The sequence below is a fragment of the Hydractinia symbiolongicarpus genome, chromosome 10 (genome assembly GCF_029227915.1).
Source record: "Hydractinia symbiolongicarpus strain clone_291-10 chromosome 10, HSymV2.1, whole genome shotgun sequence".
Lineage (NCBI taxonomy): Eukaryota > Metazoa > Cnidaria > Hydrozoa > Anthoathecata > Hydractiniidae > Hydractinia > Hydractinia symbiolongicarpus.
Genome location: NC_079884.1, coordinates 14479881 through 14551969, shown reverse-complemented (window position 1 = coordinate 14551969; position 72089 = coordinate 14479881). Strand labels below are relative to the sequence as shown.

Here is a 72089-nt window from a genome sequence, read left to right as displayed (position 1 = left end):
GAAATCGTGCCAACATGTTTTGTATCATAGAACAATTTGGGACTGGTTCCCTAAAATGTGAAAAAACAGAAAGTACAATAAAAGCTACCAGAATCACCCAGAACCACGAAGACGCATGTGTGTCCAATGTGTGGCAATCGATTTCAATCTTTTATAATTCAATAATTTAACGGACCAGCCATCAACGTTCAATGGACCCAGGGCACAAACCTCGTACAGCCGACTTCCCGAAAAACGAAAAGTTTCTTTTTCAAGTCTCAATTATAAAATGTAATTTTTTGTACGAAAAAGTTTCATAATTCCCAACTTCTTACTAAATATAAGGTCTTCTACCTAACAGGAGTCTTTTCCTTTAAAGTCTATGGAATACACGTTCGATATCGGTTTAAGAGACAAAAAATTTAAAGAACGCCTACTCTGCGAAAACGACATCACATTTGAAAAAGTACTATCCAACTGCAGAGCTAGTGCGGTATCAAAGTTGCAAACTAAGTCTATTCTCACAACAAGCCTGACTCAACTCAATCGTCATCAACTGCTAATTCTGATATCAATCAGATGATCCATCGTCAAAAAAGCAAAGAAGTCATGAAATGCAAATTCTGTGCCCAGCGAACGGCAAAATATGCAATACAATGATTACGTATAAAATAGACACTGGTGCTTGTGTAAACGTTCTATCGATCTCTGTCTTTCAACGTCTCAGCAAAAAAGCAATGAGTGTGACATCCTACTCATATATTTTATATACCACACAAAAACCTGCTTGAAAAGTTTCACTCTGAAATTATTCTTGAATTAATGTTGCATAGTCCATTTTTATCTTTAATATATTATAAAAAAATATTTACACCTGTGAAAAACATGTCAATTTCCTATGTGCTCATGCAAGTTTTTGAAATTTGATATTTTAAGAACTGCCCTAGATTTTTAAATGCTTTTCGTTAAAGTTATGTGCAGGACTTTTGGGGTATGAGAGGCTTTATGTCGTACAGTTTTCCACTATGATGAAAGGCTCGTTGATAGACAAAGTAAAGTTGACATAAATTCTGTGTGCAAACAGTGGTGTTACCTGCACCTTTTACGGTATATGCAGCTTATTAGCACTCACATCACATTATTCTCTGGTTTCTGAAAGCTATGGCATGTCCACTTCTTAAGCTTGCTAAATTTAGTAATGTTTCAGAATTTGGGTATCAAAATATAATCTTACCGAAGCAGTCGACGACAATTTCTGCACACCAACAACAGAAGTACGATGGGTGTCTGACAGAGACAATACAATTTTTCACTTGCATTTGCTTGAGGAGGAGGAGGTGGAGCTTTAACAACTTTACGCTCTAGTCTTCTTGTCAATAACTCTGGTATAATGTGTCGGAGATAAAACTGTTCAACTTTGTCCATATTCAAATTGATGAAGTTCACATCAAACAAAACCTCAACAGCATGTAACCAATGTGGAGTCCACACAATAAAAAAACAGCTTTTGCAATTGAAAACAAACATTTGAAACTGTACTTGATAGTAATACCTGTGCTCTTTTTTCAACTTTCCTTCAGAATTCATAACAAATTTGTTGTCAGATACAGCAGCAGCGAAGGAAACAATGTTGCGATAACTGTACGGGCACTTGATTTCAATTAACTTTTCTTCCTTATGACAATCACATGTGAATATTCCATCAGGTGTAGCCCCAATATACGTCCGTTCTGGTACAAGTTTCAACCCACAATCAACAATCTTTGCATTTAAATGGTTACTACGTTTTAAAAAATCAGCGACAGCATGTTTCTCATGGTCAAGGCCCCAACGTAAAGAGGATACAGTGGTGGATACAACAGATGAAATTTTACAAATCCTTTTGATTAGGGACTCTGATGGAGTTTCCAAGTTAGTGTGGAGAACATCATATACTTTTGATGCAGTAATTCTGCCAACACGTATCTCATGCCAAATAAAACTTTTCGATTGTTTCGTACTTGAGTTGTAAATGTAATCAACAACCTCTGCTGACAAAGTCATGTTATTATAAATATCTCTTGACATTTGTTGTAACTCGTCACCATCTTTATCAATGTTGTTACTGCTAAATAGCGTTCTCAATGACTTTGGTAACTTGGCTCTTCTAGGTGGTTCATATATTGGCACGAATGGTTTATAAAAATCAGAGAATGTATGCAAAACAATGGATTTTTTGTCCAATTTAGACAGTTTTGATAAAAACCTTGCCTTTTCTTCATCAGTTGGTGGAACATTACTACCAGGAAATTTATTACTGCTACGATTGTTTTTCTTAAAGTTCTCAACAGCCTTCTCTGAATAAAATTTAATGTCAGAAATCTTCTTCGGTGCAACTTTTTTGACAAAATCGACATTCCACTTACATGCTTCTTCAGTACATGCTTTCTTAGTGAATCCAGCACGAACAGCAGCCTCGATTTTAAATAACAAAGCCCCTATGTGACTACATGACTCACCAAGCCCAGCCATACATGTGCAGTGGGCAGAAAGAACATTAACATTTTTTATGTCCACAATGATCCAGGGTATGTGAGGATCCTCATTTACTCTTTGAGAAGGCATAACTTCTGCCTTCAGTAAAATATATGGCCATGTTTTGTCTTTCTTAAAGAAAAACACAGTTCTAACCCATCCACTAACAAATTGATTGTGGGCTTTCAAACTTTTTCGACTCTTCATAGCTTCTCTTGTAAAAACGCCAGGGGTGTTTACCAAGTAATCATAAACCTCAGGGTACTCCAAGTTTGGCCACTTCGAAGGATCGTTGATCCAAGCATCTGCTGACAATTGGTATGGACAAGTATCCAAATTAACAATTTTTAGCTTATTAAAATATCTTGTTTTCGCTTCGACACTTATTTCTTCAATGTTGTAACTCATTGTGTCATAGACCTTCTCTTACAGTAAACTGCAGTGAAAAAAGCTTTCCACAGCTAGCGCAAAACGTTTGTTTTCACTGCAGTTACTCGCGCATGCGCGAAGATTGGCCAATCTTCAGCGGTGTGACGTCAGCCCGGATCCGAGAATTCACAGTATCAAATATATAGCTAGTTACCAATAAATCAATTCAATCAGCAAACTGCTTTTCACCAACATGAAACTTTCTGGCTACCTAAATAAATTCCCTGGGTGGGAGGGAATTACCCTTTGTATATATATTTCTATTAGTTTAAAACGCAATATAGCCTCGTTCTCAGAACTAAATGTGTCAAAACGAAAATTTAGGCTTTAGCCTGGATAAGTTTTAGGCGTCCAGGCTCTGGGCTGTCTCTATCTATCTATCTCTCTATCTTCCCAGGCGATTTTAAAGATTCCGCCCTCGCCGGCGGAAATCAATTACTATTTTTCATTTCATGGATAATAAATAGTAAATTTAAAATGAAACGTGTTTTTTCTATGTGCAAATATATCTTTAGTTATATTCAAGCAACGAAATAATAACTTACCTACTGGATATAATCTAAGTAAATGAGTGAGTGAATAAATAAGTTTTTATTTTATAACGGCTGGCTCTTCATCAGACTGTGACTATGTTGCATTACCGCCAGAGATACTTGTAGCATTGCTCTAACTTGCTTGCCTGACGCACAAGTCGGTTCGCGGTCAGTAGATAACTCTAAATGGGTTGGAAACTTTAAGTGCACCGGCGTGGGGACTCGAACCTGTAACCTTATGATTACAAGTCGAATGCGCTATCACCCCACCATCTCTGCCTTATCATGTCATATGATATGATAGCATCTCCATCTTGATGTTGTTTGTTCTCAGTAAGTTGCATGTCCACATTTGTTGAATCACATATTACATTAGACTACAATCTACAAATATATCAAGATTCCCAATCCCTTCCAAATATTCAAAAAAAGGTAACCTTATTTGAAGCAATCGTGTGCTTTCACGGAAAATAGGATATAGCATGCAAGGACTGACATACACATTCATGGGACAATATTTTTTTAGCTTTGTTGTAATAATCTAGGAGAAAATAGAGATGGTATTTTTAGTTTAGATAATATTCAAGTTGTGTAAAACAAGTGATTTTTATCGTGCAACGAAATAACAAATTGAGAATCGAATACGATTTGATGACTGCTTCAGCACTGCATGCAAGAATGATTACTTGGAATTGGTGGTACTTAGCGTACATCTTTCTTGTGAAAAACCTTTTTCCTCATTGTAAAAATGTTTTTCATAATGAAGAATTTCCCAGTTAAACTACAAAAGATCCTGCCAAGCAGTCTGTTTTCCTTCTTCCTGCATGTCTTAGCATGCCGTTGCAAAATTCAACACAGTCTTGTGTTTCGCTATTGACTCCCTATTAAACCGAAGTAAAGAGATCTCATAGGAACGGAAATTATTTTAAAAGCAAACAATTTAAAAGCACGTTCATCATCGAATAAATGCACAACTGTCTTGCTTTAATACAAGTAAAAGAGAATGGAACAATAATTTATTGTGAAAGCTTTTTCACCCTCGTCCCCTGGTTTTTTTGTCTTTTTGTTCATATCAAGAAGTCAAAAAACCCTTGGAACGAGGGTGCAACCTTGTTGTATCAATGTCATGGTACAACAACGTAATTCAGTTTCACCACACGTAAACGCCTAATCATACAAAGAAGTCAAACTAACCAACAATACCTACATACCATGGCGATCTCCTGAACAACATTATACATACTGATGTTATTGTACCCATGACAAAAGAAGGTCACATACACCCATGTAAGTACATACACGTAGCAAAAATACATTGGACATGAACCTATATTTCGGAATTTAAGTAGTTATCTATATTATAATACCCGTATACGTCTGTCCGTCCGTCCGTCTGTCTGTCACGCAAAATGGTAGCTTAGCTGCGCAGGTAGCAGGACGCACGCAATGCGGTATAAAAAAGACGGGCAACCCGTGGATTTTTCCACGGGCTTAACGACTAGTCATACAATGTTACATAAACATCCTTTGATGGTCCAAATAATAAAATTGTTTCATGTAACAAAATGACAGGTTGCTTTGGCAGTATGCGTCGTCACAAATAGCTTGCTCCAACGTTAGATCTGCAATTCTTTACAATAAATATTTTCATGCGTTTGTAATACCTGACGTAGTTACTAAATGTGTCGGGACAAGCCTACACAGGCACAAGTAGCCTTTCCACATCCTTCAGAATCGGCCAGTTTATGCTTTTTGAAAATTTTATATAATGCTGTCTCAATTTTTCAACGGGAGAGGGGATGTTTTAGGTTATACGAGCAGTTAAACCTTATGACTATGCTGAAACTAACAAATTCCTGGGGACGAGGTTAAATTAAAAGATTAATAATTTAAAGTTCGAAAAACAACACTGCAAGTCGATCTATTTCATTTCCATTTCCAATTGTAAGTTGTTTTCTGACATAGATAGATAGCTAAGAAGTTGAAAGTAAAAGGGCGTTTTCATACGCATGCGCATGAACAAGAATATAAAATTTTTGGTATTGTTGTAAATGCTCTCTCTTGTTCGGCATTCTAAGCTTGTAAACGTTAACTATGGCTGCTAGATATCGAATCGAAGATTGAACGTATTCTATGCCAAGCGATAAAAAAAATGCAAAATAAAACACTGCTCGCGACTTCAACTATTGCTGAGATGATAGCTGCAAAGTCCATGGAGAATCAGCACACTAAAATTAACGATAAGTTGGATACAAATCTACATCAACTTCAATTAAAGGCAGGGGTAACTAACACCAGTACAATTGCTGTTAAGACATGAATTCTAAAACTTGTTTGCAATGCAATATCCGAAAAGAAACCAGATCACTGCGTTCATTGGAAACGTCGCCTCTTTTCACTTTTTTTCTGATAAAATTCCTCTAAACTATTGTTTTTCTTTTCCCCTTGTTATGTTTGTCCGGAAAGAGTAAAAACCCGTTGTTAATGTTTTAAGTGAATGTCTTAACCATCTGTAACGATGTTACCACCAATTAGAATTCATGGAATTACATCTTTGACTACCCATCTTCCCTGTAGAATTTAATCTGATAGCTATTACAGAAAATGTAAAAAAAAATCAAAAAAAATTAATATATTATTTTTCCACTTAGGGTATTTAAGTACCAATTTAATGGTCTGTCTGATCTGTGTTTTCAATTTTGCGAATTTTGTAATTATTATTATTATTATTATTCCGAATATTTATACAGGACATAGCCACTTCAGTGTTTGAAACACTGTTATCAATGTGGGTCCTGTGTTCGGGATGTATACATGTATACACCGGCATTACCTACCCAATTTTCCCTCACATGGCACGGGTTGACCCGTAGCTGTAGTAAAGACACTTGCTAAACATGCCCGCGCTGTGAACCGAACCACGGACCTTGTGATTACGAAGCGAACTCTATAACCACAAGGCCACGCGATACTGATATGGCGTTATGGCGCAATTAGTTGCAAACTGCCATCAACTCACTTTTACCCCATTTTTGTGTAACAAATATGCCACTACAACCTAATCACTTTTCCATCACGTCACAAATTTTTCTTATAGGACTAAACATTACAATCACCTGCATTATTTGCAGAGTTCTCTTTTAGATCGTCTTATTGACGAGACGGGACCTATTTTTATAACGAATACATCGAATTGGAAATATAAGATATTTATGTAATATGCGAAAACAAACGGAAACGATTCTACCGAATTTCAGGACCTTCGCTGACCATTGTGTTGATAAGTTAAAGTCATTCATGATACTAGATCTAGGATGCATGATTTCTCAGACAGAACAACGGTATCACAAAGTCTGCTACAAATTGTAAATCTGTTGATTGAATAATAAATCACTTTTGTCTTGTATTCGATTGTTTTTTCTGGCATAGCACAATGGTCTAATTGGTTAACGTTTACATATAGTGCACTAAACAAAGGAGTTGGAACAGCTAATAAACGTTTGCTTATTTCGTAATTAAATAACTCCCAAGAGGACATTAACAATCTTTCAATTGCGTCCAATTTTTCTGCGTCAACATCGGTTGACGTACCCTTCACAATAGACGTGCAGTTTCCTGTTATAGTATCTTCAATGGTAACAAAATTGAGTTGTTGCCCACATAGCACTTTCTTTATGTGATATCTACGAACAAAATTGAGTATGTTATATACATATCAGCAAAGAAAGGACGATCTCTTTGAGTAGCATTTTTCTTCTACAACAAAAGTGAGAAGTCTGTTACAAACGCGTTAGGCACAGACTTTTTTCATCCTCCTAGGCACAGATGCGGTAATTCTTTCTTGTGTAGATACGTCTTTGAAAGTAGAGTTGACTTCTGAAATTGTAGATATATTGTCCGCAGTATCGATAGTGTTTTGTGCTGTGAAGTGTGTGTCAGAAGCAGTAATGTGTTGCGGGGTTATAACGTCTGTGAAGTGCACTTGAAAAGTAATGTAGGGTACTCTAATTTTAATTTCTACAGTAACAGCCAGCTGAAGCAACGGAAGCAACTTCTTACAAACTTATATCTTTAATTCGAAAGTTTTTAAGAACGGTGGATTCGTTGATGCTGTTTTGTGTAAATTCTTCTGCTAGCGCAAAAACGCTGATGAAAAACAAATGCAAGAGCTATAGACAGCCTTATCCTAAATAAAAAAAATAATATTTTACGAAAAAAAAGGTTTAGACTATTTACAGTTAAATTCTTAGAGAAACCTTTTTCTTATATGCATTGGATCAAGTTAAACTACGAATCCAGAAACTAAATTTTGCAAACCCTTCCATATCAATTTTTTTATGCTTCATCAATTCTATTGACGTTCTGCGCTCCCTTTTTATTTGATAAGGTAGTAGATAGATGTAGCATTTTTTAATCAGTCAACCACTCTTTTTTGCGAATCATTTTTTTCCTAAGGAAGAGAAAATTAAATTTTCGAAGCGAAAGTAAATGCGTGTTTTTACAGCTTCCTTCTATTAAAGAATGGAACTGAAATAAGCCATTGCAGTGCTTACGGTTTCCTATTTTTGAAATCTTTTTGTGTAAAGAAAGCAAATCATCTCAGTCGTCTGATGAAGCACTTTGTTGGTGGAGATACAAGCGCTAATTTCAAAGGATCGTTTTCATTAGACGTAGACTGAAAATTTGGCTTCAATTTACCATGTCGCTAAAGCACTTCAATGCATTGGCTAGCTTTTACTTGCTTTTATAAGGATTTGACTGACAACATTTTCTTGGTAGATGTTCGTTGCTTTCAAACCAACTAGAAAGGAAGATTTTTGTTAAATCTGTTGATGGATTTTTAAATTCTTGTTTTGTATTATATTTTAGATAGCGTTCCTTCCTGTAGATAGGTTATGAATTTATTATTACTTAAAGAATCTTACTTGTAAAATCTACTTTATTGAGCGCATAAGACTTTAATTTACAAAACACATATGTCGTTTTAAAACAATTGGTGTCCTCGGAGCAGTCAACCCAAGGTACCAAAGTGGCGCCTCGGTTGACTCTCTAATTTTGCAACATCTTTTGTGGCCCCTTTACTTTCAAAACCGTTGCGTGGGCCCTGCGGTCACCAAGCCGGTCTTTTTTGGTATGAAAATTATTTTGTTGTCGTTTGATGTCTAATAATTTAGAAGAAATTGGGATTAAATGCACTAGAACCCTTTTTGATAACGCTATATTAATAATAACCGTTATTCTATCTGTGTGTGTGGTGTATGCGTGTGCAGAGTCGTGTCACGGGCACATTAGAATATCAAATAGCAAACGCGATATACTTTTATTCACTTTGCTAAGATGGGTAACTCCGTGGATGTTTCACAGGTTACTAACAAATAGTTGGTATAAATTATAAGCGACCAGCCGCACTAACGATCGGAGGAAATCGATCAAACTATTGGGGACGGCAGAGCAATCATCATCATCCATCGTATTAAAGAAATACTGTAGTTTATTTATTGTGTTTTTTAATTTCCTTTCCTCCATGTTGCCCTGTATTTTTATGCGTTAAAACATAAATGTAATATCAAAATTTTGCCATATGTTTTTTGCAGTATGTTCCCTCGCCACACAAAGAACTCTAATATTCAATTCAGGTACGGAGCGATAAATATAGGCGGTAATAAATCATCCGGTACTTAATAATTTACGGAAAGTTGTTTTCATAATGGCTGATTTGGAACGAGAAGCTGGTTTCGATTCTAAAAAGGAGAGTGGGCATAGGTCATCAGGGTTTGTTTAGGGTTTTTTTTCTAGCTTTTAGCGCTGATATATCAAACTACTCAGTTATTTGTTTTTCTTTGCAGTGATTATTTAACTTTTATTTTAATATAAAAAAGCTATGTAGCTAGCTGACCATGTGGTTTCTCTAGCCTGTGCTAGACTTGAGCTCTCTACAGCTAGCTAAACTGGAGTTATATGTATTTAGTTTTGCTAGTCGCTCGATAGCTAGCTAACCTGCTGACTCATTTTGTGCTCTTTTATTCTTGTGCAAATGGGAATCACGATAGCTAGAATAATTTAGCTAGCCATAAAACCTTAATGGTCACATTTTTTGCAGTAAGCCCTTCTGGTTCTAACAACTGCATGGCAGATCCTGCTGAAAAAAGTCTTTTTAGCCCATTTTTTTATGGAGACATTGTTGACCTTGTAAACTATTATCGAGTGTAGATGAATAACCTCTGATTGACATATATAGCTATATATATTCATATAAAGTCATAAAATGATACCTTTGTGCTAAGAAACAGATTGAAAAGGGCCTCCATTCAACTAGCGCCTGCATCTTTTAGTCTACAACAGCAGCCAAAAGGGGTTCAGTGAAAAATTTAAACATTTAAAAAGGTTTATAATAGCTAATACCATTATAAGCTGTTCTAATATTATGTGATAAAGTTGTGCCAATATTTTAACCAAAGTTCTGATAGCTGTATGCGTGCATGACAGGCATAAAAAGAAATACCACATAGACATTAATTTGTAGATTTTAAACTTTATTTTTGTAGATTTTAGAAATAATGTTATGTTATGTTCGCATCCTAAAGACCCTCCAAAAATGAGTCGGTCGGTCGGTCATGTGTATTTTTCCCCAGGATTTTCAGGTCGGAACAAGTAAGTTCGTTCCCAGGGCCACAAAACAGTATAGCGCTAACTCCATCGTTTGCAGACCCTTTTTGGCCGCCGCCCCCTGTAAACTGTCAGTAGCCACAGGACCCTAAAGGAAATAATTTTTTACAGGAATTAATTTTTGCGAGTTCTTGTCAATTTTGCAAAAATTAGTTCTCGCTAAAATTCTTTTCTTTTTTTTAAACATCTTGCGAAAAAAGGTTTTTTCCGACTTACCGACTCGGGTTTTTATTACCTAAAGTGAGACGATCACAGGACGTGAACATAACATATTTTTAATGACGGCCTATTGTGATATTGTTCCGTGGTAAAACATAACTTTTATAGTCAAACCATCACAGTTGAAACCTTAATTAAAAAGAAACTTACAGGAAAATCAGCCTTAAAATGAAAATTGTATGCTTAATTTGCACAAGCAAAAAAAACCATACAAAAAAAGGTAGGTTACCATCAGCTTTTAGCTGCCATTGTAATTTTTAAATTACTAAATAAATGACTAGTAGTAGTATTGTCTCATGAAATTGCTCTAAAAACTGTAACCTTTCTGAATTAATTGTACAGGAATAGCTATGTATCAAGTTAACAAAAGACCACAAGCTAACCAAAATAATAAAGTCAAAAAAAGATTTTGTCTTTATTTTCTAGAACAATATCAAGAAATACTTCAATTGTTGTCACTTGCTCCTTAATTAAAATAGATTAAAGCATTCAGGTATTTCAAAAGTAGTTTTGAAACTTATGAAATTAACTGTGCAAATTTTAAATTGGGGGTGTGAATAATAAAAATAAGAACAAAGTATTGTACCATAGTATTTTCATAAGATTGCGATTTAACATTCACTTTCTTGATATGGCAAACCAGGTCACACAGGTTCTTCAAACTAAATGTCCAGAAATGGAGTTATTTGTGATTCTAATTACATCTTTTCATTAAAATTACTTTCTTTGTTTAAAACCAATTTTTTGGTATTTAGTCCAGAAATTAAGGTCATAGCATCAATATTGTGTGACAAATCAAGAGATATTGTAAAATTACAAAATGGCCTTTTTTGGCATATGTGACATCATTTGGGATGGCATCACACATGCCTTATGAGAGGTTTTATGAAATTATTTTTTTCCTGGAATGAGTTTGTATTAGGATATTTTTTGAATTTGTTGCCCACTGGTAATCTAATCCTAACCCCACGATTACAAGGGCCAATACCCAGATAGACAATGTCCTTGTGGTGTTCAAATAACACTAACATAATTCAAGTGCCCTATAAGCACTAACATTAGTGGCCGGCTATGCAGATAAAAAAACCCTTAAACTCTAATTTTTTGTTACAAGAATAAAATATTGAATTGCTTTGAGCTACGCTAACTCAATTAGGGTCAGCGCTTTGGCAGACAACTTCCTGCAACATCCAACTTGAATTGCAGCCAAAGGGGATTCGAACCCCAGTCTCCCGCACAAAGTACGAGAGTTATAACCACTAAACTACGGCGCCACATAACCACTAAATTAAGGCAGTAGTGTTAGGATGGTCAGTAACGTCTAAGTTCTTCTTGTTTTCAATTTTCTTCCACTGTGACTCGAATTCTTTAAAAATCTGATCCCAACCAACACTATTATAGTTCCTAAAATGCTTAAAATCATGCAACTGTTTTTTCCTAGATCATATGCTACACAGGGAAATTACAATTTTATTTGTATTTTATAATATGTACCCATTGTAGAAGTAACATTCAGAAGATCATATAATGCTTTAATTAAATACATTTTAAAATCAGTCATAATGTCACGGCTTGTTGAGTATGTGATAGCAGTTGGCATTAAAAGACCAAATGTAGATGCGACACAATCACCAGAATTGATGCGAAAATTTCCGCCTACTGATCACAAGGATTTTCCACTACCACCTGATGTTGTATTCTTTTGCCAACCAGAAGGCTGCACAACAGCAGCAAAGAGAATAAGTTTACGACAAACAAACTCCTTTGTCTTTACTCTTACTGATAAAGAGACTGGTATTACACGCTATGGCATTTGTTGTAATTTTTTTCGGCCTTGCCTTGGGATACCGCAGAAAAGACATAACAAGGTTGGACTTTCTATATCTTCAGATCCTGAAGAAAACCCACCTCTTGAGGTCATGGAAAGAAAATTAGTAATGAAGCCCAGACTTTGTAGGACAAAAAGCATGCCAGCAAACAGAGACGAGACTCCAAGGAGACATAGCCATCATAACGCTCTGAATTCTATGTTGTGTTATTCTCTAACTAGTATTTGTATAATTTCCAGCTATCCATTTTTTTCCACATTCAGAGAGTGTTTATATGTTTTACGAAAACTTATTGAATCCCAGTGTTGGAGTAAAGAAAGAGAGTCTGATTCTAGAAAAGATAACAATTCTGTATTTTTTGATGATAACAAAAACATTGGTCACATGCACAATATACTAGAATGTAGAAATTGGTCGACATTTTTCAACAACCATGATTTAAATTCTCAACATATTAAGTCAAATTTATTAGAAATAGACGATTGGATTCGAAATTTATTGAAAATACCTCTGCCTGTTGCAGCTTTAAATCGAGTGGAAGTAGAGCTTTTACCACGACATATACAGCCTCCATTGACTTTTGCGTTACCTGAAAAAAGTCGTTTTTCTTTCCTGGATTTTCCAGCTCACTTGCCTCTGGAATTATTGGGTGTTGAAACATGTTTAAAGGTTTTAACTTGCATTATGTTGGAACAAAAGGTAATATTTGTAATTTGTTTTTTATTAGGCAGTGATTGTTAGTTTTTAAGCATTTTAAATCATAGAGTAATCCAGTCTGAAAGAATTTCTACATCATATTTCCCTATATTATTTTTTTTCACTTAAATTTTCTGGTGAACAAAAAACTGTGCAGTTTGTTGAGATTTTGAGATTGTTCCAAAATCTAGTATATAAATATATTTTCTCTATATAAACATTTTCTGTCCTACCCTTTTTGTATAGCCCTATACCTTTCTGTTAATTTGCTGAGAATCAATCAAAATTTAGTTATATCTCACTTTTAAAGTGCTTATACATATTAAAGTTCAGTTTCAGACTAAGTTTTTTGGCTTTATAAATTAAACTGTTCTTGTTTGTTTGCACATATTGCCATTTTTAAGAAAAACGACGGACACTTTTTCTGTCCCTTATGTTATGGCAGGCAGTGTTTTTCAACAGAAAATATTGGGCATGAACTTTGTTTACATTTTCGTTGCTCAATGTGTTATGATTGAAATAAAGTGTTTTCTGTTGTGTGAACATTTTTTGTTTTCTTAAGTATGATGTTTAAAAATATTATATTGCCACCTGTTAAAATGAATAATTTAAAACATTAAGAATTAAATTAAATTTAGTTTACCACCTGCCTCAAAAAATGAATAAAATATTGAGTTTTGCATGAGATGTTTCCATATTATTTACAGTAGAAAATTTTCAGGCCTTCATGAATTGTGTGCACAGGGACAAGCGTGCCTTTCAATTTACGTAGCATGCATAAATCCTTGTATACTAAAAATTCTGACCTAATTTTCTAGCACTGTTTTCAATTGCTGTTGCCTAACATTTTAAATTAATATTTAAGAATCTATTGGCACAAAATAAGCAACATAAATGGACAACTGCTGAAAATGCATGTAAACCATGTATATATATTGCTAGTTTTTTGCTAGTCAATTGTGCCGGAAAAATAAGTATAGAGATTAATAAAATGTTTAGCAATATAACCTTTGTTTCTGTACAAATGGGTGAAAAAGAACTTAGTGCTGTAATATGCGCCCCATACCAATAAGGAATCACGTTTGGAAAGATATTTTAAACAAGTGCTAAAGGGGTTCAGGTTGAAAGGGTAGCTTAGTTAAGAAATATTTGCAGTACACAATTAGGTTATATATATCTGTTTTAATGTTAAAATTGAATGTTAAAACTAATAAAAATTATTTATGCTCTTCTAGTACTGCATAAGTGCACAAGATTCTTTTTAACAAAGTTTGCTGTTTTTGACAGTTCTTGTAATATATATTTTTAACTACAACTATTTCCTTTTTCGAACAATAAAGATTTACTCGCATATTATTTTTTTTATTTTGCTTTTTCTCACAGAGTAACTCTTTTTATACCCTGTTATTATTTTTTTTTTTGGGGGGGGTCTACTGAATTACCGAATTTCGCAAATTTTAGGTGGGACTTGTGTTCTCTTCTTCCCGTTAGTCAGTTTACCCCAGACTGACCAATTAAAAATTGAATTTTCGAGGAATTTTCCGTTCAAGAAGATCTCACAAATCATTTTTGAAAAATAACTGCATAATGTGTAAAAAATATCATTGCCTATCTGAATAGCAAAATATATCGTGTCTAAATTCGTAACAGAAATCACAATCTGATAGACAGCTTTTTGTAAACTTTATTCGCGAGGTTGTTTACGTATATCATATTTCTTCTTATGGCAATAAAAGGCATTTGTTGAAGGGATTAAAAACATATGAAAATTAATGTTTCTCCTACGGATCCTGGTTATATTTTAAACACATCACAGTTAAATCCAGAGAAAGTATATCATAAAAATTTAAAGTGTTATGTAATTTTTGATTTTTTTAAGTTCTCTAGGTTTTTTTTTTAAAAGAGAAAGATGCAAATGAGAGTTTAAAACACAAACAAATATAAAACCCAATATGTACCCTTATCATTATTAGAATTCAAAACAAACAAGGGAGACAAATTGCTGAAGAAAAGCGAAGTACCCACTAAAATCATTGCCTTGTAATCTCTTTAAATGAAGACAATCTAAAGAGAACAGTTTAGCTTCTACTTCACTGATATACCAGTGAAATAGAAGCTAAATCAAAATCGTTAAGTTTAAGGGCTACTGACAGAAGGAAATTTCATTCCACTGAAAAAAGCACAGAAAACAAGCTTAAACTAATACACTTTGGCATAAAGGGACAAGTGTAATAAATGAATAAATGATAAAGAATAAATGGCCACATAATAATAAAATATTTAAAATCAGTCAAGGGTTAAAATTAAGACCAAGAAGGTAATTTGCAAAATAAAATAAGCTGCATTAATACCCACTTCATAATTAAATATTGCATTATGCGTTATGAAGTTCTGATTAAAATGAATGTTCAGAGTTCCAATTGGCAGCAGCATAAATATGTATTGGGCCTGTATAAAAACACCTGACAATAGAAGGAAAAGAGAACAGTTTTATAGGCAGCCTTAATAAGTTAAATTATGTTTACCTTCTGTATGCCTTAGGTTGTTCTTCAATCATGTGACTACAATGCATTGTCAATAAGTGTCATGGCATTGACATCCATGTTATATCCATTAGAGTACATGTTTCCTGTCATTCCTTTGCTACCAACATGCATGAAAAATGCAGAGCAGGTAAGAGTCCTTCAAAGTAATTTGGTGCAATTTTTTTATCAAGTGTGATTTGTATGTTGATAAGGCCTTTGCAAAAATAGATATTTGTGTAGAAAGATTTCTTACATATAGGAGCTTCAAGCTAACAAAGATTGTATAGATTGTTTAGATTGTATATTAGTATGTCCATTCTTCTAAAGTTTTAATTAGTTTTCTGTCTTTAGCTTCTGTTGGCGCCAACACCTTATGTTATCGGTATTCCATCAAGTTTCTTTCGTATAAAAGGCATGAACTTTCAAGTACCACATGATGTACTCATAGTTGATTTGGATACTAATAAGGTATGTTTTGTATTTTACTCCATTTGATTTTGTATAATCCATTTGGATTTTTGAGCATTATCCATAAAGATTTGGTGTCACCTTTTTCCACACAAGCAAGTACTACACAAGGATATTACTAGGTTCACTAAGATTACGTTTCATTTTGTCAGATGAATGTTCCCTTATCGATGGATGAGATTCCTCCACTGCCAGAGCCAGAAGGTTCAGCTTTGAAAGAACAACTAAAACAGGTATACTACATAAACATGTTTGTTTACATTGAAGTAATCCATAGTTGGGTATTTATTAGTATTTACTTTAAAAGTGTTGGTTTTGGTTAAATTGTGAGTAACTTTTAACCTACATCATTTGGATATGCCCTGCATTTTAGTTCAGGATGATTCCAGGGTGTACAGTAACTTCAAATTTAGTAAATTTAGCAAAATATGGGAATAAAATTGCAAATAATTGATCAAGCCAGGAAAACATTTGATAATTTAAATTACGTTTTTGAAGCATGTTTCAATTTTTCCACCTTAACATTTCTTATTAGCCAGTATGTTACAAACATTGAAATGTCTATATTATTTTCAGATAACTTTGATCAATTATTTTTACCTGTGTGTAATCAGTCTGAAGCATTTGGGAGTTTTAAACCTTGACACCCTGCATCTCTATAAAGGTTTTTTCTTGAAATGTGAAGTGTTTTTTGCACATAAGACAGTACGGCAGGATTATTTCTGCACTTCAGCACATATAGATTGTGTTTATAGGAAAAGTACTACTAGGTTTCTTTTTGTAGATATAGTTTATCACAAATTTTAAACACATTTCATCTGCGAAGTAGGTAGGAAAGTGTTGTGTGGATGTCCAAAAAGCAAAATAATCTTAGAATTTAGCTGAGATTTATTTCATTTTAGTTACCTCTTAACAATTTTGTTTTTTAGTGCCTGTCTTGTTTATCTTTTTCACCTCAGCCTGTTTGTGATCTTGACAAAGCTTCTGAATTACCACGACCTCGCCTTTCTTCATTTGATGGAGCTAACAGAAGCCATATGATATACGGGAATGATATTGATTCAGTAGACATTGCAGTGCGATCTGCTTTAGTCAAGTTTTTCTGTTCTCCAAACATACTTGAAGGGTTTGTTCAACATACCAGAATACTTCGTTTATATCCTCGACCAGTGGTGGCTTTTGTGAAAGATTCCTTTTTAGAATCTCGTCCTGAAAAATCAAAGTTTATTCAAGCATTAGTAGATACACAGGTATATTGTTAGTGTTGTTTACTGTAAAGCACGATAGTCTTGGGCTACTGTTAATTGATAGTTTATTCAATCTCGATGTGCATGTGGAAAAGAATTTTCAAAAGTGCATCAAACTTTATTATTCTTTCAAGATTAAAAACTGTAAATTTTACCTGGTAGGTAAAACAACAAATGTATTAGCATTTTTAACAAAGGCAGAGAAAAGGAAGAAAGTACCCCATATTACTGGTTGAACGCTTTTTTGATTCAAAAGGTTAAATAAGTGTCCGGTGATCACATAAGTCCCAGTCAGCAAATTCTATTAATCACTTTATTATTTTTACAGTACGTTTTTGTTTTGTCCTTTTAGGCCGTAGAATATTTTGCAGAATGGATGGTTAATCCAGAGAACACCGTATTTAGCAAAGTTAAAAATGGTACTTTTTTAATTTTTATAAATATACTCAGTCAGGGTGGCCACAACCTAAAATACTGTAGTGGTCAATTAAGTAACAATGCCAAAAATGAAATGAGGTTGGGGTCTTATTAAAAGATCAGTTTGTGGCTTTATCTATTTTTCATATATCACCCAGCAACATTATTCAAGTTGTTTCAAAAATTACTTGTTAACTGTGAAAAATCCACAGGAATACACCTATCTATACTTGCAACATCATTTTGAATCACAAAAAGACACACAGATGTACAGTGAGCGTTGATATATTGTAGAGAAAATTCAAAATAAAATTAAATGCATTGAAAGACTTTGTCAGTCATTAGCTATAACTGTTCCTGCATTCAAAATATGTAAACAAAAAATGTCTTTTTTCTGGCAGAACAAGTATTTTACTCAACTCAGTATTTTAACGTACTGCTTATATTCTCTTTGACAAATATTCACTTTGCACTAAGACTGATGAATTATATTTACATGCTGCAAATTAATTCTCTCTAATATAATTTGAATTCTCCTAAAATTTTGAAAAAATCTCCTAATATCTTTTATTTGTTTTTTAATATTTTCTCTTTAGACTTAATTTAGACTTAAAAACCTTTTTCAGTTTCCTATAATCTCAAAATTATAAAATTTTAAAGCTGCTACTGCGGTGTTTGTAAGTCAGCACCTACACCTTCACCACTATTTAACAACGTAATTTACCTAAATATTACCCAATAACCTTTTGTGAGCATTTCATCATAGGTATACTTGATCCAAGAATCATTGGTGACAAACCAAGATGGTACAGTCATTACGTGCAGCCATTTTATTTCCAAGTTCATGACCCGCATTCTCAACTTGGGTTTGCTTTATATGAAGATTCTGATTCTGATTCTGATGACAGGGAATACCCTTCCACTATTCAAGAGGAAAGGGAGTGCACAGGTGGCCATTATGATGATGGTGATATGTGCAGTTGTTGTTCATCGGGTGATGATTCAGACTCTGAAATATTGGAAGTCCATAGTTCTTCAAATGAAGATATTAATGATAAGGTTATTTTAACTTTTGTAATTTGTGTGTTTTGTGTGATTCCTTTTTAAATTCTAGTATAAGGAAGCATAGTTTTAAAGCAAAATCAAGATAATCTAACTCTATTTTACCTTGAAGACCAGGAACATAATTGGTGCTGAAATTTTGTGACTTTCCATAACTTTTAATGGGGTTTGTGGTAAAAAATAAATTTTTTAGAAAAATTTGTACACTTCAAAAGTTAGTTATTTTTAACATGATTTACGATCCCTGTGACGTAATCAAATGTTTTTTATACTTAGAATGATTTTGTATAAAGACATTTTACAAATGTATCAAGTTTCATTGCTCAAACATAGTTGTTTAGGATTTACGGCCTGCGGGCACAAGCATAGATATAATAGAGTTAGGACTGCAGAATGAGTGTTAGCAAGCAAGATTGAAGAAGAAACATTGGGGGTAAAAGAATGCAGAATATTATTGTTTGCGAATTTGCCTTGCTTTCTTCATTTTTTTAAGCAAAGAAAGACATTTGCATCTTTAATTAAACGTTCTCATTTCTTGTTTTTTTTTGCAATTTTCTATAACTTTTTATGATAAGATTCTCTTTAAACGTAGCAAAGCAATAGCTTATTCAGTTTACTATTTCACAATCTTTAAATTCATGGATTTGAATAGAAATGTGCACATTGCAATTTTTTTATTGAACATTTTATACAGTATCGAGGTTCTTATCACAAATTTAAATTTACAATTTCTGTCTGCAAAAAACTTTTTTTTCCCAAAAACTGTTACACAATGTCTATCTAATGTTGTACTTTAATGTTATTTAGATACACTCCATGTATGATTCATCATACTCCACTTTACATACAGCAGAAGAAACTTTAGGACTACAGGAAGTGGTGTTGATGAATAGTGTTTATTCTATGCCAGCATATAGGTAATTAGAAATTTCTTTAGTTTTACATGAATTAAATCTATATAAACTTCTGAAAAAGTTTATTTCAATGTCAATATAGTCATATTTCCAGACTATCGTATATAGAATTTTTAGAAATTTTTATGTCATATTTATCCTACAAAAACTGCTTTTATTCGTTGGGAATGCAATAGCAAAGTAAGAAACAAAGTTTAAGTCGATTGAATTGTTCAATTTCTTGGTGTTTTTTTTTTTTTTTTTTTTTGCATTTAAAAATGATGCTGCAAGTTTTCGCAAGTTAATGAACAATTTCAAAAATCATACTGAAAAAGTACACCATACCCTTTGGTAACATCAGATTAGACCATACCAGGGGCGGGTATATAAATATCACTTGAGCCAAAGGGGGCGCTTATTTAAATAATTTATAAATGAGAAAAAATGACATTTTATTCAAAAACATCTTTTATTAAATTATCTACAGCATGAGATTCATTTCGTTTAAGCATTTACTATTATTTCATTGAGTAAAGGAAATTTAACTATAAACTTCGGATTGGCTAAAATTATAAATCAAATTAAGTGGGTTTGTCAAGAGAATTAATTTTCTAGGAAATAATTTTGCAAATTTTCCAATTTTTTTTAGCAATTTCAAAGAATTTTATGAAGATTGATTTTCACAAAATTTCCTTTTGATGTGAATTTTAGCTTCAGCTGTATATTAGGTCTACTACACAAAATTAAATTAAATTTGATTTTCATGAAATATTATAACTTGCTAACTCCGCATGATTTCTGACAAAAATTAAATAAAGATATATTTATTTTCTTGATAGTTTGCCAAAGGATAAGTGATATCTCATATAAAGTAAGTTAAAAAAAAGAGCTCATGCCTACTTAATTTTTACTGAAAATACAAAAAATAGGCAAAAATTTTTTAAATAAAACCTTTAAATTTCTTATTTACACTCTGCCTTTAACAGATCTGAAGAGGATGTTTCTGAAGATAAGGGCAGCCATGCTACCTTGAACTCCATCACAGAGGATGAGCAAGTTTCACCACCTATTTACGATGACCAAACATCAGAAATTTCTGTCGACAGCAACCATACTGAAGCATCTCCAAATGTCGAAAAACCAACAGCTGTAAGGAAGTTCAGTGGTAAGTGTTTGAGAACTGTAAATAGTTGTTCTTAAAAAACCTTGAAGGACATCAACTTTTCATTCTTTAAGTCAGCTGTAATTTTTATTGGGTTTATATGTGCCTATCTGTTCTATCTGAAAATTCAAAAAGGCTTGTGAATGCTACTGTGTAGTATCAAATATTTTCTTGCTAAATTTATTTTCATGCAAGTCAGTTTTTTTCTGGTCTGTGTTTACTTGGTCCTTGTTTTAAAACCTTTGAAGATTCAACTAATAGGTAGAAATAGAAAACCTAAGAAATTCTGGATTTACAAGAGGTGAACTCCAACATAATAAGAAAAAATTATACAACATTCGTTATGATAGGTTGGACTTTTTCGTGTTAGGTGTAAAGGCACGGAATTGGGAAATAGAATTCACCCTACTACTAGACTTTTAGATTTTGCATAAAACGAAGATTTTAGAAAAAAACTGCAAAAGTATGTACTAATGTAAACGTAGTCTTACTCAACACAGGGTTCCTACGCCTCCAAAAAATCTCAAAATTTCCTGATTTGTTGTGAAACTCCTAAAAATTTTCTAAATTTTCAGGGAACATCAATTTGTCAAACTCAGTTTTTATAATGGATTCTCTTTTTTGAATATAAGTCCAAAATATTTCTATTCTGCATCAGCTAATGCAGAAATCAAATCTTATCAGTATTTCTTTTTTCAATTCCTTTGACATCCATGATTCTTGTGGTTCTAACTTACACTTTCGCTAATACAAATTTCCTAAAATCTCCTAAATTTGTTTTTCTTGCTAATTAAAACAGCTAAAATCCTGCTGAATTTTCCTAAATTTCTTCAAAAAAATAGTTGCAAAATGAATGATTCAGCATGTATCGCACTGCTTTTTCTATTTGCAGCAATGTTTGGTAATATCAAACCGAAGCTGACATCAAAATTATCTACCGCATCCACGACTAGTATAGTATCTGCAACCAGCATCATCAGCTCTCCCCCGGAAAGATTAGTTGCACCTAAACCAACAGCTGTGCACACTTTGAAAAATGGTAGGTTTGTTGTCATCTGTCTGTTGTTGGCTAATATAGCAAACTTATCCCGAGATTATAAAACTCCAAAGTGTTAATTTTTGTTTTAAGCTAAGATAAATATAAAGCATAAAATTACATCAGGAAGGGAAAATTCTGATGCTAAAAATTTTTATTGCTTTAATTTGCTTGTCTATGGTCATAATGCTGAATTTCATATTTTTTTCATTAAAAAAAAACATTTTTTCAGGTTTGGATCGAAGTTCTAGTGACAGCTTCCAACAAATCCAGTCTGGTCGTAACATTTTGCAAGATCAAAATATATATAACAGGTAATCTCCGCTTTATCACTGAATGTATAACAGGTATTTACTATATTTTTAAATAATATGGCACAAGGTGAAGTACAGAATATACCCAATTCAATGAAACCCATGAGAGGAGATCAGATATAAATAACCTTTTAACAAGTAAAGAACCAGTAATAAAATATGAATTGTGTTGAAGGATTATTAGGCAACGACTGGATGTATAACACCTGTTTGAGAGACAGAAACAGTTCAGATGAGGTAAAAAGCAGGCTAAATTTTCACAGCATTTTGGATGTTAGATAAAAAGGTTAAGTTGACTGGGATACTTAGAAAGATTGGATGTCAATTGGCTACAGAAGTGTGGAGATTTGATAGTCCCTTGGTCAAAACCCGGTTTTAGACTGAGATGGCAGTAGATAATAAGGACAGACATGGTGCAGAGGAATTTGAGTTTAGAAGGTAATAATAGTAGGTAATAAATATACTTCGTCCAGCCCATGCTAGTAGTAAACAAACGTTGAGCCGAGAATGACGATGACGGTGATGAAATAGATATTTATAAAACTAAGACAGTGTAATTTTGAACGATTTATTTAAGTGATTGGAGTTTTCAAATAATCGCTTAATATTTCTCCTTGATGTCACAGCCCAAACATTTTTTGTGGCAACCAAAATCTCAGATCATTGAGGCAAAGACCTACTTTGTTGTAATTTTGTATTAGCTTTAGTGTAGCAATCTCTTTGTCACCTCCGTGACCTCCGACTCTCTTTTCATTTTCTTTTCTTGTTCTAATTTTGAAAACAAAACCCAACCACAAATTAGTAAGTTCGAAACTTTCGTGAATAAATTTAGTATGAATTACTTTTTTTCTCATTCTTTAGCATGGTTACCAGGCTTTATTTCAAATATTCCTTTCAATATTTCATAAATAAAGATTGTAGCTACAAAATATTTCTTCTCGATGTTTCTAACCACTGTCATGAATAATTGACACAATACATTTATTTCTGTTCCGCAATGTCGAATGGTTGGCATTCAAAACCACCATCGTCTTGCACAACATTCACAATGTTGCAATACTGTTTAAAAAACCCTTTCTCATAAAGAAAGTATAAGCAACTGTTGATCTTTTAGCTGTTATACATTTTCGCCCTTTTGTTTTTGAAAAAAAATTGCGTGGCAGGCATCAAGATGCTAACGCTAGGTGAAGCGAGGACTTTTTAGTCGATTTTTTTTTGCGCACAAAGGTATCGTTAGGATTGCATGAAGATATATGATTCGCAACGTATCCATCGTTTTTTATGATTTGAACCCAATAGTTCCGTTAGAAGAATTCGACTAAATAAGATCTATTTCTAGCAACCTCTTCCGCTTTAAAATTCAATTACTTTAGTTCTTGAACGAATTTCACATTCTGTTTAAAGTTTCCGGTAGCCAAATAGAAGTTATTTAACATATTTCCGGGTTTTACGTTCGCAATTCGCCTGAAAAAGGCCCAAAAATCCTATTTTTTATACAATTTTTTAGTAAATTGCGAAAATATCGGGAAATCGGGTTAATCACGCGTCCAAGGCTGAAAGAATAATTCCCTTTGATGAAATAAAGTTTTACCGATAGTTACAAGTTCTAAGAATAATCCTAACGAAAGTTATAAATTTCCCTGATGAGATGTCATAGAAATGTAAGGGTAGTTTCGAGCAATGGCTAATATCTAAGAATAAGAGGCATGGAACCTAGAAATTTGGCCATCGCCATGCAGCAACCCTAAAAGGAGTTATTAAAAAAAACGACAGTGAGGCTAGTATATGTAGAGTTATAAAGTTTTCACTCAATGAATATAACGTAACTATACCGGTTATAATGTCGACATTAGCCATGGGAGTGATTGGTTCACGAAATTAGATACGCTGAAGAGTGCGGTTCATACAAATACATTTTAAATGATTATTAGGCTCCAAGCTGACATTCTTATTCGGTTTTTTAGGTGCTATTTTCTCTTATTAAGTCGCGTTTCAAGTAAATTGTCCAATATATGACTTACGTTGTGATGTTTTACCCACCAGAGTATAGGAAAGATGGTTACAGCGCATTCGTTTTGTAATCATAATATTGGGATTTTAAGATTCCATTTTTTAAATATATCATTTATATTTGGCTGGTCTTACTAAGTAACAGTGGAAGGGGACCAGAAACCAACGCATACAGGAGGTACGCCTTGAGGACGTTGAACTTCCCTTTACTCGTAACTTGCTTTATTATAGCGAAAACCAACAGTTGATTACAGAAGTGGTTGGATATGTCAAAAGTGGAGATGGGATAGGATGGTTGAGTACGAAGAAGATGAGGCGTGTCGTAGCGTACGAAGGTCTTCGTCAGTACTTAATCAACCAAATCGATTTAGAACAAAAAAGTAATATGAACACGTTGAACGATGTGGTAAGTTTCAAAGTCTTAACGATTGCAATGTTTTTTCTTTTTTGTGCAAGGAGAATCCACGTGCAAACGTTGATTCATTACCTTAAGCCCTCATTATGATTGTTGATTTTATAGTGTAACTGTCAACTGGGGGAAGGGCGGAGATAGTAATCATTTCACACCAACAGTTTATTTTCGTTAACGTTTGTTCAGAATAAGAAGTTATGATTTTATTTTATAAAAGTTTTATTCCTTACTTAAACAAAAGATGGATTTTTGTACAATTTGCCTTACCCAGTTGGGAAAGTTTTGCAAATTATAACACTTCTAACATGTTTTTTTATATTGAAGAAGAACTACTTTGTTCATCACTAACATACTGCCTGGGAGCGAGCGGGATTCGATCCGCAGTCCCCAGAACTGGGAGCCGCAGACGAACCCACTGCACTACATGCGGCAATTTGTTAGTGATAAACTCAGATAGTTTATCCGGATGGTGTGTATACGTAGGTGAATATTTATCATAGCACATCCATATTTCTCTGTCTCTGTTTTTTTTTCTGTTTAAAAGAAATCATTTTTACTATAATAATTAAAATTGTCCTTGAATATTGAAGACAAATTTGACAAAGATAAATTATAATGACAAAAAAATGTCAGCATTTATTTTTTGACGTCAAATCACTTCTATTTTGGTTAGTTACTGTATCAAGTTTTATAGTCATAGCTGCCACGCCCTCTAAAAAACGACCTACAATACAATGAAACGGGTTCAGAAATTTTCTATGTAAGTATGCGTAAAAGATGAATAAGAAATATCTCACTCTTGTCAATCTGTTTTAGCACGTATCCAGAAATATATACAGAGGATACCTTGAACTGTTAAAACTTGTTGTTGAAGGCTACGAGTCCAGTATGAAATTTAAAGGGCTTGGTGGCCTGGGGTCAGTGTTTCCATTCTTAGAAGTGTCACATCGCTATTACTGCGGAAAGAAGTATTTGGATGAGAGCAATGACACCAGTATGAGTTCGAGCAGCAGCAGAAAATCAAGTTTAGTTGACTCTATCAAGGAAAGCTCTTCGCATTTAGAATCAAGCACTGACAGAGAAAGTGATTCGAGCTTGCATTATCATAGGGGTAAGACTTTCTTAATTATAAATTTTCGAGTGCTTGAAGAATGGACGAATTAAAAGAAAGGAGGAAGGAAAAGAGAGTTGCTTAACATTATATTATTGACACATTTTCTTATTAAGTAAGGAGCATTATTAAAACCGAGACATGAACTCAACTATTGTCCGCAATTTTCTATGATAGACGCTTTTCTCTGAGAGTAATTGTCGTATTTGTGTATTTTCTCCCAAGCAAAACTAAATACACTCTCTCCCATGAGCATGCTCATCCTTCTATCTTCTATTCGTTTAGTCCTTATTCGTTAGCTTACCTGTTTGTGCTTAATATAGCACAGGTGACACGCAGCCATAATGACTGCTAATAAAAAATCTATACTTTTCTGACAAGGTCTTTTTGTTCTTTTTTTTTTTACGACAATGTCCGCAATTTGTGTTTCTTACCAGCCTGAGATTTTAAAACAAGAGGGAAAAAGAGAAAGACCTGTTTACTGACATTACTTAGTGGAAACCAGGCTAAATTAATTTGGTTTTAGATTTACCCGGTATCCACCAGCTGAACATTTCTAAAGATTCTCGCCGACGAAAAGTATCGTCTGCCGTGTCCGAACTAAGCGACGATTACCACTCGTCATCAGAAACGCCATCTTTGAACCACTCGGGACTGCATCTGAATATGGGTTCGCGCACAGCTTCGCTGGAGTCGGATAGTTCGTGTCCGTTATTTGTAGCGAGTGAGAGTAAAGAAAAATACCTTCAAACAAAAAGCAACTGCAGGTTTGTGTTGTGGGTTTATAACAGGCTAAAAATATCAATTTGACTTAGAGTAAGGGACCACTTTAAATTCAACGTATCCATTTTAGTAGAAGCACGTGTTAGCGGTAAATCCACGATATACTTTACACGAGTTTCAAAAACTCTCCGACTTTGATAAATAATTTTAAAAACTGTATTTAGAAAATCATTAAATTGAAGAACTAATATTTTTTGTAACAAGAGGAATCTTTATGCTTAAAAACTTTTTTGTAATCACAGTATAAAATTTCTACATTAGGAAAATAAAAAAACAGCGAAAATAATTAATTATTCCTTGTTTCCATGTAGTGGCGGCTGGCGTTTTTACGATGGCGTTTTGGTTCAATCTCATTTGGAGAAAGCTGGGCGTGGTGTTACAGGAACCGGGAGACGCTATCTTTTCGAAGGTTTGCAAAGAAACAGATCTGCTATCTGGGATAATTTAGAGTTTTGGGAGTTGGCTTTCTTGGATTCTGTAACGTCAGAACGAGACGCTGCTGGAATGGACGTTAACCCAATAGAACTTGTCGCAAGGTTGGTGGAGATGTGGTGTTTGGTTTTAGTTCTTGCTTTTTTAGCTAACTCAGTAGGCACAATGGGTTTGTTAATTAGGCTAAAATAAAACTACGTTTTTGTGTATCAGAAATGGTTTTTTTTTGTTTCAACTATTTCAAAAATTTAAAATAATGCTACACTCTTGTATCGAAATGTTTTTTTCTTTATTGGCTAACACATGTACTCTCTGCCGCAGAGGCGTCCCCTGTGTTTATTAACTAAAACATCCTTTATCTATTTGTCTGGTAGGTACAAAGGTTTAACGCCACAGGAGAAGAAGCTACTTGAAGAGGACGAGGATAACTTACTTGGCATTTTGTTGCACAATATGATCTCCTTCATGCTCTGTATGGATGTTCCAAAACCGAAAATAAAATTCAAAGTGCGCCGCTTGCTAGCAAGGGCCCATATTGGACTTAACCAAACACAATGGATTGACAAGGTGCTGGACTCCCTCGAACATATGGTAATTTGCATTGATAGTTGCCTTTAGACGCTATTTTTATTAGTCTGACAACACAGCTCCGCTTTTTCACTCGGCAAAGGGTAGTACAGCGGTCAATATTTTCCCTGATTTTTTATAAATTTTAATACTGGTTTTATATTTATGGTAGGTTTTGTTCTAAATGCAACGCAAAAAAATTATCAAAATGAGTTTTGGAGTTTCGGTTTCGATTTCTAAATTACAATTCCAACAAAAAGTAACGTTACGCATTTGTCAAATTCTTTCTTTTTTATTTATGATTTAATACCCTTATACGTGTGTCTGTCTGTCTGTCTGTCTGTCACGCAAAATGGTAACCGCAGTAGCGGAAAACACAAAATGCGGTTAATAAAGGAGGGGCGAACCCGTGGATCTATCCACGGGTTACCGACTAGTTTTTATATTTGTCAAATTTCAAACGGCACAAATTTGAGTACCGTATTTCCTCTAATAAGCGCCGCGGCGCTTATTTAATTTTTGTGATTTTAGGTGCGGCGCTTATTAGAGGGCGGCGCTTAATAGAGGGCGGCGCTTATTTCGAAATTTCAGATTTCAAGTTTCTGAAGTTTTTGCCTATTCTTCAAATTCAATCCGTTGGTTGAATGCTATCCTTAGTAAAAGTTTTTTTGATAGATTTGGGGTTCTATAGAGGGGTAAGTAACGTACGAGAAAGAAATAACGGGTGAATTATCGTGTCTTTTCCTGTTCTCTTTCTATCAAATATAACAAAGATAATTTCAAACATCAATTTCTTCGTCGCTTTCTTGATCAGAGTCAATCAAATGAAACGGCCCGCATGCATCCTCAACATCCGAATCTGTTATGTTCTCAAAAGGATTTATTTGACTCTCTTCCTCTTGCAAGATATTCAGGGATTCTCTTAGCCGTGATGCCCCATCAGGACAAGCTCCCTCCTTTTTAAAACAGTGGATCTTGTCATCTTCACTACCATCGACTGGAAGGCTTAAACCGCATGTTTTAAAAGATTTCACGATGAGCTCACTTGACAGCTTTTTCCAACCTTCTAAGATCCACTCGATTACTTTCCTTCGCGGAGGTGGCTTCATATTACCTGCTTTTGTATATTCGTGGATCCCTTCACTAAGCCATGTATCGTAAGCTTCGGTAACATGAGCTTTGAATGGCTTATTCCACGAAACATCGGGGGCTTGAATATACGGAGTACAACCACCGGGGACGATAACTGAATCAACATTGAAACTTTTCAAACGTTGCTTGATTGTTTGCATCATGTGGCATTCAAAGGAATCCCAAGCTAACAATCGCTTTTGAAAAGAAAATTTACCAATAACTGTTTTAATGTATTCTAATGTCAATTCCTCATTCATCCAAGCATTTGAAGATGAAGCGATAATACATTTAGATTTGTATTCTTCGTTTAGAGCATTACATTCCCGCTTTGCACCCCCAAAAACGATGAATGGTTTGAGCCGTGTTCCATCAGCCTTTGCTGTAAGGCACACAGAAACTCTGACTTTCTCATGGCCAGTGGTCTTTAAAGGAATGTCTTTCTTTCCTTTGCTTTCTACAGTTGTCCCTGAGAGCATGTCAGACCAAATTGCAGTTTCATCCATCGCAATGATTGAACCAGCGGAGTATTTAAATTTTCTTTGTAATCGTCGGCACTGTAAAACATACATGACAAGTTTGTCGACCATACAACTAGGATTCTTTTGAGCGGTAGTTGTTCTTCTCCTTAAAGAAAGTCCGTTTCTTTTCATAAATTTTTCCAACCATCCACGACTGGCTACAAAGCTCTCTTTTACAGCAGGGTCATCGGTGCTTTTGTCATGGATAATCTTTGCTTTCTTCATTATTAATTTTCGAGAAACTCTAAGCATTGCTGATCTACGATCCATTATCCAGATGAGTACTTCTTCTTCTAAGTCGTCGTTCGTGAGCTTTCTTCCCCCACCATCAAGTCTTCTTCTTTTCAGTCCACCTTTATCAGCAACCCTGGCTTTGATGTCTTCCATTTTTGCTCTCCATTCACGAACTCTCCTCTCGTCAACATTGTATCGCCTTCCTGCTTGGCTATTTAGAACTTAATGTAAATGAATATTGCAATAAGAAGACTATAGAGTTCGAATAAAAGCATTGAAATCTCATTTTCTCTTGATTTTCTAATAAGCGCCGCATTTGAGGGTGCGGCGCTTATTAGAGGGCGGCGCTTATTTCGAAATTCGAATTTTAGGTGCGGCGCTTATTAGAGGGCGGCGCTTAATAGAGGGCGGCGCTTATTGGAGGAAATACGGTAATATGATTGTGAACAGAAAAATTTGAAAGTTGTTTTAAGCGAGAGAAAGAAGTATTAAAACTACTGAACGGCAGCCAATGTAAAGAAGTTTAAGATACGATTGAAACAAAGTCCGTAAAATATATAGGAAAATGAAGACGAGATCTTTCTTCTCTCTCTTTTTCTCTCTCTCGATTCAAAATTTCACTATTCAGTCCCGTTTGACATTTAAATTCTTCCACCTTTTACGCTCTGTTTATATGACAAATTTCTATGACAATTTTTTTAGCGTTTTTAGGTTGTGGGTTTTTTCGATTCATGTTGGTTTTATATTTTTGAAAATTATAAATTAGAAATAACTTCATGAGGTTGTGCATGTTTGGATAAATTTTTAATATTTGTGTTGTCATACTTCAGATTGGTGGCAGGGTGGTCAATCAAACCAAAAAAAATGAATTATTTGAATGGTTATCAGTCATTTGTGTACAAACAACTATCGGAGAACATTTGTAGCTTGTTTTGATGAATAGCATTGCTTTAAAATAATTCCACGATATACTTGTAGAGGAAATTTTATTCTATATTTATATTATTCTCATGAAGGACAATGTTCCAAAATTCAGTAAAAAATCGCCTAGCAACAACACCAAGCTACTGATGTTTTCGTAATAATTTGTCTTCAAATTCTTTAGTTATGAATTATGACGTAAATAATTTATCGATATAATATGCACTGTGATTTATGTTCTCATTGTTGTTGTAGAATGGTAACGATATCGACCTGTTGGTACCACGCAGTCGACAGTTGAAGATACAAATATTTGTTGTTCATCTTGGTGATACACAATCTGGTCCTGTGTTTTTTCTTGAGGTACGTGCCACGCCCACATCGTAAACTGCCCCTTCTCCTCTTTCTGTCGGACGGTTACCACAGAATATTTACTATACTCTAAAATAAAAAATAACGCATTTTATCTATTGATTGTATTTTTAGCTGTAAATTCTCCCTCGCTGTTTTTCCTTTTTTTAAATGGCCTAACTTTACGTGATATTTCTGCAGGTTAAGAAACATAGCAATGGAGTGTATTGACTTGCCCCATCTCTAAAATTTGTTAATCAAAACACGGTTTAAGGTTAAGCTAGGATATTTCGGTGAGTTTCCTCCAAACGTAGTTACAAGGATTGGTACGAGCGACTGTGACAAGTACGATTTAGTAAATTAACACACCAACCGTTGGTCTCTAGCATCATTCAACATAACGCATCTCTTACTTCTCAGGTGCGGGAGGATTGCATGGTACTAAAAAGTACGAGCGGAAGTATCATAGAAAGGTGGTGGTATGAAAACGTTGTGAATTTAAGTTGCTCGCCCAAAACCAGAGTGCTGTGCGTATGGATACGTACGGGTGAAGAAACTGACTTGCAAAAGATCTGCACCAAAAAGGTATGTTTTTGGGTGGGTTGGTGGTTGTAGTATAGAACAAAATTTTAAAAGCATGAAATTACGAGAATGTCGTAAATCATAATAGACAACCACCTCTTACGTTTTGTTTCCATTCGACTGCATTTTCCGCTATAGCGCAAAGAGTTTACTGAATAAACAAAAAGTTTATTGTTAGCACGTGCGTAGAGCGACAAAGTCTGTAATTTTGTTCGCACGCGCTAACAAGAAATCTCGTTAACTGCTTGCGTTATAGCGGAAAATGGAAACCAGTCTTTGAGTACGGATAGTGTTATAGGTTCATCACTTAATTGTGAATTATTTGATTACGCTAACTTTTCAGACGAACTGGGAAACGTCGTCGATGGATGTAATTAAAGTGGTATTCCTAACTCTGTTTTTTACTCAAGATTTCCACATTTTTGCTTTAGTGTAAACTGCTGTATAACTCTATAAAAGAAAGTATGAAGAAGGCTGCTGAAAGACTGGATAAAGAAGGCACAGGTGAGTTTAGAATTTTTAAAAAGTCTGGATAAAGAAGGCACAAGTAAGCCTGTAATTTAACAAATTCAAACTGTTTATAAGAACTTTAATGTGTTTGCTTTATAAGCGTGTGTGTACATTAGGCTTAAGCTCAATATGCTAAGATTTTTCCAATTAGGGCTAATTCTTTTATTTGTTGTCGTGGCTACAGGTTTCATTTTTGTGTATAGTATACATATAGTATACAAAAAGCAGCATTTTGCATAAAATAATCTTGGAACTCCAAGATTATTTTATGCAAAATGCTGCTTTTTGTTATTATTAACTTCGTCCAATATTTTTTTAAATTTTCCTTTATCTGACAGTATTGCTTGCTTTTGATTTGTGAATGTATGAGAGTAAGGGTAAAAATCCCAGGCCTAAAATTTACTGTATGATTAAGAATCTCAGCTTATCTGCTTAAAAGCCTTATGCTTTAAGAGGGTGTGTTTCAACAACAAGGACACTTTAACTAGATTTCCTTTTTTACATAATTTTAACATCTGAATCGTCTTTAAAATAAACTTTGCAATGAATGATAACAAAAAAGTGTCTCCTTTGCTTCATTTCGTCGTTGCAAGTTCTAGTCATCATCCAACCTAATTTTCGTGCACCGTCGTTTTAGGCATCAATTTGGGAGGAGACTTCACTGTTGTTGTGAGTAGTTTTTAAATGCGTTATTTGCAGAATGAATCTTTCTTGGAGTTTGTGGCCTGCAAAATATATTTGTATGAACGAAGCAGCCATTTCTGGCTGTATTCCATTTAAGACAATAAGCGTTAAACAACAGAAAATTTTTAATGTTGAAAGTTGTTCTGGATTTTGCTTCTTTTTTACTTACAGGATAGTCTCAGCGGTCAGCAAGGAATATTGAAGGTTTCTTTAGAAGGTGTGTCCATAGTGTTTGTGGAGAAAAAAGTAAGTTCAATGGACTCACGTTCTTTGATGATAACAGGTTTACTGCTGTTGCTGATGTGATTTTAACATATTTGGGACTTTTTGCCTAGATCGCCATCGATGTCCACAACCTTAAAAACTGCTGTGCTAAGCAGAAAGTTTTAATTGTCGAAGAATATAGTAAGTTGGCTTTTGACTTTACTCACTCCTTCCTCCAAGCTCACACCAGCATTGATTTGTTAATAGGCTTTCAAAACATTTTCAGTGTTCACTTGTACCCTCTGCTGTATTTCTTTCTCTTTTTTATAGTCCCGCACAACCAGAGTGTGATAGAGCACCAATTTTACACTGACGAGGTAAACTTATTAGGCGTGTCCACCTGGCCCGGGAAACGCTCCTTTTTTGGAACAAATTTAGGAGACGCGCAAAGCGAAGGTGTTCTGTAGCAATATAGCATATCGGTTATTATGCCACAAATCCTCTGAACACAGAAAGATAAATTTCCACATAAATAAAATTACTAGTATCGTCATCCCGTGTAATCACATTTCATCGCGCGTTATCACGTTTTATCTCGTTTTATTCTTTTTGCATGACATTGCACCCTGTTTTCGTCTTCAAATCGAACTATATTATCACAAAAATTGTTTGTTAGTTTAAACCTGTTTCGTTTTTAGGCAAATGAAATCTGTTACGCTATCCTGTGTTTATTTTCCTACATTGCTGCTGCAAAAAACACACTCACCCCCAACAGTGGAAGAACATCAAACTCCGATCAGAACACGATAGCGTGACTGTGAAAACACGATAGCGTTATCTGTAATAGCCCGATAGCGTTATCGTCAAGAGCCCAATAGCGATGTCGGTTTTTCTTATTTTCCTGGGCGCATATCTCATGCAATCTTACCACCCGAAGATGACTGACCGGATAGCATGCACTCATCCGACGGGAAGCTTGTGGCCCTCTTTCAGAAACTGATGATATACTTTCATGAAGTTGATTTCAGAAAACTGTCTTAATAATTATGTTCGTTCTGACGAATAATTCGTGTTCCGAAAACATAATCCTTTCTGCAAAATTAGGCGCACAAAGTGTGCCTTAGATAGATTTTTAGCGTTTTTATTATTGTTGTTGTTGTTCTTGTCTTCGTCATCGTTTGGGCTGCTGTTATTGTCGCTGTTTTCGTTTTTGTCGTTGTCGTTGTCGTCGTTGCTGTTGTTGTTGTTCACTTCGTCGTTGTCGTTGCTGTTCTTGTCGCTGTTTTCGTTTTTGTCGTTGTCGTCGTTGCTGTTCTTGTTGTTCACGTCGTCCTTGTCGTTGCTGTTCTTGTCGCTGTTTTCCTAATTGTCGTTGTCGTCGTTGTTGTTGTTGTTTTCGTTGTTGTTATTTGCTGCATTTGCTGTTGTTGTTTCTAAATCTCGTTAGAACTGTTGTAAATTTAAATATGCATTCAGAATTCGTGTTTTAGTTTTTGTAAATTTGTACACAAAATTTTGTGAAGCACTTGGAGGTTGTAAAAAAGGCAAATTCGAACTTAAAAATATGAAATTAAGGGTAAAATACGCAACTCTTTAAAAAATATATTTTTTGTTATTTCATCTGTAAGTAGTATCGTCAAAAATTAGCCGTCATGACGGAGAAATGACGTTTGCGTTTTTTCGTATATTTTTGCACACGCACTTGCACTGATATAGTTGTTAAAAATTTATCAATGCGCAATATATATTTTCAAAATGTTGTAATTTATGACCTTAAAATCTTACAAATTAAAATAGAATTTTCGTTGCAAAAAATTTGTACCCCCAATTACCATGGCCCAGATGCTTAAATTTATTAATTTATCAAAAGGCTTAGTTGCAGGATAGAGAGACTCAAATGTTTTCATTTTTTTCTGGTTTAACCATTTGACCTTAAAGTTATCACTCAATGTTAAATTCGAGGAAATCTGGGGACGAGAATGCACTTTAACATCTATATTAAAATACCCGTATACGTCTGTCTGTCTTTCACGCAAAATGGTACCGAAAGTAGCGAGACGCAATCAATGAAGAACAGGCGAACCCGTGAATTTTTTTACGGGCCACTAGTTTTAAGTTTTCCCATAAACATTTCAAAACTCATTTTAACTATTGCTCGATTCCTAAGCCTTCATTCATACAATTGACAACTCGATTTACCTTTTAACAGCGTTAGGAAAACCACAACCCTGTTAAGTCTGAGGTCACATACACTTCTCTTTTGATGGGAGCGTATTAACCGCAAATGAAAAGCGAATTGACAAAAAAATTAACCCTGTGGGGAAGTACTGAAAATGGAGTGCAGAATGAAAAGTATAAATTATTTTGTCAAATTCAATTTTTGAATAACAAACTTAGTTGTGTTTCACATTGTACCTGCTATTTTTCAATGTGTTATTCACCTCTCATAATATATTCATATAAATTTTTAAGCTAAACTTCTAACAGATTTTTAAAACATTTCCAAACTAAAATAAAAAAAGATTTTATATTTTAATTTTTTTTTTTTTTAATTGTCGTCCTTTTTCTGTTTCTGTTTTTTTTTAAAAATCCCTAAGTATAGCAACGAAAACATTACCTTTATAAATATATTGCAGGAAAAAGTATACATTAAAATATTTCTTCCTTCGCCTTCTCTTTCTCTCACGCTAATAATTTTCATTCGTTTTATTTCATTAAAAATATATAAAGTATTGTTAAAGCGAGAAGATAGATCTAGGTTCATTCTTAAGCGACTTTGTTTTAACAAAAATATAAAATATCCAACAAGATATTATTAGCGCGCTGGTGGTTGTTTAGTGTTTGTTTGTTTATTTATAAATAAACAAAAACAAATTTCCTGCGTACGTGCAAAGGAAAGGACAGCAAATAAATGATTTTATTTATCAAATCGTATAGCTGAAAGGAAAAAGAGAAGTTGAAGCCATGTAAATGAAATTTATCATATACGATTATGTTGGGCGTAGAAAATTCGCATCGGTTTGACTAACTGAGGCATTCCGTAATATAAATATAATATATACAATTTATAATACTATGTGGGAATAAATTGGATGAAATTAATATGTTTGTACCTGCAAAAAAGCGTGCACAGCCTGGAGCAGGACACGATGTGGGGAAGCAGATGGAAGAACGAGTCACTGATGACGAATACATCGGCCATGATATGGAGTTAGAAGTTGTCGACATAAACGTTGCGGGAAAGAGATTCCAAACATATAGTAAAACCTTAGAGAGGTTTCCACATTCTCTGCTCGGTGATCCAAGCAGGCGGGTGCAATTTTTTAATCCAGAAACAAAAGAGCTATTCTTTGATAGACATCGCCCAACATTTGAAGCTATTTTATATTACTACCAATCGGGCGGAGTAATGGCGAGGCCCCCCAATATACCTGTTCATATTTTTATAAATGAACTGATATTCTTCGATATAGGTGACGAGTTAATAGAGAAGCTTCAAATTGAGAATGGTTTAAAAGAGCCTGTTGTAGTGGCAGAAGTTCCCAATTATTTACCGTTTAAGATCTTGTGGGCGTTTTTAGAAGACCCTAGTTCTAGTAAAGCAGCGCATATATTTGCCATTACGTCTGTCGGCATCATAGTGTTATCTTTAATCATGTTCGTCGTTGAGACGTTACCAGAATTTGCTCCTACAATAATCTCAGTAAATGGCACGGATATTACGTACCCTAATAAACATGAAAAATGGATGTTTAATGTAAACACAGCCGTAATATGTTGGTTTACAGTTGAGTTTGTACTGCGAATGATTTGTTGTCCAAATAAACTGAAGTTTTTTATTGAACCTGGCAATATTATAGATTTTCTTTCAATTCTACCGTATTACATCAGCCTGGCACTAGCATCAAAAAACCATCAAGGTTCATTTGCTATGCTTCGAGTTATTCGAGTTCTTAGGGTGTTTAAACTCGCTCGACATTCACGTGGTTTACAAATTCTAGGAAATACATTAAAAGCTTCGTTTAACGAACTAATGATGTTGGGTTTTTTCTTGTTCGTAATGATTCTTATATTTGGTAGTTGCGTGTATTATGCAGAATACTCAGCAAAAGGGACGAAGTTCGTGTCGATTCCGAATTCATTTTGGTGGGCAATAGTAACTATGACTACAGTAGGGTATGGGGATATGTACCCAACGACGTTTTGGGGGAAAATAGTGGGCGCCATGGCTGTTGTTTGTGGTGTTTTAACCATAGCATTACCTGTACCCGTTGTTGTATCGAACTTTGAATATTTTTACACTAAGGAGAGAAATAGAAGGAAAACAGAGGAAGCGAAGAAAGAACAAGCCAAAAAGATTGAAGAGCAGGCTGTAAGAGAAAGGGTGAATGGCCGCATAGATCTTATACGTAATTATGCAAAAAATCTCAGGAAAGTTAGTTTTCGAAAATCCTCCAAAAAAGAAACCCAAGAAGCCGTTTTAGAAGCTTTAAAAGCAAATGGAAGTTGCCATCGTGATCTTAGTGAGGAAATTACTAAACATAGTGATGCAGAGTTGATTTCGACCGTATAATACGTACCCAGCATTCGTTGGAAGCATTCATACGCCAAAAGAAAAGAAAATGCTGTTCGCCAATAAGCTATCGTTTTACGAAATAGCATGTCAGCGTTTGTTATTGAGCTACCATCTTGCATGCTTTAAATCTTCAAGAGTTTAAAACGAATTTAAATTAAAATGGCGATATAAATTATTTTTTCGATTAAGAATAGAGCATTCGTTCCAACAGTAATTCGTTAACCAAATATGTTTTTAAATGATGATAAAGAATATTGAAAGTTTATACCAAAGTAAACAAAATTTATATACTGTAAGTAAAAGTAAACAGCAGTTATATTTTGATCTAGGTTTGTGATAAATAAAAAGAAAATTAATTCCCGCGCTTTTTTTACAGTGGACCCTATAAGGAATCGACACACAAAAAAGTGTGCGCCGTCCTGTAATTAGAGGTTTGAACGTTTTAAAGAGGGCGAACAAAAACTATTTTGTAGTAGCCACAAAATAAATTTTAAGCATCAAAAGTAAGATCTTTAGCTCAAGATAACCAAAAATATCTTACATACAGCATACAATCGTAGTACCAACATTTTGTAAACTACGTTAATACTTCTTGGAAGAGAATTTTTTTTAGCGAAAAAAAAGATTGAAGAATAAAATTTAGTAAAATTTAGAATGCGTAATTAAAAAAGCGAAAATATTACCCAAAAATAGCAATCTTATCGACATATCTGACAAAAAACTTTCGTCTCGTTTATGTTCGTCTCGCCGTCAAATATAAAAGGAGACAACTGGCTCTGGGAACAAAGTTGCATGTTTTGCTTAAAGCACTTGGTTTAAATTAAATTTAAAACCAAGTTTACAGGAAAATTGTAAACGAGTCAGGGTAAGTTAAAATCCAAAATGAAAGATTGTGAATGTCCGTGCAAATTAATTTTACATTTTTTCCCCCACATTCTTTTTCCTGAAGGTAAACTAGAAAGCCCTTAAAATTTAGATGTTCAAACTCTTGTTTTTTTAGTTTAGACTTTAGTTTTGCGCTATGAGAATTCGTTTAAGTACAGTACTGACTATATAAACTAAATAACTAAGTTTATTCCATGAAATTAAGGTGAATTTTTTTTAAAAAATCTACAAAGTTTCGTATCTTCCTTCAATTTGTGCGTTGTCTCGCTTATTTCTCAAACACTTCATTGCCAGCAGAGATGGCAAAGAAAATAGCAGTCTGCTGCTACTTATAGTCATATAAAGACCGTCAATGAGGCTGGAAAAAAAATTGCTTATATATAAAAAAATATGTAGCAGAAAATTAGACTTCATAAAATGGTTTATACCTTTTAAAAGCAACTGTTCATATGGACACTTTTATTCGGAGACCGAAAAAAGCCTATCCACTATAGCGAGGTTTTCTTAAAAGTGTTAGTTCAGCAAGTGAAGGACCTTAACATGAAAAGTGATATTTTTTATAAAATTTGTTTATCAAGTTTTAAAAAATCTTGACGCGCCAAAAATTTTTTTTAAAAATTCACCTTCTCAAAAAATGTCAAAAAATAAACTTTTCCGCCTTGTTTTAAATAACCAGTCTAAATTGTTCATTTTTGGCAGCCTCTTTTGACTTTATTTTTTATTAAAATGTTTAAATTCTGTAGTAACACAAATAAGATTATTCTCGTCCCAAAAGCTCTGTGGGACGAAAAAACCCTCGATATCTGAAAGAGCTCTGGGGTCGAGAATGAAATCAGGCTTCTTTCTGACAATTTTGATAAAAAAATTGATGACAATGTTTTCAATCAACCTCGTCCCCAGGACATGTTAGGATTCTTATATTTGGACGGCCAAATATAAAAAGGCTTATATGTCCTGGGGACAAGGCTGATTGATAATGTATATAGTACACATAATATAGGCTATAGACCACTGGCAATGTCAACAATAGATTTATAGTAAACATATTAATAGACTATAGAACAAATTTTTAATCAGTAAGAGAATACAAGTGATGCCTGATTTTTAAAAAAATCGGAAACCTTTTGCAAAATTTAGTCGGCGGAAAGTGAGTATATTGGTAAAGTTTGTAGCGATGAGATAGAGGTCTTTGTACAACAGGAGTTCCACCTATTACTGCGAAGAGTGATCGTCGTAGAGAGATGTTGCGGAGATGTTGTAGTGGTAGTGCATTCGGCCTGTAATCAAAAGGTTTCAGGTTCGAGTACCTACTTTAGCGCACTTTATGTGTAGTGTTGTGTTATAAAAGAAGAAATAAGAATATGTAGTCTGAAAATAACCTTTCGTAACTAATTATGTAAAAAAAAATTTCTGCCACCTTTAAAGATAATTTCAAAGCTGTTTTTCAGAGAAAAAGAGAAAATCGATAACAGCGCACTTTATATGTATTGTTGTCAGTCCATTTGGTGCCGCTTAGTCGGTTTGTGTGGCAGGCAAGCAAGTTACAATAATGCTGAACGTATTTCTGGCGGTAATGTAACATAGTTACAGTCGGAGGGTAGGAAAATCTACCCATCAGGATGAAATTCCCAAAGACATTAAAACTTCCCGTTACATACTATGTCCGCTGCATAGGATACCGCTGTGTCGTGGAAATTTGCTGTAAACACTATTTTAAAAACATAGCTACAGCTGTTGAAAAAAAATTAAGGTTTGAGTGAAAAAGTGTCTGATTCTTATGATTGTAAAATTTGTAAATTTAATACTGAATTTTTCCACCTGCAACTAAACGGCGCAAATTTGTCAAATCACGCTAAAAATTGCTAACCTACCTTGCTTCCAGGACTTCTTTATTCTTGCCGTTCTCGTCCCAAAGCTCTTTGAGATATACCTTGCCAGATATTTTCTGGAATTATTAAATTGTTTGCCAACTAAGTTAGTCAACCTCTAAAGCAACATCTCATGCGCCAGCTCGTCAAAAAAAGCTGACTTCGATTAGTGACCAATTAAACTCTTAATCGGTTCCGGCACAACTTAAAATATGTTAAGTAAAAGATCAAAGTACTGTACTGCCGATTTTGGTTATACATACATGGCTTGAATCTGCTGCTGCTTGGTTTTCAACTACTAAAGCAGCTGGCTAACTTGTTTGTTTGTTTTAGCTCGCTATAATAGCTAGTTAGCTAGCTACATTGTAATCAAATCAAATCAAATATATTTCATGAAGCTCACCCAAACTCATACATAAATAGGAATAAAAAATATACTTGATATAACACAATACTATAAAAAAATGAGTGGATTCACAAGGAAGGTCAGAGAATAGCTGAAAATTCTGGTAATAAAAATTCTGATCACCTTTTACTATAGACACTGAAAGAAAGGGAGGACAGGAAGAAACAATAAAACAACTACAATAAAACAACAAATTGTATTGTTATTCTTGTTCTAGCTGACCCACAGTCAAACGTCCATTTCAAAGGTATTTCATATTTGGAAACCTAATCAGTTAGTGAAAGCCTGTGCTTAATCATTGTAGCTAAATAGGTTTTATAAATTTACAATCTGGATAGCCAGAAGTGGTCCCAACTGTTTGACTGTGTTTGAATCAATCGTATCTTCAAGAAAAGGTTTGTGGATTCGATCCCCACACAGGGGCTGTTCTATCTAGTCAGACAGAAATTACAAAAAGGTTTCTGTAGCTTAATTAAACATTTTAGAACCGCCTTTGTAGTTTCTCCTGGAAACAATTAACAGAGGGTAGCTAGCTAGCTAAATAGGCATATTTGAACCACTTATTGACAACTCATAATGCAAATCCCAAGTAGCTTTGTTGTTTCAATAACATAATTTGGAATGCAAAGTAATATATGTGGCTTTCTTCTCTTCGTCGTGTCGCCTATAGCTGGTCCCTCTCCTTTGATTAGTTTTACTATTGGGAGGCCTCTCTCCATTTGTAAATTTTAGTTAATGGAAAATAAATACTACTACTTATGGTCTAATTATGCCATTTTGTTGGACACTAATGAATATAATGCATTAGAATGTAATATTCTACATTCAACAATAATTGAAAGTTCAACAATATTTTCATGAAAAAAAATCAGCCAAAAAGACCTCTTTTCAGCAAGAGTTCTGACTAAAAGAAAGCAGAGACACTTTGCTCAAACAATTAAAGATGTTTTTCCAAACTTGGTTGTCATTACCAAAATAAGATTCATGTTCAAGTGTATAAAATATATACAAAAAATTTCCAGACAAAGTATATTGCCAAACAAAATGTTTTTTACTTTTGCCCATTTTTGAAAATTTTTGTAGTTATAGGTACATTTTTGATGAGAAAGTAAAAAACTTAAAACAGCTCTACAATATAGACGTGCCCACTTAACGGCAAGTGCTTTATGCAATATATTGTATATAAAGGCCGAAGTAAAAATAAACACGAGCACATCTGTCTATTTCGGTGCCAGTTTAAAATGTGTTACAGCAATCATGTAAAATCCTTAAAACACAAGAAATACCAGAATGAAACCGAGTGGTCAAAGTTCATATGGCATTTAAAGGACACTTCTACTCCTTTTGACCTGACATGGATCATTGCTACGAGAGCATTTTGTTCCAGATGTGGAACAATAAGATGCGACCTTTGTCTCTCTGAAAAAGTGTGCATTATCCGTGCTGAGCCCAAAGCACTACTTAACAAACGCACTAAGTTGCTTTCAAGATGTTGCTAATAGGAATAAGTTTATTATAGGAAATTTAAAATAAGCTACATATTTGTATTCCCTATTGTATTATGCGTACCTTAAATATAAATACAAATGCAGAAACTGAAATTTTTTAGGGTAGTCATTCCATAATATAACTATAGGTTTGAAAGTTTCAGATTAAGGAGTCAAGTTAGCACTCCTCTTCTCTGCTGGCTGGTACAAGAGTACCCATGAATACTTCTCTTAACAACAATAATGAGTGTCCGAAATATCTTTTTGAAAACGAAGAAACTAGATCTCAAAAAAAAGATATAAAAACTTTTCACACTTTCAGTACTGTGGAAGTAAAAATAACTGAAGTTTTGACTCTGTAAAGACATAAACAATAGATATGTTTCTAATGTGGCTAGCTATAGCTTATCATTTGGCTGCTAAAACGCATTGTAAATTGTAAAAAATCACTTGAAAATACTAAAATGTTTTCATACAGGCATTATGACAATATATTTTTTTTGTTGCCTTTGTTTGTTTTGTTTTACATTAATTTTTGTTTGTGTTTTGTAGACAATACAAATTTTTCAGTTTTATTTTCTACACAGTTCAGCGCAACAAGAAAAATCAGGGCCTATGTTGCAACTTCTGTGAGGTCCCTATGGTCTCTATTGTCACAGGTTTGAATTAGCAGGTCACAATTCACACTTCGAATCAATCCCATTTTTTCACCAATCACATTTCTGATGGTTTTTGCAACCAAGTAACCATTAATAAGGGATCAATGACAAGTGACCTAAAGTGCTCCCGGACAACATATACGCAAGGGTTTTCTTCTCTATAGTCAGGAAAATCCATTTGACAAATTAACTGAATATATACAAGCTGTATTGACTTTTGTTTGATGGTGGCACTTTACGGATGAAGCTTTGCTGTCATGTTGTTTTTGTGATATGTAAAATGTTTTGTTAAAAAATCATGTACTAAATATTTTACTGTTCCCTTTAAAATTTGCTTTCCCAAAAGTTTTCAGTATTTTTAGGCTATATACAACAAGGACTAATTTGATATTGCAACACTCTTTTCTCGATGGACCTGATATCTTCATATTTTGTTCCAAAACTGTGAAAACGGGATTATGCAACTTAGTGCTACATTTTGTTACAAAACTATGAAAACATAATTATATAATGCTTAAATATTGTTTTGTTTAATTCTAAAGCTATTAAAACAAAATCGTTGAAGCTCCACTATATTCCACTATTTCTTTTAGAAATTCATGAAGTAAGAATTTGGTGACACTCACAGCAGCAGAAGCCTAAAATGTGTTAATTATGTTACTTTTAGAATAAACATACACACTGTAGAAAGCAATACTTGAAGTACATACAAATGAAATGGAAAATGCTGTATGCTTTTTGTCTGTTACTATTTTTTTCTATTTTTCAACATGAACAGATGTAAAACTGCAAAGTATATATCTAATAACCTATTAGTCTTAAACGTGAGATTATTGCTTTTTTAGCTCCGGATATTATTAATAAGACTTTAATGAGGGTATTTGACAAAGTGGCAATAATTAAAGACATTTTCATCTAACAAGAAGTTTTAAATATGTGTAAATTTTACTGGATGTTGTTTTTATGTGTTATAGAGCACCAATAGTGAATTGGCGGGACATTTGCATATACGAATCAACTCTTCAGGTTTGATCGTTTCTTTGTCTCACATTTTTTTATGTTTTGTGTTCTATCACTTTACCATTAAATTTTAATGCTCAATTAAAAGACCAAATTTGACTACATAATTAAGACTGTTTTCTATTGCAGGTGTTGGAAAGTTAAAATCATTAAAAAGATATCACTGGTATGACAAAATTCGAATTTTTTTCTATGTTAATGTTCATTCTTGGATAACGTAGCCTCTTTGTGCATGAATGTAGTCATTTCTATTAAGTTGTTAAATGAGATTTTTGAAATATATGATCGAAATTAATTTAACAACCCCACATTACATTCCTTGTCCTTGTTGTATTAATGAATGTATTTTTTTGTTATGTTTATGACAACACTTTGTTATAAAGTATACCTAGTTTTCCATTACTTCCATGAATATATTATTTGTGGAGTGTAATTAGAATTTAAAAAAAATAATCCCCAAAAGTTCTAATAAGATTTCTTTGTCACAGGTTTATAATCGACAAAAAAACCAACCAACTGTGCGGGTATAAGAACAGCAAGGATATTGGAAACAAAGATGCAATTGAGTAAGCATTAAATTAGTTTTATTTATCTTCTCATGAATGCAATGCCATTAATGTATACAAAACATTGAACAAATTATTTCAGTGAAACATCCAACATCTAGTTATCTGGTAGTAACTCTCCTCGTTTTTTGAATTGTTTTGATAATGCTCACCTAATAAATTAATCAGCAACTACATAGGGTGAATTTAAAACAAACAAAAAAAAGCACAATGCAGTTAAATCCAGTTTTTAATGTCTTTTACCTTTTCTTTTTTTGTGTGTTTCTATATTAAAAAATATAAACATATTGAAGGAGTGAAGGATACAGAGGAAAGTATTTTAAATTTTGAATGTTTTGGTTGCAAAAGATAAAAGCATAACAAAGAGAAATAAAACACGAAATATGTTGTTGGCTTAAATTTAAAGATCTCGAAAGATTGAGACCTGGGAGTTATTCTTCTTTTTTGATATTGGAGTATACTGTGTGTTGTCGAAGGTGAACTGAATAATTCCAGATGTCCTATTGATCTAATTTATAATGTTATTAATCAAGCAACAAGTAAGTGGAACTATTGGAAAACAGAATCCTGAAACAAATAATTTGTATGTGTAGTATTGAAACGTTATGTAGAATTATTCAGTTTGATCCTATACTGTAAGAAATTTATACTGTAAGAAATTTATACTGTAAGAAATTTATCAGTAATAAACAAGAAACAAAAAAATTAGATGATTTTAAAAAAAAATTGTTTTGTTTATTGAACAATTTAATTTTGAGCATAAATGAATATAGCCATTCGCTAAAATTTTTTACAACTTTGCAAAAATCTGTGAAAGGCATATGTGTTCTTCAAAAAATTGTGTTATCAAATCATTTAGATCACTGCCTTTATTTGGAGCTGGTGTCTCATTTGGAAACACTGATGAAAATGAATTTATCATAAAGTGAGTTTAAGTTATTTTTGTGTGTTATTTAATTGTTGTTTTTCAAAATCAGAGGAATCAATATAATTTAGAGAGAGGAAATAATGAAGGAAGTTTCTGTACAATTTGAATTTAATTCCTGTAGGATATGATTAGCACAAAACGAGGTTAAATGAATATGGCAGTTTGTTTTCTTTATGTGAACTTTTTTCCTTTTTTTGTTCTTGTTGACAGTATACGAGGCACAGAGTATCGTTTAAATGCTGAAAATCACAAAATGCTGATGAAATGGACAAATACACTGCAGGTATTTATTTTTATTATCAGAGTGTTGCCTGAAGTTAGTTCTCCTGTATGTAGATTTACGTTTCTATAAATTCAATTTAACTGTTAGACACATGACTGACTAGTTGACTTACTATCAATTTTATTTATCACAAATGCGATATATGTAAGACATCGTCATTTTCCTTTTTATATGTTTCTGTGTATAACACAGACCTTGATTACTTGTTGTTTTACAGGAACTAGTGAAGAGAAAACCAGAAGTGACTGCTGATGCAACAAAACTAGAATCTGTTCCAGAAGATGTATAAGTTCTTCTCTTTTACTATAAACTTTTACTAACAATCTTAGCAGGAAACTTCTAGCTTTATTATTTCCATAAATTTTTATACTTGCTTGTACAATTAATTTTCTATCAGTACCAGCGAAAGGATTTTAATATAAACTTATCTTTTTATTATTACAGTTTAACAATATTTTTCGACCTAAAAATAATTCCATTGAAATATGTTACTCCATTCCTGTTTTAGGAACCACTTACAATCGAACAAAGCCGACATGGCGTTGAAAAGAAACCCAAGAGAAGTAAGAGATGTCTTACAAAAATAAATGTTTCAATTTGTTTCATGTAAACCAGGAGCTAATTACTTTGACCTCTAGTAAAACCACATAGTTAATTAATAATTCCATCTTGCAAACATTTTGTAATTACTTTGTTTCATAGAAAGTTTATTTCAAAGAATATTCAGCCGAAAATCCAAATCAATTGTGAAGGCGAATGATAAATCAAATTTCTCAGATGGTGACAGAGTTGTTCGAGCAGCACCTCTCAGGTATATGTTGTTCATATTCTTTTTTTTTATGGTATTTTAATGATTTATGCAGAAGTTATTGTTAAAAATTTTACACCATTGTTTTTGCATGCAACTAGTTTAACTAAACAAAAATATCTCTTTAATGACATATCGTAAAATGAAATAATAAACCATTTTTTAAAACAACTTTTTATCATCTATCCAGTCATTTCATTTTGACATGGGCATAAAATGTCAAATTTAGACTTTTCAAGAAGCATTTAGCAGGCAATATGTACTGCAACCAACAACCACATTTTTCATCTTCTGTGATCCTCTATGCAATGATTTAAGTAGTTTCTTAGATTGCTTTAAAAACTCAATTTGTAAAGGGCGAATACATGAAGTTGGTTTTCACACATTCTAGTCTGTGGAATACCATAAGGCAAACTAACTAGCCTGAACACTATCCTAAAAAGTAATAACTTTAAATGAGAAAGTAGTTTTGAAAGAAAAGGAACAATATTCAATTTAAATTATAAAAATCCCATTGAGCTATATTATGTAAATCCAAGCAAATTGACATTTTATATTTAAATTCATTATAGAGCATTGTTTGTCTTTTTTACCTTTAGATCAGTTGTTGGTTCAATGCAAGATATTTCAACCAAACCAGTAAGTTTAGTAGCTTGATTATGACCCATCTAACATGATTGTAACTAATTTAAGGTGGGGGCTGCTACAAAAGGGTGTCAAGTGCTAATTAGATAGAAGAAGAAAAAAGGGAGGAATGGATTAATGATAAATTCTTTAAAAAGCACATACGAACAAACAAAAACAAGTGGGTAAAAAACAGATGAAAGCTTGACGAAATATAGCAAGCAATAACAATTTCTATGAAACTGACAACCATAAAAAATAAAAGGATATTGTTTGGATATTGCCATGTGTTTTCTTAATTTTGGTTGATTTTTTACTAATAATATTGAACCTTACTGATATGGTGACATAAAAATGTTAGTGGCTTGTCTGTCTTGATGCAAATGTTTATGTCAGTAGTTATACGCATTGTACCATCACTTATAGATTCACAGAATCTAAGCAATAAAAAATGACTGACATTATCATTTACTTCACATTTAACTTTTTTTAAAGGAGAACTGCAGCAACTGCCAACTTCTACAAGGTCATAATTCTTATCTAACCCGTCAAGTATCGCAACTTAATCAAGATATTGAGAATGTTAAAGAACAACTCAGAGTTAATGTCAGGTACATTTGTAAAATTCGCTGGATTCAGAATTTATTTTCCTAATATTGTATTGTACCAGAAAATATTAAACAATAATAATCCTGTAAGTTAAAAGAAACCTATATCCCTATAGATGTTTTAAAGTTATTTAATCTTATTTTTTTTAGGAGTTACAACACTATTGAAGTAGAAAGCATAAAATTAAAGAAGAATTTTATTGTTTTCATACAGCGGTCTCTAATGCAAGGTAAGGATGTATGTTTGTGTTTATTTATACGAAAAGCAGAAAAAATAAATAAAACAAAATTTATGTTATCCTTATTTCCATATGATCATAGAATCCATATTTCTTTAATGACATTGTGCACACCTTTGACAAATCTGCTCTCCTTATGGCTTTCATATCCCACGTTGTTGTTGTTTTGGCAAATTGTGACCTTCGTATTCGGTCTTGACAGGGTTAACTCAAGTTTTGTCAAAAGCCTGTTCTATGATGTATGTCTTTCTGTCTCATGTCGGGGTTATGGCAAATATTGTCAACTAACTGAACCTCCTCTTTTGTAGATGAAAATACATACAATAAGTTAGCAGACATTCCTGTAAGTATATCTTGATATCTCCAATATAATACTTGATGTCTGTTTGTGAGCAAATTTAAAAAGTCAGGTTTTTGTAATCCGAAATGCCATTAAAATGTCACCTATAATCATAGTGACAACTTCTGACCCAGTAAATTTTATTACTTCATGTTATAAAGCGGGCAAGATGCACGAAAAAACGAAAATATGTGGGAAATATGTATGATGGATGGCAGACCGTGGAATTGTGCCACTGTAAACTGTCCAGAAAAAACCATTGTTGTTTGGGCTTTTAAATTTCTCTTTTCGAAAATATAGTTGACTCTTTCTAGTTCAATCCTCCATAATTCGCATATTTCCAGTAACAATTTAAAGCCACTATGAATTTCCTTAAAACAACTTTTATTTTTCTTTCAGTTATTTGAATCTCTTTAATTCAAAAACTTCTATAGTTGGAACAAAATTTCAAGTCCGTACTCTGTAATTAGAATTCTTTTGTAGTTTTATTATGAATCACGTAAACTGGTCATTATATAAAATTTTGGGAATTTTAAAAATAGTTTAAATGTTTTCTTCAAACAAGTTAGAGTGAAGAATCTCCTAGATAAAGAGTTCAAAATTGCAAAGAATTCTCACAAAGAGCAAGTTTTTTTGAATCTAGAAAAAGAAAAATTAAATACAAAAGTAGAATGAAATTTAATTAAAGAACTCATTTCTTTTGTTTCAATTCTTTAGCTTAACATGTATTTAAAAAACTCAACTTTCTATAATTAGAATCTTTCTGTAATTCAAATTTTAATTTTTCCCTGTGAGCTTCAAGTAAGAAAGAGTCAACTGTATGGACATTTCTCAGGGATTCTCTTTGCATGTGCTGAAAATTAAAATAACAGCACCAAGAGGTCACCATATTTTTTTATTCACGGTGAAATGTGTAATCTTTGCGACAACATTGTTTTAATGTTATAACTAGAGGATAACATCCATATTTGAAATTGTCTTAATATGTGGAAATTTTTTCTGCCAGGCTAGCAAGGAAGTAATACAGTTGGTGAAAAAAGAAAAAGAAATAAACAACAACCTTCCTGAATTTAACAGGTAAGTCTTCTATTTTGTTGGGAGTGGTTTCTTTCTTACTTTCTCACAAGGATTGTATTGTTTAAATCAATATCTTTGTTAGAAAAATGTATATTTTAATCTGAATTTTTTTCCAGAAGACATATCTGTTTAGCATTTTTAAACGACTTTTATGCTGCAGTCAACGTAAAAATGAATAATTAGTTTTTTTCTAATGACGCGGAAAAACAAAATACTGAATTTTTTTAGAGGACATAGATTTGTTTCCTGTTTGACATTTTAAGTTTGTTATTTCCTTCTTCACTCCTAGTAGGCAAATATACATAGTTTTTCTTTGTTTAGTGTTTCAGGTTGTTCTCAAATTAGATTTCAAATTAGATAGAGGTGGTTTCCTTTGCTAAAAAACTTTTTTTATGCTGCTGTCAAAGTAAAACTTAAGAATTAGTTTTTTTCAAATGACGTTGAAATGGTAACGGAACAGTTTTGTCTTGGCTTTTTAATAATGTGTAAAACAAAATACTGTAAGTCAGGCTTGTGCAAAACCTTTTTAACAGTTTTATAATGGAATACGACAATGTGACTCCTTTAACAGATTCATAACTAAGAATGATAGATATTTGGGGTTAACACAAATGATTTTGAGTTATTTTGAAAAACTGTCTAAACAGTGATTTTCAGTTATGAATGTATGTTTTGCTCACCTGCTGACAAAGAATAAGACCTTTTTTAGTAATTGTTCAAGAGCTGTATATATAAAACTTATTTAAGTCATTTGTTTTTCAAAATATTGTCTTATTTTTAGTGAAGGAAAAATGGAACTTCACGAAGACTATTTAGGATTTATTCACGGTACAAGAGATACGTCCATGCAAGTGTTGTTGTATCTCTGTGATGTGTTGAAAAGAAAATATGACTCCCATCTACAGGTAAAATTGTTAAATCAAAGCAGAGTTATTTAATAATTTAGCAAGATTTAATAATTAGCAGCCTTTGTTTGAAGATTTTCAAAGTTCAAAGTGTTCAGGAGATCCAGAAATTGGCTTCATTATTTGCTAGTATGCATTTTTAACACCTCATAGTTTAAGATATCAAGGCCTGATTAGAAATTGTGTTGAGTAGCTGTAGCTGCTCAAGATAATGCTGCACAGACAAAAATTTCGTGCTGAATTACTAGAAATGGTATTTGAATACATATTCTATAAAGTATTTCATCATAAAATATATCTGATATGGCTAAACCCCAAACATATCCTTATGAAAGGAATTAAGAAATATTGCTTTTGTTTTGGGTGCCCTAACCCAAAATACTGATGTCCAAATTTGACTTTCCCTGTACTTTTGTATGTATGTTATTATCCTACACCTATTCTGAATTAATAATTATACCATTTTCAAGCATCTCTTCGTATGTAATATATTGGCTATTTTTTGTTTACAATCAGGAAAACAATGATATATACCAACAATGGCAAACATATACTGTCTCCGTGACTACAGAATCAACCATTATATTTGATGTGAGTATATATAGAGTTTCACACCATGCATATTTCGTTCTTGTGTTTTCCTATGAAGTTATTAACAAATAACATTGGAGTATTTACAAAAGAGACCTTGTGGCTAAAACACCTTTCATGTTTTTTTAAAAACTACTAAAGAATAATGTTTTGTCAGTCAAAAATTTGACCTGTATCCTTCTGCATTGTTGGAATTGGCAGATATTTTTATTATATATTTTCAGAACAGTACTTCTCCATACCATCTTTCCTTTTTTTTGATTTTAAACATTTGCTTTTTTAGGTTAAGCCGAAAGTCCATATCCCTTCCCATAGCATGTTTTTATAACTGAAATATTTTTTGCTAGAGATAATCCACGGTCTAAAAGTCAGAGAAATAGGAGCATTCTAAATATGTTGTTTTTCTGTAAACTGGGTACAACTCGTCCAAGCTAGACAAGGACTACAAACAATGGATAAGGTAGGGTAAGACATACAAATGAATATTATCTTACTATGTCCATTTCAGAACAACTTAAAAGAACTTATCCGACATGGCATTCCACATGATCTTAGAGGGAAACTGTGGACTATGTAAGTTTGTTAAACCAAAACAGTATAAACTATATAGTGTTGAATGTAGTGTTACTTTAAGTTAATTCCAGTTTCTAAGTTGATGATAAAAGTTTATGTTTTTTGATTTGTAATATTATTTGAAAACTAGGTTGATAGAAGAACATGTGAAAAGTATCAAAGAGGAAAAAGTAAGAAAAATTATTATGAAATGCAGAAGATTATGTTTGTTTGTGTGAAATAAAGTAACAAAAAGGCCTACTGTCATGAGGTTTTAGTGTTCTAACAAACGTAAAGAAATTACTATGTCTTTTACACACTGCTAAAGTTTGAATAGACCCCCTTAAGTCCAAATTTAAAAAAATATATATCTAAAAAAATATCAACACTTTTTGTGAGGTTAGTATGACACAATTTGATTTACACAGAATTATTGAGTCTGGATGTTTTAACTTTAATGTCTTAACACTGAGAAATATGAGTCTGCGACATAATATTAACCTCATTTGTCATCTTCAATTCCTTTTATACAATTTATGGATAATATTGGGAAGCAATAACACACACAAACTTGTGCTTGACATTTGAAAATGAAAAACAATCATTGTGTATCTGGTTCCAAATTTTGATTTTATTACTAGGGCGACAATTATTACAAACATTTAGTGTCGAAGCTACCCGACTTGCAGGTACTATTTTTTTGTTATTCGTGGTTACAAGACATTCCAGATCAAGATTTATAATGTAATACACTTATGCACTAAATATAATAATGTGGCCTTGTGGTAGAGCGTTCTCCTCCAGCGCGGGGGGTCCTTTGTTTAATCCCCGGTTGAGTCATAAAATTGTGAATCAATGAGGCTATCTTGGGTAAATAGTAGCAATAATAATAATATATTTTGTTTTTTATGAGTTTTCTTGCTATTTCTTGCATCATTACAGGGTGATGAAGAAGATAACGATGGTTCTATTGAAAAGCAAATTAAAATTGATTTAATGCGTACGATGCCGACACATAAAGACTTTCAAAATTTAGAACAAGGAAAGGTAATCTTTAATGTGTAGAAATCGTTGCCTAATTTCAATCCCTCTTGTAAGAACGATATATTTTCAATCGAAATTAAAAACAGTTCTTGAGGAAAATCAAACAAACAAAAAGAGACTGTTTCAATAATTCCTGTCTAGATACCTGTATTGCATAGAGTCCTTCGAGCATATTTACTACACAATCCAGAGATAGGATATTGTCAGGTAAGAGAGTTCAGTTATTTTATGATGAAGACTTGTATCACATCAATGTCCTATGCCTTACCAACAAAATGACCTAGTTGAGCACGAGCAATTCTTTAAAAGTACTCTAAGAGAAGAAACTGTTGCGGTAAAAAAAGGGTGATTTAAAGAGGTTGTTCAACCGCGAAAGTTTATTCCCAATAATTCTCAAAGGTTAAAAAAATAATGCAAAAATTTATTCCTGCGAAGATAAACAAACTTATAAAATTTTAACCAAAATTTGGCCTAATAATTTAATGTGGTATTAAATTTTTATTTTTATTGTTAAAATCGCAAACCGCGAAAATTTACTCCCGCGAGGTTTAGGAAACCCTGAAATTTGCGAAAATTTATTACCGCGAAAATTTCTTTCCTTAAAGTAGTCTTATGCTAATTCTTTAATAGACTTTTTATTGTGGTGCTTAACACGATGTTTTATAAGTATCCTCTGCTGTTGAATGATTAGTGGGCTAAGAAATAAGACGGAAATTACGCTTACTGAAATAATGGATCAAAGAAGTTGTCGATTTTACTTGTGTTGATGTTGTCGTGTCTTGTATTGGCAGATATTAAGTTATTCGCATTGTTTTTTCTTTTATGTTCCTCAGTATTTGCCCTGCAGTATTTTATATGATACACATCTTGTGACTGCCCACAACCTTAACGTTTTTGTAAAAGAAAAACCTGAAAAATATGCATGAGAAAATCAAGGAATTTTGGGATGCGTGTCGTTTCTTTGTTTTGTTATGCTGCAAACATTTTTTTGACGCGAACCTAATGGAACAGAAATGGTAAATACACCAGACTTGTCTTGTTTAGGGAATGAATTTTATGGTTGGATTCGCACTGTTATATTTGGATGAAGAAGGCAGTTTCTGGTATTTTATTTTGTGATTGCTTTTTGTATCAATTCCACTGCGTGTTCACAAAGTTGAGGAGGTTTACAACACAAAATTTAACTTTTATAGGTTGCTGGTTGCTGTTATGGAAATATTTTTCAGCTCACATCATTACAACATGTATTTGTCAGGAACACAGGCTAATCAAGTAAGATTGATATTGATATTGTTGTTTTTTTGTTGCTGTGCATTTTTGTTGTATCAGAAATAAACCTTGACAAGTAATTGGTATTTGCCGTCAGAATTGTCTTAGTCTGGTGTGGCATACTGTTGCTCATACCAAATCCCTAGACAATAAAACCAACGCTTCTTTACTTTATTTTTTCCCTCCCTATGTGCTACTAGAAATCTAAACTTGTTTTTTTTATCCTGTTTTTTAACTTCTTTGTAGAAAGTGATGGACGAGGTCGCGCGTCAAGAACTTCCAGGCATGTTGGAACGTTTAGACAAGCTGTTTTGTGAACTCTCGCCTGTAACTTTCAACTGGTTTATGACGATATTCATCGATTCTATGCCTGTTGAGGTAAGTTTTTAGGTGTGAACGATGTAATGTTTGTGTAACAAAAACATCACTTAAAAAATGCTGTTCAATTACGTTATGAGCAAGTTTTAGCGTGAGTATTCGCGGTGCAAGATTAAAGTAGTATAGATTCTGACTAACTGACTAATTGAGTTTGGATATTACTTCCGTTTTTATGTGAAAAATATTTTCCGAAATCAGCTGACATCATCTGAGATGATAGAAATCCAATATCGAAGAAAGTTTAGCTAATAATATTACATTTGATCTTAACTTGTTTCTGTAGGCATTGGAAAAGGGTTATTGGTCTGTCTGCTATACAGGTGTTGATCTTAACGTGGCTTAATATATTTTTTTTCAGATTGTTTTTGTGATATGGGATTGGTTTTTAGTGTTTGGTCATAGTGTAAGTCATTGTTGTTTGTTTTGTTTGTTTGTTTGCAGTAACTCACATGCGCTATAAATTTTTGTTTGCAATGATAAGCCATAGGTTGTTTGCAAATATGGCAATCCTGAAGTTTTTAACCTGATCTAGAAAATCTTCAGTCACTGTAATTTACACTCCTTCTTAATCTTTTACTTAAGAGAAACGCTCTTAAGTACACACATGGCTTTTGTAATTGAATAAAATTTTCATCTTCATTTTTATTTTTTCAATTAGGGAGCTGTCGGTAAAACTTATGTCAAATTTGCCTGTAAAATCCAAAATCTTTCGAACAATCCTAAATCAAACTGATGATTTTATTTTATACATATCAGCTGAAAAACCTTTTTCCCAAATAAAATTATTGTTCATTTTTTTATTTTGTTTGTGAAGATAGAGTATTTCATTAGTTTTTAAGCTTGTAGATTAATTTTGTCTTGCCTACATCCTATAATTTAGGAGAAAAATCTTGAGAACTTTGAAGAATTAACTCCACGCTGATCACGTGACAGTTTCAATGTGGTCTAGAAGTTAATTGTTTATAAATTTAACTATGCTCGATGTACAAAAGGGCGTTATCACCTCTCTTCCTGACTACTCATATTCGTGACATATCACAAAAACAAAGATAAAAGTTAAGAGAGTTGTTCTTTTAGATCCTTTACAAGATAGCTTTGAGTTTATTAAGACTGCGTAAAAATTCCATCATGAAGGCTGCAGATGCTTTGTCCACAATGCGAAAGTTGAAGATGCTGGGAAGATCTTTCCATGACCTCGAAACACTTTCTGAGGTATGTATTTTGTAGTTTGGCATGCATGCTTGGAAACCTAATGGTCTGGTAAGATTGCTTGTCACAGTTTTTAGTAACATAGTTTTTATTGATTTTCATAATACTAGAGTATGTTCGCAATAGTGTTTCAAAATTGTCACCATCAATTTCCACCATCCATCTTCTTCATTAATCGCCGCATATTTCTTGTTTTCGTCGAAGACAAGTAAAAATCAAATAGTAATTTTTCTGAGTTAGGATTTTACAATATGATTTTTAGTACGAGCATTTTTTAAAACAGATAAATCGTATAAATATCTATCCGGGTTTTAAATTGGATATACCTAAGAAAACCAATTTTTTGTATGAGTTGCCACATCTAACCTTGGTGTAGCATTTATTTTGATGTCTTTTTTCTTATAGGCTGTTTTCGATGGTTCATTTAGACACACTTCAGAAGAATATCTCGAAATGTACCAGAAGTATTTAGTTGAAATTGAAGAAGAAAGCAGACGAAGACAGTTGGAAGATGAAGAATATGAAAAAAGAAAACAAAAACTTGTAAGAACTTCGCAATCTTTTGGTACTCATTTTTAAAAACTTTCTTCTCTTTTGATCAAAACGCAGCTTCAGTTGGCGTAGTGCTTTAAAGGTGGTGTAAAAGTTGCTAGAGAACAATTTGATGAAAGATTTAAGGGTACCTTAGAACTCGCTTTAAATAATTGTTTCTAATTAAGATAGATTTAATATAAAGCATAATTTTAAACGTGAAATTTGAGCAAATGAAAGCAATTGAAAGAAAATGACGACAGATAAAGAAGCAAACATGTAAACCATTTTGCTATAAAAATTAATCCTTTTTCGACTTCGACAATTTTTATGGGTTTTGAATTTTATGAAGAACGTTTAAGCCATGCAAGGGGAGGGGGGGGGGTAGGGGTTAAAGAGAGAGCCATGTTATCTCAGGGCCTAAAAATTGTTTTTATCGTTTACGAAGGATTAAGAATAATTTTAAGGCGATTGGTAGGATTTTTGCATGTTTATAACGGGACATCAAATTGCTTCCTAGAATTTTGTATTTGTTTATCTTTTGATAATCTTTTTAGAAATTCACGCCCAAGCAAATGACGGTTTCTATATCGGACAATCTCGACACATTAGATGATGACATGATCATTAAATGCGCTGCTTGTGAAGGTAACGGAAGGGTGAACTTTTCACCATGCTACGTTAGTAGATACGTCCAATGTCTAATGTCATCCAAATATTTTGGACAAAAGTGCTCGAAGAAATCTTTTACAACAGGGCCGTTAGAAAGAATTTTTGGTATGTTGAATTTAGGTACCTTTGTTTTCTAATTTAGCTAATCGAAATTTCGTATGGTTGCTATGTTCATCAGATCTTGCTGGACAGTTGTTTGTTCTGAACGTTGCCAGTAAGAATATCGAGCTGGTTGATTGGCAGGTAGGGAAAGCTTTATTTTGTTACTGCAAGACGAAACGCGATACAGAAGGTTCGCTTAAGCCAATCACCACTTTGTCAACGCCTATCTCCGCGATAGGCATACGCACGCGCAAAAAATGCACAGCCGATTCACACATGACGCATGCTCAAAAAATTCACAGCTGATTCACACATGAGGTAGCTTAATCTTTATCTTGTTTGTGGTTGTTTTAGATAGATTGTAAATGTTTATCCATGGCTAGTTTATCAAACTCCGGTATTATGTTGATCTCCACCATAAAATCCACTTTGCATGCTATAGATACCGAAAAGAAGTAAGAATACTTTATCTAGTTGCGAGGTTTTGAGAGAAGTCAAAACATCTTTTTGGGGGAGATACTGAAGAACTCGTGTATGTGTACTAACGGCCACTGTGATATACATGTACTGCTGTCTACAGTACTACGTGAAGGTTTTTTTGGTGGGTATGGGAGAGCAAGGTGTAGTGACAACCCGTATAGTGGGCCACGGCTTTCCCAAAAAAGGATATAAAGTATCGTTAGAAAATGTCTTTGGAAGCCTCTTGACGAAGCTTTTATGCATAAAGCTTGTAATGCAATTGAAATTGGATCACATTCTATGGGGATGGCAGTTTACAGAATAATATATTATTGTTTATTTGAATTTTAGACACGAGTTGTGGAAGATGCAGTTGGCTGGTAGTGTATTGCATATTTCATGTGATTCACTTGGCAACGTGGGATTGGCGTTGATGGATGGCAGCATTGCACTTTTGAATGTAAGTACACAACTTTCGTGACAAACTTCACAAGTATCCGAATCTAATTGGTGTTGCTAATTTTTTTCCATGTACAACGTATTTTGAATAAATGCGACGACCGTCTTAAATGTTCGTCCGGTGAAACACACAACTTTATCCATATGGGTTTATTTGTAATCATTTTCAGAACTATTAACCCCTATAAAGATCAACAAAAACAACAAAGCGATGCCAGAAAAAGAACCTAAAATTTTCCTTCACGTTTTAATGATAATATAGTTCCATTGCTTTGTTTTCTTTTGAAGATCAAAGGGAAGGAGTTCCATCAAAATATACCAACATATGTGGATATCAGTCGTTCACCGGTCTTTTGTGGTTGCATCATAAACGACCATTTTTGGTGTGGTGCAGCTAATAAAATCGTCATTTTGGATATAAAGTAAGTCCACCTTGTGATGTATACATAAGGCCTGAAATAAGTACGCGTTTGTTGAATAGTCATTTATTTTTGAAATTGAAATCGGTCGATATTGTTTTGGCATTTTAAACCTAATACGGAAACCCATATTATCAAAGTGACAAAATTCTGGAGGAAAGACGGAGACTTGATAAAGATAAAAATTTTGCCCGACCAGGTTTGAATCGATAAGGGGTACAATCGATAAGGGGTACAATCTTTCGCTGGAAATGATACGGTAACTTTCAATTTTTAGCACACTGGAGATGCGAACGTCTTTACGCGTTTGTCCAAATACACGCCACACTGTGTCGCAACTGGTGTCTTCAAATAACGGAGTGTGGGCTTCCGTACAAGGGTAAGAGTTATACAGGGCTACTTGTACGTACAAATCGACTTGTGGCTTGATTACATAAACGAGTTCGAAAATTACGTTACGTTATTTCATTTTTAGTATATTTATTGGTTAAGTTTGTCACGTGCTTATTTCACGATTTCTGCAATCTTGAGTTAGGTTGTAGTCGCATTCCCAATCATACTGTCACGACTTTTGCAAGCCATTGAAACGTTCGCCATTATTAACGTTGTTGACATTTTACGATATCATAGATCAGGCGTGAAGTATTAAGCAGTGATTTTAGCTGTAAAGTTTGCAACTGTATTTTTAGCCGTAAAGTTTGCAACATTAATTATAGTCGTAAAGTTCGCAACAGTATTTTTAGCCGTAAAGTTCGCAACAGTATTTTTAGCCGTAAAGTTTTCAACAGTATTTTTTGCCGTTAAGTTTGCAACAATATGCAGCAGTATTTCTAACCGTAAATAGTATGTTTAGCCGTAAAGTTCGTAAGCCGTAAAGTTCCCAACAATATTTTTTAGCAGTTTTCTTAATAATTAACGTCCTACTATAGATCGTCCGTCTTGCATTTATGGGACCAACAAAAACATGTTTGTTTGCTAACTGTGGACATTCTTGACGAGTGCAATTTATCCTCAGAGAAAGTGAGTGTTGTCTTGTTATCTCGTAAGACATGTTTACTGTCAAGCTACTTTGCCAGTACGCAAACTTTAGTCACTTTTCTATCGATACTGAGTCGGTTAGTTGTAATGTACTGCTGGCCTGTTTTTAGAAATCTGGAAATGCGCTAGCTTCAAGTGTGACCACAATGTTGGCACTTAAAAATAAATTGTGGGTTGGTTTCGGCAACGGCCGTTTTATTATATGCGACATTTTTCAAGAAGCCAACAGCGAGGATGATTTAAACGAGGCTATACATTTATTCAAAAGCACAGAGAATTTAGCTGTTGCTCAAACAAAGGCTAAGCTCGGCGTATCTACATGTTGCCACGCCATAACTGGCGATTCCCCTGTTAAAGAAACAGAGGAATACCCCTTGCAACAACACGTGGACGGGTCGACGGATTTCGTAATGGTGGAGAAACGCTCCTCCATGATGGAGGGAGACTCGTCTGTGAGAATCTCGCTGAAGATGAATCAGATTCAAAGAGTGTGTGAGGAAACAGTGAACTGCTTCGTACCATGCAGGTGAGTTTGCTCAACTTTTTAAAGGTCTGTTTTCACTGAAAAAGAAAAAAGTAAGGATTTTGGGCAGTCTAAAAAATTGCGTAGTGGAAGTTATCCGAAAACATAAATTACTTCTATTGTGTAAATTGGTTAGTGGTTACCTTCTAATATGTTATTTTTATAATTTCAGACAAGACGGAAAGTTGATTTTAAGTGGTATGGGAGGCTTAAACAATGATTCTTCTGTTATTTTATGGTCGTCAGAGAAGAGAGACGTAAGTTTCTTTCTGTGGATTCTTTACCCGCCTAACTGGTTTTTTTTTTGCGATTTCGTCTTTTTGATAAATTTTGTCTTCATAGCCCGGTTCAAAAAATGAATTAAAAATCCATTTGTAAAACAACTTTTAGTCCGCAATAAAATACAATTTTTACTGGCGAACGTTATTTTGACCTTTTGTGTTTTCTTTAGGGTCGAGAAATGTGGTTTGCTCAAACCGTTTCACATTCAGAATAGATTTTAGATAAGAAATAATAAAAATCGCGGAAATAATTTAATTACAATGTTCATGTTGTTCGATATAAATTATATGGATATGTAGATTATGTGGTATAATATCCCGATAAATTCTCGAACATCTGTTGCAAATTATTTTTTTTTTATTTATCGTTTTCATTTTTTAGAATTATTTATAATTTCTTTATTAGGAGGGAAGGTGTATGGGTCCATCCTGAAATTTTATGTACCTAGTTTAGAATCATTCAGTTATCAGCATTTCTTTAATCCAGCACATAATTTCCTGCATCTTATTAAAACCAACATGCGTTTTTTTTTCTTTTTACAACCCAAACTTTTTTTCTATAGACAGTTAGCAATTTCGACGACTTTCGTTTCTGCTAGATTTTTTGATTTTGGGCTATTCGGATAGTTTTTTCACGGGTTAAGGTTAAGAATATTGAATGTTTGGATAAAAAAATGTTGAGCGCGCTATATTAGCTGGTTACAATTTTTGAAAATAAAATTTGAAAACGCAATCATAGAAAATGTTATAGCTGGCTCATGGTTATTTATTTAAAAAAAAACCCTTTTCCTCAGAGCTTCGGTTTACTTTGCTTAGTGAAATGGGGCTCTGGATACAAAGTTGACATAAGTACAATGTTCTGTACGAGGTAATTATATAATTTGTATATATTTCATTTCTGTTTTTTATATTATTCACTTTTATTTTTTGTATACTATATTTTTTAAAAAAATCATATTTACTCAATTTTGTAGTAATAAATCAATTTTATTGAATTAGAATATTTGTTTTTTCTTCAAATCTTCCAGAAGATTGAGGTTGTCACAAAATTATCTGATTTTCAGAGTTTTTCAGAACTCTTCAGTAGATAGATATAATCTACAGAATAAACCTTTCAGAAATGTAGGAACTCACTCAACATCTTACCCAAGTATAGAGACTTGGATCACAGAATATCTCATTGTCTCCTAGTTAGTCCATAGGTGCTAGGGCGAACGCTGGACCATCAGGTTTTTTAAAAAGAATAGTGTGCATTGAATGAGGAATAAAAAAAAGCATTATTTACCGGAAAAGTACTCGAAAATTTGACTGAACCTGCTTCGCCGTTAGATATATGCAGCAGAGACAAGTCCTGTGATAGAGGTTGTTTGAACCACAAATAATCCTGTTAATTATTTTAATTTGTGTTTCTTGAAAATATTTCTGTAACACGAAGTTTATGACGAGCTATACTTTTAAGCTTTTTAAACTAAAACGTCAAATTTTATAAAGAATTTAAAGAATTTTTGCAGCGATATTTTTACCCGAAAGTTTTTATAAAGGTTTGAATAATTGTTCCACAAACAATTTATATACGAATAATTTTAAAAAGGGTGGCATTCAAAGCGAGGTACTTTTATTTATTTGGAGAAAAAGTTCGTTCAGATATGAACACTAACGAATGAATTATATTATTTCTATCTTGTATATAATATTTACAACCATTTTGTGTTTTATAATTAAATATTGAAAAAAAATCCATAAGTTAATTTAAATAGTGCTATATATTAAAATCTGTTTTGAGGGTAAAATAAGAAAAAATCTGTACTAAAAGATTAAAAGAAAATTGATGAGGGGTGACGGTTCCAACAGAGTGAACATAAAAATTGATCTATTTTTTTTCGCCTTCGCTCTTGGCGTACATTTGCCAGAAAAGAAAACGGAAAAAGCAATCTACTTATTGGAGAGTTAAAATCCAAACAAAAACGTGATACGTGGTAAATTACGGAACAGCTTTCCACAAAACCGAAGTTCTATCAGCAGATGACGACAAGAAAATATTGTCCGTTGGATGCCATCTGCATTGAATGACTTTATCATCGTGTCTCGCCACCGTGTAATGTTTCGGTACGTTTTTATCGAGGTTTTTCATGAGGTGCATCAAACCGATTGTGGAGTCGTACGATGACGTCAACAAATAGTCCATATTAGGAGAAAATCGTACACTACGACAATCACTTTGATGAAGACGAAAGTTTTGTAATGTTCTTCCAGCAGCGATGTCGTACAACAAAATACTACCATCTTCTTGTCCTGAAACAAAATCATTGACGTATATCAAATAATTTATTTTAACAAGACTATTTAACTTATTCTTCCACAATGTCGACCACCTAGACCAATTTAGGTTTTTGCGATCCATAAAAGGTTTGTTTTTAAGTAACAATTTAACTCAATTCCGGGACAGATTCTATTTTTTCGCCAAATTTAAGGATAGTTTAGCAATTTTCAGGACATTTATTTTTCCAGGACATATAGCTAAAATTCGGCCTTTTGCAGTATGTCTGGGAATGCAGTGATAACTAAACCGTAACATTGCAAGCTAATGTACCTGAAGCTAGATATTTATTTGATGCACTCAAAGCAGTTGTCGCAGGACTGCTCTCCCCAACCACGACTACATCGACGCATCGTTGAGACCGCAAGTCCCACAAACGAAGTGTGTTGTCAGCGCTACCTGTCGCGACCAGATCGCCATCGCCAGCGAAGACGGTGAATACATTGCCGCCGTGTCCACTTAAAGTGCCGATCACCTTCTGAGACGCTATATCCGTTACATTCACGTTGCCATCACCTAAAAAGGTATCGAAATGTGAGTGCATTGCTCGTATACTCTCACAAGAAAGATAGATTATTTAATACCAAGCGACAGGCTTTAACAAGCGACCGGTTTAATAGCAAGTGAATGGTTAAAAAGCGAGATAAGTTTTGTCAAAAAAGGCAGATAGATTATATTTATGTACAAACACGTAGTATTTCTACCCATGTTTGTTAACAAGCCTTTTTGAATACTCTTGTTCAGCTATTATATGCCATACAAGGCTTAGCCGTAAGAACAATAAATATTGTAAAATATAAAACATATTCTCTCAACAAAAACAGTTCTGTCACATAAAATACACAAATTAAAAAATAAAGCAATTAGTTAAAGTACCTGCACCGCCGGAAATTAAAAGCCCGTCCTTTTTTGGTACAAACGTCAACTCGCGAACGGTGCCATTATGAATATTCAGTTCCAAGTCGTCGTTAGTCTGCACACAGTGTTGGCGATCAAAATGTAATATTTTTATACTTTTGTCATTGGAACCAGTAGCTAGTATCCTACCATCAGGACTCCAAGCCATCGTGTAGATTGAACCGCGGTGATATTTCGGTCGTTTAAATACCACAGGCATAGCCGTAGTGACATTGCTGTAATGAGAGGCAGAGAAATATAACACAATGGTCTTCAACATCAAACCGAAAAGTTAATTTGTTAAACATAAACCGAAAGCTTCGTTTCCTTTGGTCACAGAATAAATTTTTAACGAGTAATGTACGACGACTAAATAAAAATGCTTTTTCTCGCAAGATTATTACGTACCCAGCTTTCGCCTCGCTAATTCCTGCTACCTTGCAGATTCGCAGTATTTTCGAGTTCGCACCGACCGCATAAAATTCTCCGCTGGGATGAAACGCAACAGAGCGTACGGCCTGTGCATCTTCCAACATGGACACTGCTGTATATTTCACTATAACATCATCCATGTCTGGTATGGGAGGAGCAGACACGTGATGATTTTGTTCTTCAACATTTTTTTGTGTGTTGGTTGGCTTGGTGTCTTTTTCTAGAAATAGCGTCGGATTAGTAGTCAATACAATACTGGGACTACAGGAATGAGATGCAAAAATGCATATTGCTGTGTGAGAGGATTTCAGATTTTATTAGCTGCAAACTATGAGGCTAAATTACAAACACTACGCATTTTTTATTGAAACCTCGCCAATTTTTAAATCGTGTTTAGACAAATTGGAAATTCCATGAATTGAGGGTAAGAAATGTAATATTGAATTACGAGGATTAAAAATAACACCCGCATAAAAAACAACAATTGTTGAATGTTTCTATAAAGAGCGAGATGCAGGAGAAAATAATTAGTCCAGACGAATGTTGCAAATACTTTCTATGCCGTTGAATTACGGTCGTAGTTTGATAATAGATTTTGTAGCAAATGTGACGAAAAAACCTTAATCAAGTTTACGTGTACTACAAACAATATCAACAACAGCAACTAATAGTAGATTACCTTTGCTTTTTATTAACTCCTTCAAATGCACTTTACTTCCATCCCTCGTTTTGATTTTAGGTCCTGCACCTTTCAGTTCGGGCATAACATTTACAGGCTCTGGCGGTTGTTCTATAACAAAAATAATGCCGAATTATACCGACTGTGAGTTGTAGAGTGAAAACAGAGAAACGAAAACATACACAGCATTCCTACCGTTGCTCTGATTTCTAATACAAAACGCTACCGAAATCTGCAAAAACCGGGTAAATCGCACCAAAACAAACAAATGAATGTGTGCCCTGGTGTAAACAAGCCCTTATAAACTCCATCAATAAAAACACCTTCAATAAAAAGAAAAATATAGTAAAATTTACCGGCGGCTCTGCGTTTTTGAGAGGCCGACGAATCAAGCAATGTGGCTGCGATTGGTCGTCGCACGCCATTGATGACAGGACCTAGCACTAGATTGTCTTGCACTTGTGTGTTTTCTTTGCCCTAAAAAGCAATAACAAGACGGGTTCATAACTTACTGTGTAAAAGGGTATATCATGTCGACGCCTAAAGGTAATATAAAACGATGCAAAAAAAACGCAATCAGAATGAGCATGCATCCTTTTAAAACGCAAGCTGCAGCAGCCATTACAAGCATGCAGAAGAAGTTCTGCATACATTTAATGCGCAAGCATATGCAGCTAAAAATCATCTTGCAACAGAATATTTTGCAACAAAATATTCTGTTGCAACGAGCGATAGAAGAAGGCCAGTACGCAATAAGAGAACAATGAAGCAAAAGTAATGCACGGATAGAAATCAAAACAAAATTAATACCTTCACGAAGTTCACTTTGTTAGCCATTGTTTTTAAAAAATCCAACAGCACCACAAATTAAATAATACACCACAATCGCTTAGTCAACACACACTTACGGAAGGAGCAAAAAACACACTACAACCGCCAAGCTTGCAGACAGCGACGACGAAGAAGCAAGAAATAATAATCGTGTGACAGCTGGAAGACAATCACAGTTCTAACATGATTTTGGTTGCAACCAGTGTTAAAAAACGATGTTTATAGTTTGTGTTAGCAACATTTGCCGTAGGAGAGCACAAACGAAATGCGCAACGAAGCGTGACACTGTTTGCGCAGGTCATTGCATTCGATGTCGTTCATGCGTGAATAGTTTGATTATATGCTTCAGTAAGCTAATAACTGCATTTGACAAACCTTTTTATGCAGTTAATTAACGAAGAATGGATGGGGGGAATAATGGCGGGGTTTTTTTTGTATAGTGGATTGCTTCTTTATATTGAAATAATATAAACCCATAGAAAGATGCGTCGATTACTAAATTCTAATGCACACATAAGGTGAAAACATGCAAAAAGAACGTGGCCATTCCTTTCTCTGAGAACCTTTTAGTGAACAATTAAACAACCATATTTGTGTTTGTCTCTTGTGCGTTATAAACACACGTCTTAAAACAAAAATTACCGAAAGCAGAAGTGAAAACAATAACATATGCTGCATCAACCAAACATAATTACAAAGAGAAACAAGAAAGAAACCACTTGTTTTCCGAAAGCACTTTGCAGATAATGAGCCGAAAAACCAATTAACTATAATGTGATTGAATTAATAGAAATGGTACTGAAACACGTTTCCATTTTGTATGCTCTCACGATTCTTCTGCTTGTAACAAAATTTTACAATTTCTACCAGATGCTTTAAAACGTACTTTACTCACCAGATGACTATGCTACTCCGTAGAAATAAAGACAACAATGACGGTTGTTGATAGAATCCGAGGAGATGAGACATATTAAACCTCTTAGGTCTTGCATAAAATAAGCTTCACGTGGCTAAGAAGTTTTGCCAATTAGACATTCCATGCTTAATGATAAAGCCCTTTAACTATACCTTAAATGTCCCGTTTTTCGCAATTTCCCTTGATCGACAATTGTTTCTAATTTCACAAAAATGAAATACCCTTGCTTTGGTAAGAATATAACACAGCGTTTCCAAACCAATAGTATGCTCTCCAAAAATAATATCTCCTAACAACCATTCATGTTGCTAAAAGCAACGCAAGGGGAAATTGCATGCATAGGTAATAGTTTATTATGACACATCCGTGTGTCCATTCTCTACTGAGAAGTGTTCAACCTTGACCAGACCTCCGATCATGACGGGCTATTGTGATCACTAATATCATATATACAGTTCTAGGGACTGTTGATCGAATCCCGCTTGGTGCCAGGCAATGTACCTCCATGGTATTAGCGATGCAAAAAGTAGCTCTACTTCTATAAGAGAAAATTACAAATACAACTTACAATTTCATTATTTTCATTATTTTCGTTTTTCTCTTCTTCTTTCATTTCTTCACGTTCCACTTCTTTATGTATATCATTTTGAAGAATTTTCGTCACGTTTCTATGCTGTTCTTGTTCGTGTTTATGACTCGAATGTTTCGAAGAATTGACAACAGGAGGTACGAGGTCTGTTTTATAGGGAGTACTAAACAACAAATAACAAACAGAGTATTAATAAATAAAAGGGAAAGAAAACAATGTTGCCACTGTTCCTTAAAAACCCATTTAGGGGTCCTTGGGTTGAGTTTTTAAGGAATACCCTCACCGAATTATGATGGTGGCTTACAACAAACTTTCAAAGTTCCAAATTAAATCTATATTATATATACGTATACGTTTGTCTGTGTCACGCAAAATGGTACCGCAAATAGCGATAGGCAAGCAATGTGGTATAAAAAGACAGGCGAATCCGTGATTTATTTTCCACAGGCCACCAACTAGTTGTTTATATTTTTCTTTTTTGTTTGTATTTCACTGTCAAATGAATAAGCACCTTTCCTCAAATGAGCAATCAGTCAGGTATATACAATATTATAGTATATTAAATATGAGAGGTTTTGACGAAGTTTTTACATTTACCAGATTTAAGCCTGCCAACTTAACATGTAGAGAAAATTATCACAAAACATCATTTTATTCATGTATGTATACATAGCTTAACCCGGACAAAATTTTTTAACAAAATACTGTTTTTTATGCTCCACTTTTTCAGATGTATATGTCATACGTATCTGGAGTAATCATAAAAACCTGATAACATTTAGCTCCACAGAAATTAAAAGATTTTTAACTATTTATTTTCATTTAACTTTAATTCAAGATTTTTATCAACTACATGCAAAGAAAGCTCCATTGTAAAGACATGATTTTGAAGTTACATATATAGAGCTTAAAACTTCTTTTCCTCCAGAAGATATTTTGTATTTAACGATTTGGTTAGGTTTTACTTTGACATAGAACACAAGAAACCCCTGTAATCATCATCCAGCTAAGATGGCAGCTTGGGGAGATCCTAGTTATATGCGTAGGTGTAAAGTGGCAAAATTAAGAAAGCTTACACAAACCATACCTTGTGTTAGGAAGCTTATTAATATGATTCGCATTGAAGAAACGTTTCCGTTCGGTAGAGGACGTGTTCACATTCGGATTACTTGTTGCAGCGTCTGTTGTCATTGGTGTTGATGTTAAACTGAACTCCATTGAAAAACTTTTTTGGTGTGCATCAGGAGTCAACCCTTCCACAATACCGCCATTGTTCGATTGATTCGAATGAGATATGTCATGCATTGAATGATTTTCTGAAGAAAAGGTTTTACAAATTTATTGTTTTATTGCAATTAAAAATAAAAGGCACCAAAATATTCACAAAAGGGGATAAATCATGCTATGCCACATTTCTCTTATCTCATGACTTCTGAAAAAAATTTTCAAGCAGGTTAAATAAAAAAATGTACCATTATTACTCTCGACCCACTCTTGATGCAAAAAGCTAAAAAACGCAATGTATTGAGGGTAAAAACTTACTTTTGTCACTTGTCATGCCTTCCAAAAGTTCTTTTTGACGTATCATCCTTTTCTCTTCTAAGCTTTGAAGCTTTTCCATGACTTTCTCTCTCCTTTTCAGTTCTTCTTCCTTTTCATTCAATGTTTTTTCATCAACAATTTCAAAAGCTACAGGGTGATTGTCGTCAATGGTATCCTTAGTTTCTAATGTATCTGCACTCCACTCCTTTTCAGTCCTTTCTGGCAGTAAGACTGTGCTTTGAATAACTGGTGTATCTGGAATAATCATTTCCACATCATTATTTGAACTGCTTTTTTGTTCTGTTTTAATCAAATCAGATTTTTTTTGAACTAGTGTTTGATTTTTGTCCATGCTTATACTTTTATTTAGATTTAAATTGTTTTTCTTTTTTGTTAAATACTTTGTATCTCGAAATATAAAATTCTTCAAAACAGATGGGTTTCTTGTAATTCCTGAATAATGTATATCGACATCAAATTGTTCAAAAGGGTTTCTGAAAGCTTCATAAGGCAGGGACTGTACCCAGGAAAACAAATTTGATGGATAATCCCTTGACATCCCTTTAAGAACGTTTGTGTGCAATTTTAAACTTTCCATTCGGCCAGCTGCTATCGACTGACAATAATCTGTACAAGATTCATAAAACAATCCTTTTACAATGAGTTGTAACAGTCTGTCAGTTTCGGCTACTTTTTTTGAAGGAATCTTTTTGCGAACAGAAGGCATTATAACACTTAAACAGTCCAACAAGTCCTCAAAACATTTCAACCTAGATATATCAAGCGTCCAATTTCTGAACTCCTCCTGGGTGGTTAAATCTGGCACTGTTAGTAGCCAGCACAAGTTGCTATATTCCTCCTTATTAGGACAATATAATTCAAGTTGAGATAATGTCTTCATAACGTCCTCTACAGAAGCACTACTCTCTTTTCCAAGAATATGTGACTTCATGTATATCAATTCTATAAACCTTTGCCTTAAAACAATATAGCTAAAAAATTGGTGGTTAAAGTTTGGTTTTGAGGAAAATGAATTTCCAAACTCTAACACTTCATTAAAATCACCATCCAAAACAAGTTCACGTAGAAAAAGAACTTCATCAGACCAGTCACAATTAACAACACAACTTTCTTTTTCAAGCGTCCTCATGGTAACGTAGTAATTTCTCGAAGACAAATAGTCCAACAAAACCTTGATGACATCTTCTTCCTGGATCGTAATATTTGTCACGTCCATCCTTTCATATCATATTTGTTTTTCTAGAGAATATGCTGTTGTTGTTTTATTTACTACTAAAAACACAGGTTACAAAATGCGTGCCTGCAAAAATAATAGATAAGTAGGGAAATCAAAACCAAATAAAGATTTCTTCTTATACCAAGTTATTTAATTTCACAGCATGTTTTTAACTGCAATTAGAAAAGCAATACAGACAGATTTAGATGAAGTAATAATATTTTTTAAATAATAAGATAAAGAAACAGGAAACAAAATACTGTGTGTGTAGTGAGCTTACAATAACAAATATGATGACGACTTAATCATGTATAAATCATAGTGCAGTTGATGCCTTAAAACAAAGCCTGATCTTTTCATATAATATTAAAACCAAAACTAATCAGGTTAGTTATATTGCACAACAAACCACATTTTTACAGACATCAACAATTATGAACTCAATTGAAAAAAGAAGAAAAATATGATTTCCTGCAGGTTAAAAAGCATTTTCCCTGTCTGTACCAAAAACAAGAAAAAATAAGGTTGCCAAACGAACAATACAAATCAGAACATAGAACATAAATTCTTTGTGAGGCAATGGAAAATTAAAATTTTTGCATAGAGAAACCAAACCCTATAATTGTGATATTCTAGGTCTTGTTGAAATGCATTGGAAAGGAAAAGGAAAAATTAACAACTGTGAAGTTATTTGGTCAGGCAAAAATAAAAACGCTGGACACTGATTAGGCCTCTTTCTTGGCAGAAATGCAAGGAATGTGCTATAACCTACACACTTCAACCAACACCTCAAAATAGCATCAAGAACAACACCTCAAAATAGCATCAAGAACAACAATAAAAAAAGATGTAAAATCATAATTGGAGAATGCAAAGGTAAACAAATGCAAAGGTAGACAAAGGCAAAGGTAGGACAAAACAACTAAAGCTGCAAAAAAGTAAAAGGAAAATACAGTTGAGTCACTAATTTATTACGTATTATTAATTATATTGCAAATTCAGCATGTCTTCCAAACATTTAAGAAATGAAAGTTAGCATACGCAACAAATTTTTGTTTTTTATCTCACAGAAAATGACTTTTCACAAAATAAAATATATATAAACCACGCTACTGTATTTCACATGTTTTATTTGTGAAAGATTAATTTCAGATAATAAAAAAATGATGAGAAAGAAAGTCTTTAATGAAAAATAAAAATGATTTTTTTTTTTTTACAAAAACTTATCTTTAATCTTTCTTGCTTAGTGAAAAACAACATGAAAACAGACAAACTATGGCCACCTCCAATGAATGGCATCTCACAAGCATATTTTAATAATATATAAACGGTGTTAATTCTTCTTCTCTTTTTCAAGCTGCAACTAGCACAGAACGTAAACAAGATGATACATTATGGCATTTTATATTTGAGAGGGGCTAAATGGCTTTTTTTAGTTGAGATTTCATAAACAACTTTTAGCATAACAACAAAAGAATACTTTCTATATAGCCATTCCATTTACATACACACATAAAATACCACCATGAAATCCTAAATATTCTACCTTAAAATATCACAGTTGAAAAAAGTCTGATATGATAATTATGTTGTTTGGTAAATGTAAGTCTGAATATAAACTATGCAGAAGTTTTGTTTATGATCTAAAATAATGGTTTGGCACCTTGATAAAAACTGTAACATCAGATGTTCCCTAAACCTTTTTAAATTTAAGAAAACGTGCAAAAAATCTATAGTAAATTATACATCTATAATTTATTTTTTGAACCAAGTTTTAAAATTTATACGTTATTTAGTCCTTTAAAATGTTTTTACTAAAATTAAAAAAACAGCAAGCTAAATACTAAAAAGTTTTACAGCAACCAAATGGAGAGTATCCAGGAAGTCCACTCTAATTTGAACTATTAAGTCCCAAGAGTCTGAAAATTTGACAAATCCTGGTTTTCCTTAATTAATACCACTATATATATGTTGTCTACACTTATTTTAGTTTATTTTTTAAGCTAAAACACTAGTTTCTTTGTAAGCAAGTGGATATTTTAAATGAGGCCAAGTTATGACTAAACGTAAAACACAATCAGGCTTAGAGTATGAATGTTTATTAGCAAAAAATTAAAAACTTGAACCTTGCCTTATGCGTTATATAAAGATTAAATGGCAGGATTATTTTACCTTATAAAGAATAGCCAGAAAACTGATTGTATTATTGCCCAACATCGAGTTTAGATAGTATAGTGGTATGTCAGAAGGATATAACAAGACTGAAATATGCTTAACTGTGTGTAGCATGGTAAAGTAACAGAGTTATGGCTGATATTTGTTGACTGAAATTCCTGACATTCCTTAATTTTTCCCTTTATTGGACCAGTATGGATGTTCCTTAAAACTTTGGGTTACAATAACAAATGTAAATTTAATACATACATAACACAGACTGTAAACATTGATGTTAATTTCTTAAAACAGATCTAAGATTCAATCCTTGCAAATATTTAAAAAAGGGAAAAAATCTGATTGGCTAATTCAACCTAACATTTCTGACTTTTACTTGGTGACATTAGTAAATATTCTTATCTCCCATGTATATTGAAAGTAAGTAATAAAGTAACATATAATAATGACACATTTTTACCTTAAGATAATTTTCAGCCTGAATCACCATTTTATTGTCTAGTTTATTGCATAACTAGCTGTATGTTTGATTTATAAGATGCATTGCCAAACCAAAATGATGTTTTTAAAATGCAGTATGGATGTTGTAAATTCAGAATAGTTTTGGATTTCCAGGAATTTTTCCTTTTAAAATTTTTGGCTGACAAGCCTAATATTCATTTAAAATAACCTTCCCTTTATACATGAAAAAGTATATATAAACTTTGGAGCCTATAAGAAAAATGTGACGAAAATAAAGCTTCCTTGAAAGAAATTGTTCCTAGGCTTGATGAAAATAACCTACCCTGAGCAAAAAAGTAACCCTTTGTTACCTTAATAGGGGGTTTTTACATCTCAATTGCAGATAACTTTCGTTATGCATGAAATCTGGCTTATCAAAGGGGAACTAAAGACAAAAATTATTTTTTGATTATTGTCAAAATTTGTGTTATATTTCGAAAAATGTCTCTTTTTACCTTAATAAACAGCAATTTCTTTGCCAGCAATATGCACAAAAATTTTTATGCAGAAATGTAAGCATTAACTTGTGTAGCGTATGATCCGCCAACTCCGTGAATCTGATAACTCCGTGAAACTGCTTTCAAAGCCTACAACAACTTACCACAGCTCTGTCTACCATTTTTAATGAATGAATTCGATTCAGGGGGTTTGATACTACCACTTAATCATTTTAGGGGTGTCGGAACTTGCGCATGATAAAAATTGGGCGGTAAGTTCAGCCAGCTACA

At 33.5% G+C, this 72089-nt stretch overlaps 5 protein-coding genes across 7 annotated transcripts in view; 3 read left to right on the top strand and 2 right to left on the bottom strand.

The window, feature by feature from the left end:
* LOC130612284 (uncharacterized) overlaps positions 1–3272 on the bottom strand; it is a 5131-nt gene extending 1859 nt beyond the window's left edge. The window contains exons 1-2 of the mRNA XM_057433592.1: positions 1214–3272; positions 1–50 (exon numbers count right to left, since the gene is read on the bottom strand). The exon at positions 1–50 is cut by the window's left edge and continues 1859 nt beyond it. Of these exons, the coding sequence (XP_057289575.1) occupies positions 1–50; positions 1214–2901 (1738 nt within the window). The 5' untranslated portion in view covers positions 2902–3272. The remainder of the gene's footprint in view (positions 51–1213) is intronic.
* Positions 3273–10726: 7454 nt separating this feature from the next.
* Positions 10727–33996, top strand: LOC130662276 (MAP kinase-activating death domain protein-like). Of its 2 annotated transcripts, none has more exons than XM_057461098.1 (24): positions 10727–12868; positions 15407–15538; positions 15742–15858; positions 16011–16091; positions 16818–17108; positions 17458–17524; positions 18289–18581; positions 19392–19501; positions 20464–20642; positions 21532–21678; positions 21908–21989; positions 24231–24405; positions 25228–25522; positions 26049–26289; positions 26617–26841; positions 27112–27328; positions 30367–30474; positions 30883–31047; positions 31476–31548; positions 32192–32223; positions 32410–32484; positions 32574–32643; positions 32773–32819; positions 33141–33996. In XM_057461098.1, exons 1-24 carry the CDS (start codon positions 11903–11905, stop codon positions 33255–33257), a joined length of 4305 nt encoding a protein of 1434 aa, XP_057317081.1. In that variant the 5' UTR covers positions 10727–11902; the 3' UTR covers positions 33258–33996. The 2 variants fall into 2 exon arrangements, with proteins under 2 accessions (XP_057317081.1, XP_057317080.1); XM_057461097.1 differs by having other exon boundaries at positions 16788–17108.
* Positions 33997–34348: 352 nt separating this feature from the next.
* LOC130662277 (potassium voltage-gated channel subfamily A member 7-like) lies at positions 34349–37378 on the top strand. Its single transcript, XM_057461099.1, has one exon. It carries the CDS (start codon positions 35546–35548, stop codon positions 37013–37015), a length of 1470 nt encoding a protein of 489 aa, XP_057317082.1. The 5' UTR covers positions 34349–35545; the 3' UTR covers positions 37016–37378.
* Positions 37379–41973: 4595 nt separating this feature from the next.
* Positions 41974–60501, top strand: LOC130662272 (uncharacterized). 2 transcript variants are annotated; one of them, XM_057461093.1, is made up of 37 exons: positions 41974–43052; positions 43298–43349; positions 43473–43509; positions 43832–43909; positions 44769–44834; positions 45048–45120; positions 45338–45403; positions 45629–45683; positions 45823–45931; positions 46528–46567; positions 47048–47163; positions 47311–47390; positions 47708–47742; positions 48746–48816; positions 49598–49721; positions 50238–50312; positions 50821–50885; positions 51016–51055; positions 51506–51553; positions 51807–51911; positions 52050–52115; positions 52953–53011; positions 53102–53180; positions 53424–53555; positions 53914–53958; positions 54633–54767; positions 55170–55307; positions 55853–55943; positions 56110–56210; positions 56424–56524; positions 56880–56988; positions 57276–57409; positions 57684–57785; positions 58336–58426; positions 58555–58970; positions 59140–59224; positions 59419–60501. In XM_057461093.1, the coding sequence occupies exons 1-37, from the start codon at positions 43041–43043 to the stop codon at positions 59461–59463; spliced, it is 3276 nt and encodes a 1091-aa protein (XP_057317076.1). In that variant the 5' UTR covers positions 41974–43040; the 3' UTR covers positions 59464–60501. The 2 variants fall into 2 exon arrangements, with proteins under 2 accessions (XP_057317076.1, XP_057317077.1); XM_057461094.1 differs by lacking the exons at positions 41974–43052; positions 43298–43349; positions 43473–43509; ... (2 more) ...; positions 45048–45120; positions 45338–45403 and having other exon boundaries at positions 45647–45683; positions 45827–45931.
* A 408-nt stretch (positions 60502–60909) lies between these two features.
* Positions 60910–71763, bottom strand: LOC130662273 (WD repeat-containing protein 47-like). Its single transcript, XM_057461095.1, has 9 exons — positions 67452–71763; positions 66997–67225; positions 65889–66072; positions 63930–64050; positions 63574–63684; positions 62871–63114; positions 62442–62698; positions 61839–62081; positions 60910–61540 (listed from the first exon to the last, which is right to left on the bottom strand). Exons 1-9 carry the CDS (start codon positions 68686–68688, stop codon positions 61230–61232), a joined length of 2937 nt encoding a protein of 978 aa, XP_057317078.1. The 5' UTR covers positions 68689–71763; the 3' UTR covers positions 60910–61229.
* Between the last annotated feature and the right edge of the window lie 326 nt (positions 71764–72089).

Bases quoted from the DNA above. Each gene is read 5' to 3' on its own strand.
- LOC130662276 (XM_057461097.1), top strand. From the start codon at position 11,903: ATGTCACGGCTTGTTGAGTATGTGATAGCAGTTGGCATTAAAAGACCA. The intron at 15,859-16,010 runs GTATGTTTTGTA...TCATTTTGTCAG, and splicing joins TTGATTTGGATACTAATAAG to ATGAATGTTCCCTTATCGAT. The intron at 24,406-25,227 runs GTAAGTTTCAAA...AATCTGTTTTAG, and splicing joins TGAACACGTTGAACGATGTG to CACGTATCCAGAAATATATA.
- LOC130662277 (XM_057461099.1), top strand. From the start codon at position 35,546: ATGTTTGTACCTGCAAAAAAGCGTGCACAGCCTGGAGCAGGACACGAT.
- LOC130662272 (XM_057461093.1), top strand. The intron at 43,510-43,831 runs GTATGACAAAAT...TCTTTGTCACAG, and splicing joins TCATTAAAAAGATATCACTG to GTTTATAATCGACAAAAAAA. The intron at 49,722-50,237 runs GTAAAATTGTTA...GTTTACAATCAG, and splicing joins AATATGACTCCCATCTACAG to GAAAACAATGATATATACCA.
- LOC130662273 (XM_057461095.1), bottom strand. From the start codon at position 68,688: ATGGACGTGACAAATATTACGATCCAGGAAGAAGATGTCATCAAGGTT. The intron at 62,699-62,870 runs GTACGTAATAAT...CTCTCATTACAG, and splicing joins ATTAGCGAGGCGAAAGCTGG to CAATGTCACTACGGCTATGC. The intron at 61,541-61,838 runs GTACATTAGCTT...ATTTTGTTTCAG, and splicing joins AAATAAATATCTAGCTTCAG to GACAAGAAGATGGTAGTATT.